This window comes from Lissotriton helveticus, chromosome 1_1 (assembly GCF_964261635.1).
Source record: "Lissotriton helveticus chromosome 1_1, aLisHel1.1, whole genome shotgun sequence".
In the NCBI taxonomy this organism is placed as follows: domain Eukaryota; kingdom Metazoa; phylum Chordata; class Amphibia; order Caudata; family Salamandridae; genus Lissotriton; species Lissotriton helveticus.
Window position 1 is genome coordinate 86,003,782 of NC_136057.1, and position 72,089 is coordinate 86,075,870.

Consider the following 72,089-nt stretch of genomic DNA (forward strand, 5'->3'; position numbering starts at 1 on the left):
CTGTTGTTTTTGCATTTGTCACCCCGAGTGGGATGGGTATGCTCAGACGTGAGTCCCATGCTCTCCACACAACTGGAGTCTAGCTATCCAGGCTGATGACGGCTGATAGCCAGAAACCGGTCCTAAGATGCTTGATTCCGGTCCAGGAAAGACATGGTTTGGCAGTTCGGGCTGGACTGTTCCCATGAGGCACAGGGTCAAGGCTGATTTGCATATGGCCATGTTTGAACTGGGGTGGTGTGGAGTACACAAAAACGATGGATTTAGGCCCAGATCTCTGTACTGGGGTGAATGTATGACATTGTTCTGCATTCTGTCCATCAACTGTTGTTTTTGCATTTGTCACCCAGAGTGGGATGGGTATGCTCAGGCGTGAGCCCCATGCTCTCCACACCACTGGAGTCAAGCTATCCTGGCTGAAGACGGCTGATAGCCAGAAACCGGTCCCAGGATGCTTGATTCCGTTCCAGGAAAGACATGGCTTGGCAGTTTGGGCTGGACTGTTCCCATGAGTCACAGGGTCAAGACTGATTTGCATATGGCCATGTTTGATCTGGGGTGGTGTGGAGTGCAAAAAAACGATGGATTTAGGCCCAGATCTCTGTACTGGGGTGAATGTATGACATTGTTCTGCATTCTGTCCATCAACTGTTGTTTTTGCATTTGTCACCCCGAGTGGGATGGGTATGCTCAGACGTGAGTCCCATGCTCTCCACACAACTGGAGTCTAGCTATCCAGGCTGATGACGGCTGATAGCCAGAAACCGGTCCTAAGATGCTTGATTCCGGTCCAGGAAAGACATGGTTTGGCAGTTCGGGCTGGACTGTTCCCATGAGGCACAGGGTCAAGGCTGATTTGCATATGGCCATGTTTGAACTGGGGTGGTGTGGAGTACACAAAAACGATGGATTTAGGCCCAGATCTCTGTACTGGGGTGAATGTATGACATTGTTCTGCATTCTGTCCATCAACTGTTGTTTTTGCATTTGTCACCCAGAGTGGGATGGGTATGCTCAGACGTGAGCCCCATGCTCTCCACACCACTGGAGTCAAGCTATCCTGGCTGAAGACGGCTGATAGCCAGAAACCGGTCCTAGGATGCTTGATTCCGGTCCAGGAAAGACATGGCTTGGCAGTTCGGGCTGGACTGTTCCCATGAGGCACAGGGTCAAGGCTGATTTGCATATGGCCATGTTTGAACTGGGGTGGTGTGGAGTACAAAAAAACGATGGATTTAGGCCCAGATCTCTGTACTGGGGTGAACGTATGACATTTTTCTGCATTCTGTCCATCAACTGTTGTTTTTGCAGTTTCTGTCATAGCATGAACTTGCTAACCCTATCTGGGTTCTATTTCAGACTTTTGTAGACAGGCAGTAGGCTTTAGTGTTTTTTGGTCTCCTGCAGGCATTCTCTGTTAGCTCACAGAGGTGCCACAATTATGTTGAGTCACTTGCACCAGTAATCCTTATGATCCCCCTTCCGGTCAGTTAGCTTTTGGTCTCGATTCCTACAATGGTCAGTTTATGATCAGGATCAAGTCATGTACGACAATAGCCTTCACGCAGTCTATGTTTGGCCTCCTGTGCAATTAGTCTCTCGATTCTCACTGTGTCTCTTGGGTGGGAGGGCTGGCACTGGCATAGAAACTAGCTTGCGGCGAGTGATTGCTCTGGTAATCCTTAGTCAAATCCTTTTTTTGTTTAAAGTTTAAAGCGTGAGCAGGGCCTTTAGGTATCAAGTGACTGTGCCATGTCCTCCAATTAGCATAGGCTCACTGACGTTTGCTAAGTGAGTGTAACCTCAGTACCGAACTGAGTAAAATCAGGCAGACCTATAGCATCATTAAATGGATTTGTGCATAAGGCCCTATCTTGAGTTTGGTTAACAGGATACTCACAGACATGGCTGATGTCCCTACTACTGTATTACAAGTCCATTATAGTCTATGGCACTTGTTATACAGTGAAAACCAAATTTGACCGGCTAGCTACACTCTAAATAAGGCCTTTAATTTTTTATGAACAATCCAGACATTTAGTGCTCCAAATACATTTAGATATAAAAGGTCAATTTTGTTTTCATAAAAGGAGGATGGAAATTCCAAATGTAACATAAATAATAAGCTTAGTGGTTGTGATACAGTAACAATTTACCTTTTGAACTGTACTCCACCAGTGTTGAAACAGGGAAGCTCTCCTATCAAACTTTTGTATATTTGGCAATATCACTGGGATTCATTGTGTATTTAATTGTATTGTGAAGATAATGGTTAAATATTTCTGTTAAGACGGATGCTGCATTAAATCGATACCCTTTATCATGTTTGTAGTAAAAGACATATTCAGGTAATAATATTTTGTTTTTTATTGTGTGAAGACACAAACTGAAACTCGGCATACAAAACAATGAGTGCCAAGACGTTTGGAATTATAGTGATACGATCAATAACGAGCAATAAAAAATCATCAGTGTCTCATTCAATAACACCCATCATCGTGACTTAAATAACATAAGGTTTATGGTTATAACAATGTAAAAGTACAGCGGCTAGTAAAGATGTAAAATGGGCCAATAGTCAATACGACTTAGTACTGCTTAAGAAATTTCGCGTCAGCGGATCATCCATCCGTCTTGCTGTAGGTGTAGTACAGCGCATAAAAAATAGTTGGAAAAGCTGTCACAAGCTGGAACGCATTGCTTTAAAAAAATGCATAGTTAAAATGTTCTGCTCAAGTGACAAAATACTCATAGGTGATGAGGAGGAACTGGTCTAGACTTATACATGATAAATGGATCTAGTGCAGCGTTGCTAAAACTGTGGCTCGGGCTGTGGAGTCTGAGCCGATTCTTGGTGGTTCGCAAAAGTTCTGTTCTGTATGTAAGACATATTTAAAATGATTAGCACAGGTTGTGCACTACTGCAAATGGGGAGTGCAATGTCCCTAAGATACGTTTTAAAAGAAACCTTTACAAGTATTCCCAAGCAAAACTCTGGGTAAACCTTCCAGTGTTTGTTGCTGCTGTTTTTGTTTACTTCACAAAGCCATTTCAACAGAGAATGTGATCACTATACATGATACCACTTGTGTGTGACCAGGGCTGCCAATTTTGGAATTGGGGAACCATGTTTGAATCCTGGCATTAGCTCAACCTCCTGTGATTCTGGGCAAAATACTTAATCTACTGTGTTTATAATAAAACTAATGTGACCTTCTGTAATGTAATCTCACGAAAATGTAAGCTGCTCAAATGCCCTTGTGCCGTGCTTGCATTATAAAAAACTATAAAATATACACATATATATTGAGTTCACACTACATCACTAAGCATCATCTTAACACAAAACTAGACGTGAAGCCTTACGCCATACTCTGCTGCCAAAGGTGTTTCTCATGTTTCCTAAAATTATTGGTATCAACCCCAAGATTTTCAGAAGCCTTACGATTTTAGTATATGGATGCCTCAGACAAGCACCCCGCTTTGAAAAGTGTTCCAGTTTCAGACTCCAGTGCAGTTCACCATCTGCCACTTCTATGGGCTTATCATTATCTTGCCCACAATCCAATACTGAAGGGTGTGGTCTAGGTCATGACATTACAAACAATCCATTAAAGCTAGGTGGGTCGCCAAAGTTTGTGGTATAAAAACGTTTGGGAAGCACTGGTGTTACTGGATGATAATCTGGTCTCTAAATATAGAATAGATCGTAGGGAAACACTGACTCAAATAACTTTTAAAAGTGTATGGGCCCAATGTACTAAGACACTGGTCACAAACAGAGGTTGCAAGTTGCAAACCAACATTTTGTGATCTGTTTCTGATTTCGTGTGTTATATTTTTTCTGTGTGGTAATTCACTAGGGCCCAAGGAAACAACTTTTCAAATCTATTACTACCTATATTGAGGTTTAGGCAGTTGATTAATGGCCCGCGACTAAAATGGCAGCCATAAACTATTGAAACATATCATTTTGAATCAGAATGGATTGCAAAACTCTTTTTGAGCATCAAAAAAACAATTCCAACTTGCAAAATGGGCTTATTATGTAATTCTTGTGTTGGCAAACTGTGTGACTTTGTGATTTCCGGATTTGGACATGTTTGGTAGACTGGGCCCCTATTTGCTAAGATTTTTGTCAATATTGGTCAATTCATCAAAAAGGTCCGAAATTACGTGCATGTTTAGGGTCTTTATCCTGTTTAGTTACGACAATAAATTAGTGCTTCAACAAATGAACTCAAAATAGTATCAGTCCATTAGCATTTAACAAACAATTGTCATAAACATGCAAGTCAGTGAAGAAAAAACATTATAAAGCTAATTTGGAATACCGTCGGGCCCACGAGTTGGCCACTAGCCAAGAACACCGAGATGAAAATCTCAGTTGTCAGCATGTTAGTTCTTACAAAAAACAAGGCAATAAAAAATATGTTCATGAAACAAAACATCTCTAAGCGCACAGTAACCATTTTATGTTCACACAACACTATCTTGGACAAGATGCGACAGCTTACAGCAAATCAGCTCAGTTGTTTGATTTCTTCAAGCGTTCCTGTTCTCCGAATATTTATTATGGGAATGCCCCCTTTTTTTTCTCAGCTAACTTACTGAGCTTCAATAAAAACCTTATGTCCACTCTATGAAGCTGCAAAAGAAAACAAAATTCTGCAAACTTTATTACACTGAGCTATGACTTTCACTTCTCCTCGGAGTAGCTACTAAATTGCTCCAAGATGTATCTTCCACTATATCCTTCTGCTCTCTAACAGGCGTTTGTCTTGGGGTTCAGTTTTCTTGTACGTTGCTTTTACTGTGTTGTTTCTTCTTTTTCCCCTTGGACTGAAGGGTAGTTGTTCATCCTTTGCGTTTTGTGACATGCCTCTGCAAGTGTAGAGCTAGAGTCTGGTCTCTGTTATTGGTACTGCAAAACTTTCTTCATCTTTGGATATTTTACCTTTGCTGGGTATGTTTATAGGCTTTCAAGGTAAGTTTCGGTGTTTGAAAATTAACTAATGAGGTTACCTAATCTTCCTTGCACCCAATTACAAAGCTGGACAACATAACAGGAAAAGTGAGACTATTTATTGTTTGTATTTTGTAATGCACTGGTAATGAGTGCTTCACAATTTGTTCTACTATTTGGTAGTATTCATTTCGTTCTTCTGACATTCAGACTGATAAGGTTTTTCTTTAATGGGTGATTTTGTATTCTCTGAAATGGGGTACATGACTGGAACATTAATCAGAGACAGAGCACTCATAAAGTTTGAGTCCAGAGTGGGGCTTGTCGTGGGTGAGTAGAATTTACCACTAAAGCTTTCTAGGCACTCACAGCACTGAAGAGGTTTTTGGCCAGTGTAGGCTCTTTTGCAGTGCGAAAGAGTAACTTTTTCACAGAAGCATTTCCAGTGTTCAGGGACTGATAAGGTACTTCCCTTGCGTGGGTTCTTTCGTGTTCAGGCAGGTTCTTTCTATGACTGAAGCTTTTGTGGCAAGCAGAGCAGTAGAAAGGTTTATGCCCAGTATGGCTTCTCTCATGAACAGTGAGAATGGACTTACCCCAGAACCTTTTCGGGCATTCGGAGCAGTGATAATGTTTTCACCCAGTGTGTTTTCTCTCTTGTGAGTTTGCATTGCTTACTGAAACGTTTCTGGCATTCAGAGCACTTATAAGGCTTTTCCCTAATGTGAGCTCTCTCATGTTGAGCAAGGCTACCTTTAACACTAAATCTCATCTGGCCTTCAGAGCAATGGTATGGTATTTTCCACAGTGTGGGTTCTCTCATGTTCAGTGAGACTGACTTTAAGCCTGAAGCCTTTCTGGCATTCAGAGCACTGATAACGTTTCTGCCCAGTGTGTTGTCTCTCATGTAGAATGAGACTGCCCTTCTGACTAAAGCTTTTCTGGCATTCAGAGCACTTATAAGGTTTTTCCCCAGTGTGTTTTCTTTCATGGTAAGTGAGACTGACTCTATGACTGAAGCTTTTCTGGCATTCAGAGCACTTATAAGGTTTTTCCCCAGTGTGAGTTCTCTCATGTTGAACAAGGTTACCTTTATCACTGAAACTCAGGTGGCATTCAGAGCATTGGTATGGTTTTTCCCCAGTGTGAATTTTCTCATGTCGAGCAAGGCTACCCCTATGCCTGAATCTTTTCTGACATTCAGAGCACTGATAAGGTTTCTGTCCAGTGTGTTTTCTCTCATGTTGAGTTAGATGACCTTTCTGACGGAAGGTTTTCTGGCATTCAGAGCACTTATAAGGTTTTTCCTCAGTGTGAGTTCTCTCATGTCGAGTAAGGCTCTCTTTAACACTAAAGCTCCTCTGGCATTCAGAGCACTGGTATGGTTTTTCCCCAGTGTGAGTTCTCTCATGTCGAGTGAGATTGTCTTTAAGTCTGAAGCTTTTCTGGCATTCAGGACACTGATAAGGTTTCTGCACACTGTGTTGTCTCTCATGTCGAGTGAGAGTGCCTTTCTGACTGAAGCTTTTCTGGCATTCAGAGCACTTAAAAGGTTTTTCTCCAGTGTGGATTCTCTCATGGTTAATGAGACTGTGTTTCCAACTGAAGCTTTTGTGGCATTCAGAGCACCAATAGGGTTTCCTCCCAGTGTGGGTTCTCTCATGGTGTGTGAGATATATTTTCTTAATGAATCTCTTTGGGCATTCAGAGCACAGATAAGGTTTTTCCCCAGTGTGAGTTCTCTCATGGATTATTAGACTGGCTTTCTGACTGAAGCTTTTCTGGCATTCAGAGCACTTATAAGGTTTTTCCTCAGTGTGAGTTCTCTCGTGTTCAGTGAGACTGCATTTATACCTGAAATATTTCTTGCATTCAGAACACTGGTAAGGTTTTTGCCCCTCATGTGTTCTACAATGCTGAGTGAGAGAATTCATGACGAAAACTTTTCTGGTAATTTGAGCATTGAAAAGGTTTCGCCCTATTTGTGTTGTTGCATGTTAAGAAATATTTTTACAAATAAAGCTTTTTTGACATTCAGATTACTTAAAGAGTTTTAGGCAGTCTTTATTCTCGTTAGTGAGATCAGATTTCTGTCGAAAGAGTTTCTGACATTTAGAGCAGCTGTAAGGTTTCTCCTCAGTGTACATTATCTTAGTGAGATGGAATTGATAACTAATGCTTTACTCATATGTTGGGCACATAAAATATTTCTTTCTGGAGTTATTGTCTCCAGGTGTGTTTTTTCAGGTGTACACAGCAGATTAAGACTTGCTCTCATTCCAAAGTCCCGACGTGTTTAAATCATTTTCAGCACTAACCTCTCAAAGGGGCTTCACTTGTTATTCTTAACACTAGCATTGAGCCTATTAAAAATTCTGTCTGGACTTGTAGTGCTGTGACCTCTTTAAGCAATTTAAGCTTTTCCACTGAACCTTCCCAAATGTCTCTCATTGAGTTATGGTTACCATGCTATGTCTATATGAAGTCTGTCCGGCAGGTTCACTTTGTGACTGAAGCTTTATTAACATTTATTGAGCAGGTTATAAAAGACTGACAAAGTTATTGTCTTGATGTATTGTAGGCTACACATGTGCAATGGCAGGAATATTATATTACACATTTATCAGTAGCAGAATATTCTCTTTAATGCCCAGTGTGTGGTCTCCAGAGCAGTGGCTAACACCCAAGCATTGGTGGTGTCACATTTCAACGTTCAGCATAACTGAAAAAAACCTTGGCAAACTCCAGTGTTTTTGTTAAAAACTGGAAAGGAGCTTTTGCAATGACTTTCTTTATTGCCAGGTGTGTTCTATACCACTTCAGCAGATGAGTCTTGCGACTAAAGTGTATTCACAACCGTTGAGGTGATAGGTCTTTCTGACAACAATTCTCATGTTCTGTGAACAGGTATGGGTTGGATTATTTACTAATTTAAAATTCCAAAGTTGTATAACACTAATAACCCATTTTTTAAAATGTTTGTGATAATTGTATTTAGTTACTCAGCAATGTATAGTGAATATAACGAATAAGCGATATCAATTTCACATTCAGTAGGGTTCTCTACTTCTGTTTCCTCCTCGGCTTCTTGGTACTGTTTACTTATTGGGGCTCTGAGACATGGTCATCTCTTCAACATAAACCACTTCAGTGTGGTGATTTGTGCTGCGTGTTATTAAATTACAATTTTCCTTTTTTATCCATGCTTCAGTGACCTGCAGAATGAAAATAGGAGTTTGTTACGGATTGTAAACGAGCAAAAATACACAATATTTATGAGCTTATTCAATGCAAAATGGTAGCTTTTTGAGACGTGAGAAGAGAAGTACGACTCTGATTTGAATGTCTGGTTTGGCTGTAAGGACTTTGCATCAAAGTAAAGATAAGGAGCTTAAGGACACTCAAACACAAGTTTTACAAAAGATTACTCCTAAAGTTGAGGGTTTTGTATGCAGAAACTAAAACTATACATACCTTGTAAAGAAATAACACAAGCTTCCAGAGACATTTAGTGCGCTCAAAATATACAAACTGTTCAGTCTTTACATAGGGGTGTAGGCGAGTTCTAATTCATGGAATGTGTATGTTTGAATGGACTAATAAGTTGCTGATTCACTCGAACACTGCTGATCGCATACATGAATGCTCATTAAAATAATTCAAGTTTACCTGGTGTGGACAGCCTCCCTTCATATACCACCCAGAACGCATGGAAAATCTCAACTGGCTAATTTTTTAGACAACTGAGCTGCCTCGTCCTTGAAGTAAAAACGTCACCATCAAACCAATGAGCTGGGTTCCACCCTTGGGTAGACATTGAATCTGCCCTGATGTCCAAGGTACGTGATCTGGCAACCACAGTTTGGAAGAATGATATTCCTACACTACTTCTACTGGGCTTATTTGCCATTTTTGGCACATTTCACCACAATCTCTTACCTCCCTGACAGCGTGAGCATTACCTGGCTTTTTTCATTCATGTCAGCATCATATCATCATCAAAGCAGAAGGCATACCACAAAGATCAATAATTGTTCCTTTTTGCTCAAGGCCTACCTCAGCCCACGACCAGACTTCAAACATTACAACCAGGGGCCGTATTAGGGTAAATGCGCTTTTTCATTGTTTAGGCAGGCGCTGCTTTTAAAAGGTGCGCCGGGCGCAAACAGTGAAAATGTGCCCCATTGCCATGAATGCGCTGCCCCCAGTGCAGCTGCGAACTGGTGCAGCCTGGGGGCAGCGCATTCCTGTGAAAAACAGAGCAGCTGCTTTACAGCCGCTCCGTGTTTTCACAGTGCAGGCGGCAACCAGGCTGCACGTTTGTCGGGGATTTGAGATCCCCTTGACGGCGGGTGCAGTGAGTGACTGCATCCGCCTGCAAGGGGATGCCTGGGGTCCATGGGACTCCCTATCCCCCTCCAGAGGGTTTCCATCGGGCGGGGGCGCACTGACAGTGTGCCACCTTTTAGAAGGCGCACTCTCAGTGAGCCTCATGAGGTTATCTTTGCCTCTGCTCCCGCGCTTGTAATATGGCATGGATGCAGAGGCAAAGGCATTCCCTCATTTGCATGCAAATGAGGGAATGCCCCCTGAATACAGCACAGTCACTTTATGTGCACCACTGCTATTGGTATTACAGAAGGGGGCACACTAGCGTCTGCGGCACCCTTCTGTAATACCAAAGTGCTCAGAGGGCACGCAAAGCGGGTGCATCGCCTGTTGCACCCCTAGGGCACCTTATGTAATACGACCCCTGATGTGCTGTAGCCAGGCAGATGACACACCAATCCCTCTGAAACTGGAGAGTCTGAGCAGTCTGAATAGCTCAAGTGTAGATGACTATGTTCAAGACACTGACCAATGGATGTGACTAGTGAAGTTAAACTCAACTCATCCATAACAGAGATCCTCACATGCAGACACTGGGAGAACTACCATCCTCTACTGTGCTCCGAACTCAGGAAGTTAGAGCAACTTCTAAAAGATCAACCGAAGTAAGGAACATTGGAGGGATCATGGATTTCCCAGGCTCTGAGAGTAAGCTAAATGATGAGAAGCACTTTTTATCCTATTCGAACCATAAGACCAATCTACCCTCAGCTAGGATTCCCACAGAAGGTCCAGGTGACCACGTATCATTCTATCACGACCTGATTTTGTGAACAGACTCAACTACGGAGCTACACTCTCCCTACCAATAATATTACAAAGTAATTAAAACACAGTAGATACACAAAACCTACCGGCACATCTTTGTGACCACGTTTCACCAGATGGAAAATCTCTTCACTGGCATCACATCCTTAGGGATTGACCATCGATGATTCTCTGCTTAAAGGACATGGCTTGCAGCGATTATCTATTGCACTAGCACTTTATCACTCTCAATCTAGGTTCCTGCACTGGCACTTTGTTACAACTGAACGTTAGCTCAGTTTATTGCGATGCACTTACCCATAAGTGTATTTCTAACTGACTCGAGATTTTACAATTGTCAAATTCTTGAAACAGGAAGTGCTTCTCAATATGTGACAGTGTCAGTCAGTCAAATAACTTTATTCGATTCAAGTAAATCATAAAAGTTCACAGAAGAAAAAGTATACATTCAAGGGTAAAAGTTTGTACACCAAAAATGTTAAATATACAGGACAAAGACAACTTGCGGCCTGATCACATAACCCCTGTAAATTACTTTTACATTGCATAACATTTCCTTATTATAAAAATAGTTTTGATCAAACTAAGCACAGAGCTACAGATGGAAACAGTTGATAATGACCATAAATAATTAAAACCCTCCTTATAGGAGGGTTTCGATTTTAAATACAATTCGTCCTTTTTTTTAAATCGGCACCACCATTGCTTTTTTCCAAGATGGTGGAATTTGGCCCTCTATGACTGCTCTAAACACATTTAGTATCAAGGGGGCCCAAAACACTGGTTTTCTTTTAAAGAAATCCAAAGGTGCACCATCTGGTCCTGGAGCTTTGGAATCAATACCCTTTCGCAGTGCCTCCTCCACTTCACCTAAAGACAGGGATGCACTTAGCTGCTGGGCAGATTCAAGATTAAAACATATGTCTGTCTGATTATCTTGGGTTATAATACCCTTTGGGTTACAAATCTTAGAGAAATGAGACTCCCAGACTGTCACCTTTATATTAGTTTCTACATTCCTAGTCTCATTTGTAAAAAGTGGTCGGTTTATCACCTCCCAGAAGTTCCTGGAATCTCTTAGGGCACTTGCTTTTTCTAAATCATCCCAAGCCTGGCGTCTCAGTTCATCCTTTCTGCATTCTATTGTCTTCCTATATGATTGTCTGGCTTCTTTTATCAAAGACCTATCACGTGGAACTACGCTTAGTGCTTTCTTTAGAGCCTTATTTGCCGCGGAGCACTCAGTGTTAAACCATTTGAGTTCGGGGGAGTTTTGTTTTTTCACTGACCTAAACAGGTTGTTGGCAACGTCTTTGCAGATGGTTTCAAAACTCTGTATAATGGAGTCTGGGGGGCTAAGTAAGTTAGGCAGGTCATGACTTGAGTTAGGTTTGTCCTAATGATGTTCTCCTCAAAATTGGCATGGTCAATCGTACTCCACTTTAACCAATTTAATTAAATCATCTATCTGCCGACTCCCAAAAGTACTTTGGTTTTGCCGTCTATTAACTGGTTTGACATATGCCTGACCAGTCGACTCAAAGTTAAAAGAGTCTATGGACCCTGACTCTGAAATGTGGGCTCACTATCATACAAGTGAGCTCTCCTTTGGTCTAACTCATTCTGCAACACCACATTTGGTGGGGGAATCCAGGTCCGCGCATCCCCCCAGCGGCCCCATCCATGTTCCTAATTGGACCATGCATTCGATCACTTGGTAATGGGGGTACGCTATTGGTTTTCTCTTCTAAACAGTGTAATCTGTTCTCTATGTCAGTCAGGTTTTGTAAGATGGGATTTGGATGTGCTGATATTAAAGCCTCCAATTTGACCCAAAAGGCCCCGCCATCCCCTATTGGCACAGTCAATGTCGATACCTCCTCTACTTGAACTGTGCACAAGTTAACTTCTGGACTTGGGTCATTGTCTACACGGTCATGCTCTTCACTCAGCGATTTAGAAGAGAAATGATTCTGTTTTGATGAGTTAGTTGCTGCCTGTCTCTTTTTTTTTTTTTTTTGCTGCGTTACCACACTTTCTCCACCCTTATTCTTAAGCCTCTGGCCTCTCGTTACGACATTTGGCCTAGCCTCATTAGTTTTCTGTACCGTGCCATTTTTTGGCACTGAGCCTAGTGAATGTGGCACAATGGTTTGAGGTTGAGGTTGAAGTTGACGGTCTCCAAAGCTTCCCTGTGAACCTAAGGTGCAGAGATTAGTGCAGGCTGATTGAGTATGGGGATCCAAAGACAGTCTGCGCTCTGTTAACTCTATTTCGTGGATCAGCGCAGATTCCGCCCTTAGTAAGAACGCATCCAGCATACCTACTACGCCTTGTCCCACTTTTAGTTTTAGCATGATTTAATTCCCTCCTTTCTGTATGCCATAACCAATAAGTAAAGTCAGTAGCGTCAATAATGCCAATAATGCCAATAACAACACGTCACAAGTTCAAACAGTACCTTTTGAGTTTAAGAGATTATCAAGGAAGACCTCCGATGTGGGAGATAAAATACTGGCCCTGCTCGGCCTCCTATGCGACAGTGACTTTAGACAATATTGCCGGACAGCACTTTTAAATGTACTTTGTGCTGCTATTACCCATTGCACCAGCACTGTCACTGTCAATGCGGATTTTTCCAAGTGCACTTTGTTATAACAAAACACCTGTTTTCCATTTTGCGATGTTCTTATCGATGAGTGCATTTCTATTTGACTTGAGATATCAAACCCCTTGTATGTTTTTAATAGTTGTAACGGTTTTAACTAACCATACATAAACTGACATAAAAATGTCACTGGAGCAGTTGTCTGCCCCAGCATCATCGTCAAAGGCAAAAGGTAAACTAGGCGCGTGCCCTAGGTGTGGGTATTAATTAGGCTCTCGTGCCCGTCTCCTGTTGATGAAAGGCTGTTGTTTCTCTATATATTGCACCTTGCACTTTGCTCTCATTAGGCTCTGGAGCTGTTGTCTGCACTAGCAGTTTCAACAGTTGTAATATGCTTGAAAGTCAATTTGACTTGTATTTTAAGATATCTAACTTGATTACTGTTTGGAATGGTACATTGCTTAATGTAATAATGCTTTGAAAGCCATCCGACTGCGAATTTTAACAAGGTACATGTTATTGTTAATTGTAATTGTTTTAGGTAACCAAACAATACAATTCTTATTATTAATGCATAGAGCCATCTGTGGTAAGGAATCATCCACCTCACAAGCTCAAAAGATGTGCACGGAACACAACACTCCGGTCTACACACGGTCTCGAAGGCTTGATTTCGAAGTATATTATATAAGCTGTACTATAATTTCATTTTCGCCTTATAGTAACTTCATTTATATTGCAGCAATCCTTGAAATCACAAAACAGAATTGTACTGAGCCCTTTCATCTGCACCGCATTGCATCAAAGTGAGTGCTGTGCCGTTCTACATTAATCCCTAATACTAGAATTGACTAGCTATTTATTATCGATCTTCAGTAGGTCTCATTGCTATTACATTTTCGCTAAATACAAACATGCTTTAAGTTTCAACTAACCAGGACAATCCTGTGTATCTTTATTCTTTAGCTTTGAAAATATAGAAGTGACAACCAGTAACTATCAGACATCACTGTGCTATCTTGTTTTTCTGGCGTCACCTGATTCCTCTCTCTATTGCCCATTAGGCATACAGGTATAAATAGAAAATTGTTTTTCGGATTTGTAATTAAGGACCCATTCTCTATCACATTTGTCCATTTACATATGTTTAATATTTTTTAGTATACCATTATTGAAACACCATGAGGACTTACATATTTCATCCGCTTACAATGTACTGACGGCGTCTTTTTGCCCTTGGCATCTGAGGTGAATATTAGTTAGATACCTAGAACCGCTGTCAATCAAAAAAGTTATTAAATGTGAGCAACTATCAATATGCGTCTTCTACCTTCATCGTTTAGATTATACATCAAGTATCGCATTGTCTTCATTTACCGTTCAACACGACGGGTCCCCAAACCCCGTCGATAGTAGGTATACTATGTCTGACACCATGAGTTAAGCATGCTACTTTGACACAAATAGGGGTCACCATTGTATATTTACACACATATCAACACAATATATACCTATAGTCTGAAAAAAGTGTCAGAAGCACCATGAGGTGTGTCACTCCAAATACCCACAAGTGAAAAATTGAAAGGAAAAAGGGGGAGGGCAAGACATCCCTTAAGGATAAGATCCCTCACTCACCCGGAGGTGACATGCTTCATCATTGGGGTCCTCCTTACCAATGTTGAAACCTAGTCTACATTGGGAGCTGCTACTTCTGATGGATTTAAGGAAGGAGCTCAGAGATGTTTTCAATGATAAGGACTAGGATGGTAATCCCAATGGGAGCTGAAGGGTGTAGTGAGGTGTGCAGCGCTGTGAAAAAATATATATACACTAAGTGGTGAAGTTAAAACTGCCTAGGTGCAATCACAGAGTAATGCTTTAATATTGTGTTGTGCCTGATAGGATTAAAAGAAGGGTAACAGCACAGTGGTATGGATTTAAAACCACTGTCACTCGGTGGTCGACATGTTTCAGCCTCTAGATCACTGCCCGTGTATCAATGGCTTTCTTCAGGACCAGATTGCATTAGTGATGATGCTGCTGCACTGTTTAGTGTAAAACAGAAATAGAATAATAAAGAAAATTTATACAGAACCGGTATTCCTGCTTGTCTTTTCAGTCAGGTCATACCCAGGTATCTGCAAACAAAGAACACATGATAGGAGGAAGAAGAGACACACTTGGAAACTACTGTGCTGCATGATCACTTTAGCACCACTTGTCAATAAATCACAAGTGTCATACTGTTTAAGAGCAATTTTAAGTATCAAGGACTTACCCTCACAAGTAGGATATTCCTGCCTCACCTCTACCTGGCGAACTGCTCTGGAGGGAGGCCCCGCTCTGTGGGGGAAAATGATGTGTGTAAGTGTCCAGGGACAATACACTTATCTGTATCAGTACATTCATACATTCAATTTGACATGAGTGTCTTCATACAAAACACTCATGATGAGACACACCCACTGAATGGAGAAACCCGAGACACCCACCCACAGTGGTGACCGGGGCGCCGCCTCAATGGTTCCTTAATGCTATAAAACGTTATTGAAAAATATTTATGAGAAACATTACTGGCTAGACAGTTTATTCAGTCGAAAACAGGTTTAAGCACATGAATTTACTAGTTCTAATAGTATGCTACTGTGCTAAATAGTGCTTCCATTCTCTGTAGTTAAGAGCAAAAAGCAAAAGGTTGTAGGGGCCTTACCTGTCCGTCGGTACCTCGTCACCTTCGAGAGCAAGTCCCGGGAGGTACCGACTGGTAGGCCGAATCTCTTTTAAATAGTGTGTTTGTAAATTGTTAGCAGCCCGGAGAACCCGGGGTCCTCACGATCCTTAGTGGGCCAGGGATTGCCTGTATTTGTTTGTACGACCAAAGTGACACACGCTATTTACTCGCGCATGCGTGGAGCGAGCCATACTAATGAACACTGCTCCTATGCGCATGCGCCGTAGGCTACCACGTCAGTGCTCGATTCGAAAGTCACAGTGCATGCGCACAGGAACGCTGTGTCGTCCTAGCTGTTATTTATACCTGCGTTATTTATACCGAGATGTATTCTACGTCTCCCTAGTGTGTCAGATGAAAGGAAATAGGGTGTTCACTATTATTTAGAAAGTGAGAGATAACATCATCACCTACTGTCACAGGATTACGTATTTCTAACTACTCAGCAAGAGGTAGTAGCCAGTGAGTTATTAAAAAACATAGCTGTTTAGTCACAGGATATGTAGAGTCAATGGAAAGAAAAATCTTTCATATGACCTGGGGACACCAAATCACCAAATTTATTAATTGGAACTAAGTTCTACCAAAAGGGCCCCCCTAAGCATAAACCATGGGTATCTTGTTAAATGGACAACCAGGGAATATCATCGTTGAGTCCCTGGGTATCTGTCCCAAGTTTGTACACCCATTGTTGTTCCTTTCTGAACAGAAATTTCGTGGGATCACTTAGCTGGGGTGGAATCCATGGTTTCTCTAGTACCACCCAACGTAAATCTATGTCTAAGTGTCCTTTGTCTAGAAAGTGATTGGTGAGTTTGGTGGAACGTTTGCCACATCTGATGGTGCTCTTGTGTTCTTGAATGCGTGTCTTAATTTTTCTCGTCGTCATGCCTACATAGCGAAGGGGGCATGGGCACCATATCAAGTAAATGAGACGATCGCTATTACAGTTGGTGTGTTTGTTGATTTTCCATGGCCGAGATGTGCCTATGTCTATCTCGAGAGTTCTTTCAGTTTGTGGACACACCGTACAAGTGCCACACGGGAAATGGCCTGTCACTTGCGGCATATTCCACAATGTAGTCTGGATACCGGAGTTCTGCTGGCCATAAGGTCGTGTGTGAACTAACTTATCCTTTAGGTTAGCACTCCGTTTGTAGGCAAATAGGGGTCTTTCTAAAGTATTGTTTGCTAGATTCAGGACTCCCCAATGTTTGTTGATACTCTTCTTCACTGAGTTAGAGAAGCTTGAGAAGGTATTGACAAATGTAATCCTTTGATTGGTAACTTTAGTGGGGCTTTTTTCCAATAGGGCTTCTCTATTATTGTTAGCCGCTCTTTTTTTTGAAGTACGAATAAGATGTGTAGGATATTTCTTCTCCTTGAGATCTCGTGTCAAGTTTTTAGCGTGTTCTTCATATCTCACCAGTTCCGTACAGTTCCTTCTGATGCGTAAAAACTGGCCGAAGGGCAGGTTTTCACGAAGAGCTTGTGGATGGTAACTGTAGAACGGTAACAGAGAGTTGCATGAGGTAGGTTTCTTGTATAGTTCTGTGGTGAGTCCTCAGTTTTTTGGTGTGATCAATACATCTAGAAATGGTAGGTTCTCTCTTGAGCATTCCATGGTGAACCTAAGGAATTCATCCTGTTGATTGAGCCAGAGGTGGAACAGTTTTAGTGAGTCTTCATCGCCTCTCCAGATAGCAAAAATGTCATCTATGTATCTTTTCCAGATACATAGATTGCCGAGAAATGGGTTGCTGTGGGCAAGTATGATCTCTTGTTCAACTTTATGGACATATAAATTGGCCAGGCTCGGGGCACAAACGCTGCCCATGCACGTTCCAGAGATTTGGAGGTACACCCTTCAGCTCCCATTGGGATTACCATCCTAGTCCTTATCATTGAAAACATCTCTGAGCTCCTTCCTTAAATCCATCAGAAGTAGCAGCTCCCAATGTAGACTAGGTTTCAACATTGGTAAGGAGGACCCCAATGATGAAGCATGTCACCTCCGGGTGAGTGAGGGATCTTATCCTTAAGGGATGTCTTGCCCTCCCCCTTTTTCCTTTCAATTTTTCACTTGTGGGTATTTGGAGTGACACACCTCATGGTGCTTCTGACACTTTTTTCAGACTATAGGTATATATTGTGTTGATATTCGTATTAGGGAACATACCTAGTGGTCTATAAACATCCCTTCTCGACCCTCAATCTACGGTAGTGTGACAGTATTTAGTACGGCCTATGGCCGTGGGTCATAATGTGTGGAATAACGTGAGTCTAGTCAACTCTTCCTATTTACACACTGAGTAGACACATCTGGTTTGTTGCGGCTAGAGACTACACCCTACGGGGATAGGTGGGGTTACGATTATTGGTTCTAAAATGGCAGACAGACTAGGATTAACTTTTGACGAAGACTTGACTCGTGAAATCTTAAGCACACCGAGTATATTAGATGGATCTTCCAACACAACAACTAAACCCAGTGATGATTGGGCTAAATTGATTACACTAAAAAAGGCACACTCTAGAACAGAAGTCCACGGTCTAATCATGACTGAATACTTCAGAGCCAACTGTGCCCCTACAGGCTTGATAGTAACAAATGCCCCACGCCTCTTCCTCAACGATAAAACTTTCCTTCGAGACTGGTCTCTTATTGCTTGGAGATGCACTAGAGACTGGTTGATATTAATTATCACTACTGCCAAGAAAGCAGCAGATCTTGTACTTGTGGAAATACAAATTTTGGAGGCTAGTATTAAGGCTAGTATTGTAAATCTAGTGTACAGGAAACAATCAGACAAAAAACAAGCTGATGAAACATTCAAGAAACAACTAGAGGATACTAACAAGAACAATACTGATTTTAAGGACTCAATCATCAACTCCAAAATAGCTAAATTCAAGAAAGATCTAGAAAAATTTGCCATGGATAAAGTTTATCCATACACAAGTGACAACTACGTCCAACCACAATTCAATCAGAGAGGAGGTAGATATGGATCCAACTACTCAACATCGTCATCTAGTGAAGACGACCATTACTCTGATGACAACTCCAACTCTGGTGGTCAGACCAACAGACCTCCCAATCGACGAGGAAGAGGAAGAGGCCCGAGAAGAGGCAACCAATTTGGACAAGGATATAATCCATGGTGGCCCCCAACATCTTTTGTTCCGCCAGGACCCCCACATCAAGGTCCATTTTTTCCGTATCCTCCCTACAATCAGATGATGCCACCTCAGCCTTTTTTAGGGTTTGGTTACAACAACCAAAGAGGCAGAAGAAGAGGACCAAAAACCAGAGTGAACTGGCACTCGCCCTTAATAACAACATCAACGACATCGACATCAGGGACAGCGACGACGAGCGGCACCAACAGGTGATAGTGAATCTTAGCTCCTATGTACCCACTGAAGAAGAGATTTGAGTACTGAAAAAAGGACTCGGTTTTGTGCCAAGTAATAAAGGAGATGCTTTTCAAACCCGGCAAGAATTAGCAGCCTTCTTCAGAAAGATTCGATTAAATGCCTTTTTCAAAAATAAAGAGACAGGACCTCCTAATCAGGCTAACACAGGACTACGTCCGAAGTCAACTTTCAATCCTCCGGCACACCTGATTCCAGCGCGCATCCTCGCATTTGAAGAAGCAGTGCTGCATGACTTTGACGGAATCACAAAGAGTAATCTGAGACAATTTCAAAATATGACTAGGTCTGAAAACATCGCTTTACAAAGTCTGGCGAACAACTCTGAGTTAGTGATTAAACCTGCTGACAAAGGGGGAGCAGTGGTACTCCTGGATAAAGACACGTATAGAAATGAGTGCCTACGACAATTGGGTGACACCAATTCATACAGCAAAATATCCTTGGATCCAACCAAACGCCTAACTAATGAGATCTCCAAGAAAGTAGATGAGGCAAAAGAGAAAAAGTGGATCACCGATCATGAGGCTTCCTATCTAATAGTCAATACTCCCATAACACCCTATTTTTATGTATTGCCTAAGATACATAAGGTCACCAGACCACCACCAGGGAGACCCATTGTCTCCGGGTTAGGTTCTGTTTTAGAACCATTATCAACATTTGTGGATTCTTTTCTCCGACCATTGGTATCACAAATGCCGACCTTTGTTCAGGATACCAAACACCTACTTACTGAGTTACAAGATCTACCTTTTGATCCAACCACCGAGTGGCTCGTATCATTTGACGTGGAGGCATTATATACATGCATTCCACAAGAAGAGACTCTGACCACCATTAGAGCTATGCTTGAGGCCCTGGTATGGGACAGCATAACACCGATTGACTTTGTTATGTTCTGTGCAAGGAAGGTCCTAAAGGAGAACTTCTTCAAGTTCGAGGATCAAATGTACCTCCAAATCTCTGGAACGTGCATGGGCAGCGTTTGTGCCCCGAGCCTGGCCAAATTATATGTCCATAAAGTTGAACAAGAGATCATACTTGCCCACAGCAACCCATTTCTCGGCAATCTATGTATCTGGAAAAGATACATAGATGACATTTTTGCTATCTGGAGAGGCGATGAAGTCTCACTAAAACTGTTCCACCTCTGGCTCAATCAACAGGACGAATTCCTTAGGTTCACCATGGAATGCTCAAGAGAGAACCTACCATTTCTAGATGTATTGATCACACCAAAAAACGGAGGACTCACCACAGAACTATACAAGAAACCTACTGTTGTAACTAGCCCCTTTAGCATGGCCCATCACCCTTGTGCCCATTCCCCCCTCCCTTACAGCCTCACTTGGTACACCCCATGTGTCAACTGGCGCTCGCTCTAGAATGTTGACAGAGCAGCGCCACTCACAGAAGACAGCTGACGACATCCTTGTATACTTAAGAATAAAGAACCAGTTAACCTTTGTATGTAGTGCCGTCTATTACTACATTCTTTGGCGACGAGGACGAGGAGAGCTGTGCCAGGGACAGCGGATGTCGTCCCCCTGGTGAAGTCATTGCTGTCAAAATAAGCTTTGAAGTTTTAAGGAGGCGCGTCTGAGGTGACGGGGAAATATTGAGAAAAGCGGAGTCAGAGTCAAGTGTAGGCGAAGAAGATTGATGCGGCGCGAGCGTGAAAGGCGCTGACTCCAAACCACTTCAAGTAAGAGGTCGTGACCCTACAGCCTCTATTCCCCTGTGATTCAGCCCACGGTGTGAGAAGGGTGGTGGGAACCATCATCGGGTGTCGGGTCGGGCACCGGGGATTCTTTTCACCCAATCCAGCGTAGCTCCTGACACCAGCGCGTTTGAGTCGTGTGTCATTACCGGCACAGTTAGCGCGCAGGCAAAGCGGGAAGAAATTGACGACGCCTGAGAGGAATCGTGCAGTTTCAGTTGGCGGTGTGAGAGAGAGGGATAAAGCAATCCCAGCTACGCGCTGCGCTTCACTGGGTCAGAGTAATTGTGGCGTGAAGCGGAAAGGGATAGCTGAACGCTTTGCCTGGTCTACGAGGTGAGGCAGCGTGTTTGCTTCCACATCGTTTTACATCGTGCTGCACTAATTAACTTAACTCTCGCCTGTAAAAGTGAGATCATCGAACAGAATTGGTGGAGAAGCTTACCTGTTTTCACCTCGAGACAACATGAGTTTTCTGACGTGACTGGGTGAGATCGTGTGTGGGGAAGTCACCTCAACAGGAAGGTCCCGCCAGTGGGAGGAGGCCAGTGCCCCATTGGTCTGAGGAGAGGCATTTGGTGGAAGTAGAAAGGGGACTACCACTAATTTCATCAAATATTGTTCTCTTTTTGAATACTTGCGTTTATTTCAAAGAAGAGTGGAATTGGTGTTCTTTGGTGTCACACAGTGAATGGTTACAGTGTCTTAATATTTATAATTAAGGTTTCCCCTGCACATATTTGGTCCGCCTCGCAGGCAAAGTTTTTTCAGGTAATTTAACCCTCGCATGGCAATGGCGGGGGCGGGCATGAGTCAACCTCCCCCCTTTTTAAATGAATTAGGAGAACCTGACATTCCATGGAGGAGGTGGGAAGGCATTTTCAAATCGTATCTGATTGCCATAGGTGGTAGCAATTATACCAATATACGCAAGCAACACATACTACTCCACAACTTGGGCACTCATGGGAGAAAGATCTATGAAGACATAACAGGGAGGTTAGTGGAAGACGAGCAAGAGGAGGTGGAGGAAGGTGTCAATGTGTATGAAAGCACACTCAGGGAACTGGGAGCTCATTTTAAGGAGAAGATAAATGTAGTAATGGAAAGGCACAAGTTTTTTAAGAGAGTGCAGAAGAGGGAAGAAAAGGTGAGCAATTACATAGCGGTACTGAGAGGGTTGTCTGCTACATGCGAATTTGGGCAAATCACCGACTCTTTAATCAGAGATCAACTGGTGCGGTGCACTAATGACACTAAGACTCAGGAGGAGTTACTCACCAAGAATCCAAACCTAGAAGAAGCTATTAACATAGCCAAGGGTCTGGAACATACCGCGAGATGCATTAGGGAGATGAAATCACCAGAGGGTGTAAGTAAAGAGAGGACGGAAAATAAGCCTAGTACTGAGGGAGAAACTGTTTGCAAAGTGGGAGACAAAAACAAAGAGGGGGTGCGTAGTAAGTCAGGCCCCATTGTGTGTTTCAAATGCGGGAGTCCAAACCATTTGGCAAGTAACTGGAAGTGTCCTGCTAGGAATGTACAGTGTAGGAAGTGCAACAGGTGGGGACACTTCTCTAAAGTGTGTAAAACGCCAGGCAAAAAGGTGAATGTCATTGAAGAAACTACTCAAGGGGAGGAAGGGGAAAGATCATATGTTTTTCAAGTGAGTGGGGATGAGGAAGATGACGTGATCTCGTACCCTAAATGTGATGTTCATCTAGATGGAGTTAAATTTAGTATGTATGCTGATTCCTGCTCCCCCTACACCCTGGTGGATAAAAATGTATTTGAGGAAAAGTTTGCTAATCACCCTGTAAAATTGTTGCGACCTGACATCAATCCCAAGGGGTACAATGAAGGGAGAATACCACTGGAGGGCATGGTGACGATGAGGATTTCCTTTAAGGATAGACACACGGTGGGAAAGGTGTATGTTTCCTCCAGGGGCTCAACACTGCTGGGATGGAAGCATCAGAAACAGTTAGGTATCAAATTAGACCCAAATAACACAGAACAAGTGATGTTAATTGACCCTTCGGGCATAGCGGGGAACCTCACGGAAGAGTTTAAAGAGGTGTTCAGTGACAATCTAGGGGTGTTTAAGAATTATATGCACAAGATCATCCTCAAGGAGGGGGCAGAACCAGTGGTGCATAAGACTAGATCCATACCCTTGCGCATGAGAGAGCCCCTTGAGCAGGAACTTCAGAGACTGATTAGTCAGGGAGTCATCGAAGAAATAGAAAGTTCGGCTTGGTTGGCCCCAATTGTGATCACGGCAAAAGATGGAGGGAATACCATTAGGCTCTGTGTGGACCTGAGAGGCCTCAACGCCAACATCCTGGTGGACAGATATCCCCTCCCCAGAATAGGCGAAATGTTGAGCACGATTAAAGGAGCAAAGTATTTCAGTGTGCTGGACTTATCATCAGCCTATTATCAGATTAGACTTCACCCAGATTCTCAACTGCTCACTGCTTTCACAACCCCGTTTGGAAACTTCAAGTTCCTGCGCATGCCATTTGGCTTGGCGTCTGCGGCTGCGGCCTTCCAAAGAGTTATGCAACATGTATTAAAGGACTGCATGAACACCCTGTGCTTCCAAGATGACATACTAATCTACGGGGGCAATGAGGCAGAGCACAACGAAATGGCTAAAGAGGTATTGAGAAAATTGAGAGAAGTGGGATTCACCACAAAACCTTCAAAATGTAAATTAGGAGTGTGCGCTGTAGACTACCTAGGGCACACTCTCTCGGAAGAAGGGATCAAGCCGAAGAGTGACCTGATCAGGGCGGTGAGAGACGCTCCTACTCCAAAGTCAAAAGAGGACATTCTGTCATTTCTGGGTCTTGCTGAATACATGGCCAAGTTCATTAAAGACTTTGCCATGGTGTCACAGCCTCTAAGAGACTTGATTAAAAAAGACAGTGTTTTCAATTGGGGCAAAGAACAAGAGAGGGCAATGAGAGACATCAAGAAGGCCATCATTGAAGCCCCATTCATTGGAAAGTTTGACCCCAATGGAGAGACCATCATCTCGACGGATGCCAGCAACCGTGGGATAGGGGCCACCCTAGCACAAAGAGAAGGGAGCAAAGTCAATGTGGTGGCTTTTGCATCCAGGACTCTAACAGCATCAGAAAAAAACTACTCTACTATAGAGAAAGAAGCACTAGCGGTCTACTGGGCAGTCTGCCACTACAAATTTTTCATCTGGGGAACTCCATTCGAAGTGCAGACTGACCACAAGCCATTGGTCTCGTTGTTCACAAAAAAAAGATATGGAGAGCATGACGCCACGTATAGCCAAGTGGGCAGTCGGACTGCAAGCATACAATTTCAGAGTGTCTTACATTCCTGGACAGCAGAATAGAGTAGCTGATTTCCTGTCGAGAGCGCCGGCGGAGGAAGAGGTGGTGGAGAAGATGAGAAGTGACCCAATTCTAGAGTTGCGGCTAGCAGCCGTAGAAAAGGATACCTGGGAGATTCAAATGGGTCAGGATGAGACACTGAAGAAAGTAAGGAGGTTTATACTCACGGGATGGCCGAAGAAGTGTAAAGACATGGAGACTGAGATCCAACCATATTGGAACGTGAGAGAGGATCTATCAGTGGAGGGAGATTTAATATTGAAATCCGGTAAACTAGTTCCTCCAGAAGCATTGAGAAACCAAATTGTGGAACTAGCTCACGAAGGTCACTTGGGAAGAAGCCTGAGCAAGGCTAGACTTCGCACGGACTACTGGTTCCCAATGATGGACAGTGAGATGGAGGACAAGGTGCGTGATTGCTACGCATGCAGCTTGAGCGACAAGTCCAAGACCGTGAGAAGAGCACCCTTGTCACCTGTGGAGGTACCTGAAGCTCCGTGGAACAAGCTTGGTTTGGACATAACCGGGCCGATACATGGCAGAGGGCCTCAAGACTGGTACCTTATAGTCATGGTGGATTACTATTCGAGTTGGGTGACCTACAAGGTAGTCCACAACGTGAACACCCGAACGATCATCGAGTTCATGAGAGAGGTGTTCACAAGAGAAGGAGTGCCTGAGACTCTGGTGACGGATAATGGCGTACAGCTTATATCTGAAGAGATGAAGGAATTCCTCAAGGATTGTTCCATTGCACATGTCCGCACGCCACTGTACTGCCCCAAAGCTAACGGCAAGGTGGAGAGAGTAAACCGCATGGTGAAAGAGTGCATACAGCTGGCAAAACAAGCGGGAAGAAACATCGAGGAAGCTCTAAGGGACATGCTGTGGGCATATCATACCACGCCTAAGTCTACCACAGGATGCACACCTTTCGAGCTACTCAGAGGAAGAAAAGCGGGCACTAAACTCACACCCAGTTGGATGGGAAGGAGTCAAATAGTGGAAGTCAACCCCCAGGAGATCAAGAGGAAAATTGAAGCCAATCAACGCAAATACAAAGAGTGGTATGACAGGAAGTGGGGAGCTAAGGAGAGAGGATTCCAGCAAGGACAAAGAGTTTGGGTAAAGAAACCGGAGAGACTGAGAATAGGAGGAGACAAATTCTATGCCCCCAGTACGATCAAGACTCTTAACAAGAATTCCGTAGTCATGGAAGATGGAAGAATGTGGAGCCAGGACAGGGTAGTGCCAGCAGGTAGGGAAGTTTCCAGGCCACACACCGCGAGATTAGAGGGTGGAGACGTTAGAGGGGAGACAAGAGTGGACAGGAGAAGTGGTAGGCAAAGGCACGCCCCCCAATGGCAAAAACAGTTTCTAATGAAATAGCTCCTATCAGAAATTCTTTCTTGTTCTGCATATGTTCTCATCTTCTGTTAACTGTTTCTGTAAGGAGGATGATGTGTTGTAACTAGCCCCTTTAGCATGGCCCATCACCCTTGTGCCCATTCCCCCCTCCCTTACAGCCTCACTTGGTACACCCCATGTGTCAACTGGCGCTCGCTCTAGAATGTTGACAGAGCAGCGCCACTCACAGAAGACAGCTGACGACATCCTTGTATACTTAAGAATAAAGAACCAGTTAACCTTTGTATGTAGTGCCGTCTATTACTACACCTACCTCATGCAACTCTCTGTTACCGTTCTACAGTTACCATCCACGAGCTCTTCGTGAAAACCTGCCCTTCGGCCAGTTTTTACGCATCAGAAGGAACTGTACGGAACTGGTGAGATATGAAGAACACGCTAAAAACTTGACACAAGATCTCAAAGAGAAGAAATATCCTACACATCTTATTCGTACTTCAAAAAAAAGAGCGGCTAACAATAATAGAGAAGCCCTATTGGAAAAAAGCCCCACTAAAGTTACCAATCAAAGGATTACATTTGTCAATACCTTCTCAAGCTTCTCTAACTCAGTGAAGAAGAGTATCAACAAACATTGGGGAGTCCTGAATCTAGCAAACAATACTTTAGAAAGACCCCTATTTGCCTACAAACGGAGTGCTAACCTAAAGGATAAGTTAGTTCACACACGACCTCATGGCCAGCAGAACTCCGGTATCCAGACTACATTGTGGAATATGCCGCAAGTGACAGGCCATTTCCCGTGTGGCACTTGTACGGTGTGTCCACAAACTGAAAGAACTCTCGCGATAGACATAGGCACATCTCGGCCATGGAAAATCAACAAACACACCAACTGTAATAGCGATCGTCTCATTTACTTGATATGGTCCCATGCCCCCTTCGCTATGTAGGCATGACGACGAGAAAAATTAAGACACGCATTCAAGAACACAAGAGCACCATCAGATGTGGCAAACGTTCCACCAAACTCACCAATCACTTTCTAGACAAAGGACACTTAGACACAGATTTACGTTGGGTGGTACTAGAGAAACCATGGATTCCACCCCAGCTAAGTGATCCCACGAAATTTCTGTTCAGAAAGGAACAACAATGGGTGTACAAACTTGGGACAGATACCCAGGGACTCAACGATGATATTCCCTGGTTGTCCATTTAACAAGATACCCATGGTTTATGCTTAGGGGGGCCCTTTTGGTAGAACTTAGTTCCAATTAATAAATTTGGTGATTTGGTGTCCCCAGGTCATATGAAAGATTTTTCTTTCCATTGACTCTACATATCCTGTGACTAAACAGCTATGTTTTTTAATGACTCACTGGCTACTACCTCTTGCTGAGTAGTTAGAAATACGTAATCCTGTGACAGTAGGTGATGATGTTATCTCTCACTTTCTAAATAATAGTGAACACCCTATTTCCTTTCATCTGACACACTAGGGAGACGTAGAATACATCTCGGTATAAATAACGCAGGTATAAATAACAGCTAGGACGACACAGCGTTCCTGTGCGCATGCACTGTGACTTTCGAATCGAGGACTGACGTGGTAGCCTACGGCGCATGCGCGTAGGAGCAGTGTTCATTAGTATGGCTCGCTCCACGCATGCGCGAGTAAATAGCGTGTGTCACTTTGGTCGTACAAACAAATACAGGCAATCCCTGGCCCACTAAGGATCGTGAGGACCCCGGGTTCTCCGGGCTGCTAACAATTTACAAACACACTATTTAAAAGAGATTCGGCCTACCAGTCGGTACCTCCCGGGACTTGCTCTCGAAGGTGACGAGGTACCGACGGACAGGTAAGGCCCCTACAACCTTTTGCTTTTTGCTCCTAACTACAGAGAATGGAAGCACTATTTAGCACAGTAGCATACTATTAGAACTAGTAAATTCATGTGCTTAAACCTGTTTTCGACTGAATAAACTGTCTAGCCAGTAATGTTTCTCTTAAATATTTTTCAATAACGTTTTATAGCATTAAGGAACCATTGAGGCGGCGCCCCGGTCACCACTGTGGGTGGGCGTCTCGGGTTTCTTCATTCAGTGGGTGTGTCTCATCATGAGTGTTTTGTATGAAGACACTCATGTCAAATTGAATGTATGAATGTACTGATACAGATAAGTGTATTGTCCCTGGACACTTATACACATCATTTTCCCCCGCAGAGCGGGGCCTCCCTCCAGAGCAGTTCGCCAGGTAGAGGTGAGGCAGGAATATCCTACTTGTGAGGGTAAGTCCTTGATAATTAAAATTGCTCTTAAACAGTATGACACTTGTGATTTATTGACAAGTGGTGCTAAAGTGATCATGCAGCACAGTAGTTTCCAAGTGTGTCTCTTCTTCCTCCTATCATGTGTTCTTTGTTTGCAGATACCTGGGTATGACCTGACTGAAAAGACAAGCAGGAATACCGGTTCTGTATAAATTTTCTTTATTATTCTATTTCTGTTTTACACTAAACAGTGCAGCAGCATCATCACTAATGCAATCTGGTCCTGAAGAAAGCCATTGATACACGGGCAGTGATCTAGAGGCTGAAACATGTCGACCACCGAGTGACAGTGGTTTTAAATCCATACCACTGTGCTGTTACCCTTCTTTTAATCCTGTCAGGCACAACACACTATTAAAGCATTACTCTGTGATTGCACCTAGGCAGTTTTAACTTCACCACTTAGTGTATATATATTTTTTCACAGCGCTGCACACCTCACTACACCCTTCAGCTCCCATTGGGATTACCATCCTAGTCTTTATCATTGAAAACATCTCTGAGCTCCTTCCTTAAATCCATCAGAAGTAGCAGCTCCCAATGTAGACTAGGTTTCAACATTGGTAAGGAGGACCCCAATGATGAAGCATGTCACCTCCGGGTGAGTGAGGGATCTTATCCTTAAGGGATGTCTTGCCCTCCCCCTTTTTCCTTTCAATTTTTCACTTGTGGGTATTTGGAGTGACACACCTCATGGTGCTTCTGACACTTTTTTCAGACTATAGGTATATATTGTGTTGATATTCGTATTAGGGAACATACCTAGTGGTCTATAAACATCCCTTCTCGACCCTCAATCTACGGTAGTGTGACAGTATTTACACACATATTCTGGGTGCCTTTTCCTTTCTTCATTGTTTTCCCCCTTTTTTATCATTCACATTGGGTTTCCTTCACTATCTTTATATATTGCATTTACACATCTAATTTTATTCCATTAACCTTACTATTCACTACTGAAGTAATTATCTTGAGTCATCTCTTTCCATTTTCTCTTTTACTCTCATGCTTCTCCCTTATTTTATTCAATGCAACTGTCTTCCTTGTATACTTATCGCTCATTGTATTCGTGAAAGAACCTTCCTCATTCATAAAGACAATGTTTACTTCACAGATTCATCAATTGTTTGTACTGTGGCCCTCTTCCTGGCGAAGGCACCCCTGTTGTGCCGACATAGACGTAGAATTCCACCAGTCACTTGAGTTTGTGCCACTCAGTCTCAGTCTCCAGTTGATATTGTTTTTTATATATTGTGTCAATCTATCAGTGTTGAGCAATATGTCATCATACCAAAAATGTTTTTAATTTGTCTTCAGTATGTCTGTGAGTATGTATGATGGACATGAAAGTGAATGAATGATTATTATTTTTTTCTAATTGTTTAACACTTAATAAATGCTCATTTTGTATTTTTGATAAATAATTTGTTGTCTTTGGTGCTTTCTGACCTTTGTCTATTGATTAGCATTTAATTATTGTTTATTGAATGGTTGCCTTAAATCTGTACATGGATTGATTTTTCCCTACCTTAAGGAACCTTATCTTAATAGTAGGGGGCCTCTTCTTTTGCGCTTGTCAGCAATCCTTAGCATCTGAAGGCTTGGGAGTCAGCGATCCTTAGCATCTGAAGGCTTGTGAGTCAGCGATCCTTCACATAGTAGAACATATGTGAAAAAAGAAAACCCAAATCATTTCAGTGATCCTTTTTGTGCCATTTTCACTTCTCCATTAGATGCTACTTACCTTGCTTGGAATCCTGTAAGTATATATCAGCTGACACTTCCAATATCAGGCATACCAATCTGCAGAAGAACAATACCAGATATTTTAGCCAGCACTCACACATGGATGACAGTGAATTAACTTATGGACCTAAAAACATCAAGAAGTAATCAATACAGTTTTCTGCCATTAAAAGAGCTATGAGTGAATTAAAGTTACATCATCATGTCTGCAGCAATACATCACACAATGCAAGACAGACAGGTGGAAAGGTCATAAGATTGCGGAAACATGTGTGTACCTAATTTATCTGAAAGAACTCATTCATAGAGGTGCTCCAAGGAGATGTGGCCACCATACACTCCAATAGGGAGCCAACACTTCCGACACTAAAATAGAAGATCCCCTGAACACCAAAATTAAGAGTTATTCCCTGTACAATAGTCCCGTTTAATCAGCAGTGCTTTATTTCCTATCTCTACATGCATCCAGCTGTATTGATAACCTTTGCACCCAACATATGTTTAGTCAATAGGATATATCCACCATCGACTTGATCAGGCTACAAATAAACAGAAAACCATACATAAACTACATAGTCTCATGCTTATGTAGTAATCAACCACGGTATCCCTGCTGCCCGATCTTTTGTGTTACACCGCATTCCAAAAGGCTATTTCTTGAGATTAAAATTATAGTTAAGAACCGTGAAACCACAAACAAGACACTGCATCCAAAGGAAAGGAAGGAGAGTAGTGCGTCCTCGATACCAAAGAGAAGAAACCTAATGACACCTCAAAAGAACACCCGTGTTAGGAGGACAGTTGTCCAGAAACAGATTGCAAAAAAGAAGACCAGGTGAATATTTAATACAAATAGGAAATCCACATAACCACTCATATTACCCAAAACAGTGATAAAACTTGCTGCATTAAGGACTAATGCTAGCTGCCTCCCTCTTAAAGAGCGCAAGGGAAATGTTAGTGGATTAGGGAGACCCAGCAAAGGATAGGCAGGGAAGCACAGGATATCGGTCTCGAAGGCTTCATTTATGTCCTGGAGTATCAGGTCCCAGTATCTTACCAATTAGAGGCAATGCCATAGTAGATGTACTAATGAGCCTGTCTGCCCGCAGCCACGCCAGCAGTAAGCCGGGGTCGGTCTTTGTTCCAGTGGTTCTGTCGGGCCGCAGTTAAGTACCAGTATGAGGCAACTTTATAAGCTGCTTCCGTACCCGGGATGTTGTGTGCAGTGTGATGTGTTCTAAAAAATATGTCCTGCCACTCCTTGTCTGTGAGGGATCTGCCTATTTCCTCCTCCCACCTTAACTGTCCCTTAGAGTTCGTTGGTGTGCTGTCTACTGAGAGGAAAGAATACAGTTTCGATATAAGGCGCTTGCCGTCACTTTTAATAATAAGCCACTTTTCATACTGGGTTAATGGACGAGAAGCTCCTGGTCTCATCTCTGGGTAGGTTACCCAGTGACGAATATACCTTTAAATCCTGCATTCTTTCCCCCCCCCAGTGAAAAATATACCTTTAAATCCTGCATTCTTTTTCCCCGCAGGGAATCACAACGTTCCCCGTGATTCCGCAAACCATTACTCCGTAAGTCGGAACAACGACTTGCGGAGGGGGCGCTGGAAGTTGGAATAGTATAATTTACTATCCCAACTCCAGTCTGTACGGACACTAGGGAAGGTGTTGGATTTTAAATCCAACACCATCCGTCCCCTCCCCCCCCCCAGTGACACGCTTGATTATAGGCGTACTAGTCAGTGGCGGGGATTTCGTAGTCTTTCTGAAGCTGCTCAAAGGGAATGGCCCTGTCTTGATTAAATAGGGAACCCACCCTTTTACACCCTTTCTCACGCCACCGATGGAATGTTTTTGATTTGCACCCAGGGGGGAAGTCAGGGTTGTCCACCAATGGAGTTAGCGGGGAGGGGAATGAAGTAAAGCCATGGCGCATTGTAGTTGGGTCCCTTACTTTTAGGGTAGTTGCCATCACCGGGGAGGGGTAAAGTCCCCAGGCGCTATGCCTACGCGAGAGCCAAATCTCTCGCCAAGTTTTCGCTCCTGCAATTATTTGGTCCCTGCACGATCAATGTTTCTCTGAAAGGGGATGGTTCCACTCAAGAATGAAGCGTAGTTGCAATGCATGAAAATACCTGGACACCACTCAGGCCCCGCCTCCTAACTTGGGTTTTGTGATCTGCGCAAAGCTGAGTCGCGGTTGCTTCCCACCCCAGATGAAGTGGTTGATGGCCCACTGTAGGTTCCGCAATGTAACCGCAGGTGGGGAAAGGGGGATAGTTTGAAAGATGTACAATATGCGCTGCATTATCGTCATTTTAACTGCTGCAACATGTCCCGCCCAAGAGAGACCCGATCATGTCCATGTGGAGAGGGTTTTAGTAGTCTGTTCTAGAAGTGGCCCGTAGTTATTGTCTTATTAGGGATTCATGCTAAGGAAATACCCTGGTATGGTATGTGATTGCTGGTCCAAGTGAATGGGAAATACCTGGACAGGGCCTCTACCGTGTCAGGGGTAGTAGACAGTTTCAGTATTTGTAACTTGGGAAGGTTTACCTTGAAGCCCGTCACCTCACTGAACCACGAGAATTCGTGCACTACGGACACAAGGGAGGTCTCGGGATTTGTCAAGGACAGGACCACGTCATCAGCGTAGAGACTTATAGTATGTATGTCAGCCCCCAGGCGGACCCCGGAGATCAACGGATTGTCCCTAACCCTCTGGGCCATTGGCTCCATAACCAGGGCAAAGAGCAGAGGGGAAAGAGGACACCCCTATCTGTGTATGGGGAAAAGCCCGAGGAGAATCCGTTGACCTTGATGGATGCCCTAGGTGAGTTATAGATGCATCTCGCCATCCGAGAAATCTTTTGCCGAAACCGAAGCGGTGGAGCGTTTCAAATAGGAAAGGCCAGCAGGGCATTGATGGATGCCCTAGGTGAGTTATAGATGCATCTCGCCATTCGAGAAATCTTTTGCCGAAACCGAAGCGGTGGAGCGTCTCAAATAGGAAAGGCCAGCGAACCCTGTCAAAGGCCTTTTCTGCGACGACAGATAGCAGGAAGGCCTCCTTTCGGGAGCAGTCGATAAGGTCGGTGAGATGTATAAGGCGTTTAGTATTGTCCCCACATTGTCTCGTCAGTATAAATCGGGCTTGGTCTGGGTCAATGAGACCAGCCATGTATGGATGAATACGGGCAGCCAGAATGCCTGTGAATATATTTGGCGTCGACGTTCAGCAATGAGATTGGACGATAGGAGGCACATTCAAGGGGATATTCAGATGGTTTTGTGATTACTGAGATGGAGGCCTCCGAGAGGGAATCAGGGAGTGCTCCGGTATCAATAAATGAGTTAAAAAGCTGTGTCAGAACAGGAGCTAGTGTCTGACAGAATTTGTTATAGAACAGGGGGGTAAAGCCATCCAGGCTAGGGGACTTAGCGGTTTTGAGACTGGCTATTGCTGTCACTACCTTGTCAACCTGGAAAGGGCGGTCAATGTGAGACGCAGTATCAGTAGGGAGCGCACTCAGCTGCGCGCCATGGAGATGACTAGCTACGTCTCCATGTGTAGAGTATTCCTCTGCACTAAGTTTGGTGTAGAAGGCTTCTGCAATTTTGTGTATACTAGAGTCCCAGACGGGTCTTTGATTGCCGGTATCGTTCCGGTAACCTCTCTTTGGCATAGCTTACGGGGTAGCATGCCGCCAGAAGGATTTCCGTTAAGGAAGAATTTGTGCTGCACTAAGGCATATTCCACTCTATCTAGGTCCAATCGGTGGAGAATGAAGCGTTTCTTCTCCAATTCCCTACAGAAGCTGGGGGCACCGGTGAGTTTGTGCATGTATTCTAGTTCTGCTACTGATGCCTCTATTTGCTTCCTCTGTTCCTTCCGTAGCTTGTTTTCGCTGGCTGATACGGCTATTAGTTCCCCTCGTATAACTAGTGTTAACGCTTCCAACAAGGACGCCGGGCGAACCTAGTCTCAGTCATTGGTGGTGAGAAAATCTTTGATTGCCTTGCTAATAGATCCATTCTTTGTATTAGCTTGAAGTGACATTGGTGTACTACAGAGCTTGTGTGTTTTACCCTGCGCTCCGTGAAAAAAACGGATCGTTTTAGGAAAATTTTAGCGAATTTTTTAAATTGTATATTTCCATTCTGTAATGCACTCAGCATACTTATAATTTACTTGCACGCATTTTCGCTCATTTTCCACGGCGTTTGCTGCCGTTAGAGCTCCAAACCGGGGTCAGGCTTTTCTGTACTCGGCGGCCATCTTGAGTGGGGGCTAGAGTGGTGGGAGCGCTCTAGTGGACCAGATATAAGGAAACAGTGGTGTACCGCGCTAGCGGTCGCGTTTGCGGGGGCGCCTTCCCTGCGCCGGAGTCACGCCAGAGTCAGCCCGTCTGCACCCGTCCGCGCCTTAGACGTGCACCGGGCGTGTCGTGAGATATGACGACATCTCCATCAGGTACCAAGGAACACTTAGAATGTCCTTCTATAATCAATGCATTAACAGACACAACTGGCTCTTCACGCTTAAAATATGCAACTGATTTTCTATTATCCCTACGACCCGCAAGTCATCCTTTATGCAGGACAATAGAGCCGGATCTAGAGAAAGCTATATGCCAATGTTGCCAATTCTCCACTGACCATGCAGTAATTAAAGCTTTGCAGGTCAAAACACCTACAAATAATGCAGAAACGAGTTCAAAATCGTTTTTATTCTTCAGTATTAACTGCCGTTCAGTACCTAGGCATAAAACGGAAATTTTTAACTTGCTCTTGGATGAGGCTCCCGATGCCGTGTTTTTAACGGAAACGTGGCTTCAAGACAGCTCTGGCCCTGACTTAGCTATGGCACTCCCTGAAACATATGCTATTGTCAGACTAGATCGTGAAAAGCAATCAGGAGGAGGAATAGCAATTATCTTCAGAAATTGTTATAACTGTGAATTTAACAAACTCCCATGTGAGGGTTGCGAAGGCGCAATTTTTAAACTCTCACTTACACCTAATTTTACCTTTTCTGGAGCACTTATTTATAGGCCGCCAGGAGCCGCCTCTAAATGGTTACCTAACCTTATTGAACTCATTGGACCACTAGTTATGAAAATGGCTAGCTTTACCATTCTAGGGGATATGAATTTACATTTGGAGAAAGAAGATTGCTCAATAGCCAATGATTTTAAAATGGACTTAGCATCACTTAATTTGACCTTAAAGAATTCCGGCCCCACACATAGAGCCGGTCATTTGTTGGATCCCATCTTTTCCAACTTAAATGACATGTTCACACACACTGCCCTTCCAGTGCCCTGGTCAGGCCATTTTCTGATCAAATTTTCCCTTCTTGTAAAATTTTCTAACAAGGACAAAATATCAGTACCTACGCAACTAGTCAGGAAATGGAAAATGCTTGACATAGAAAACCTCAATTCCTTTCTCGAAGGCCATCTTCCCTGCACAAAATCAACAGTACAAGAGTTTTCCACATCGTTCCAAACTTGGCTGATAAAAGCTATTGATTCCGTTCTGCCTAAAACTAAATTAAAACAAAATTCCCACCGCCCCCCTGCCCCTTGGTTCACTGAGACCTTGAAACAAGAAAAAAGCACCTGCAAAACTGCAGAACGGCAATGGAGAAAAACCTACTGTCCAGATGCCAAACTAACCTACAAAAATAAACTTTTAAATTACCAGAGGCTATGTGCTAAAGCCAAAGCTGAACATGCCTGCACAAAAATTACTGAAGCCCTATGCCAGTCCAAAACACTTTTTAAAACAGTGAGAGAACTAGCTGGTTCCCTCACCTTACAATCTCCCCCAGACCTTAATAAATCACAATGCGACTCTCTTGCAGCCTTCTTTGTAGAAAAAGTGGATAAGATATATCAGGGTATAGAACAAACCACAATTGACATGGCCAAGACTCATGTGATTTTGCCTTCCACTGATATCAATTTTGAAACAGATACTTCAGCCTCCATCATCCCTGGTGAAACAGCTCTGTCCTCCTGCACACCCCCATATGACGTAACACCTCCAGCTATTCTAAACAACTGGCCGAAGCTTGACCTAGACCTGGTTCGCAAATTATTAAATTCTATAAAATCAGGCTCACCTAATGATCCATTACCATGTTCAGTCCTGAAAAAACTCAATAACGAGGCCCTGGAAATAATCACTAATCTTCTTAATAAATCCTTACAGGAAGAAACCGTACCGAAGGAGTGGAAACATGCGATGATTCATCCATTGCTGAAAAAAGCAGGAGCAGATCCCAATTTGCCATCCAACTTTAGACCTATTTCCCTGTTACCAACCTTTGTGAAAATACTAGAAAAACATGTTCATAGGGTCCTTACTGATTTTATTACTATTCATGATTTATTACCCCTTCACCAATCAGGATTCCGCACAGGCTTCTCCACAGAGACGACCTTGTTAGGCGTCACCGAGAACATCCGTCTAATGTTGGACCGTGGAGAAACGGTAGCCTTGCTGTTACTCGACCTCAGTGCAGCATTTGATACTGTGTCACATGCTGTACTTGAACAAACACTCCTTTCCATTGGTATCAGGGGCGCAGCTTGTAATTGGATTAAATCCTTACTGGAACAGCGCACTTTTCAAGTTTTCTCCAAATCCGCCTGCTCAGACATTATGAACCTTAAACATGGAGTACCTCAGGGCTCCATACTGAGCCCATTGCTTTTTAATATTTACATGAGCCCGCTGGCCAAAATGATAGAAGAGAGTGGATTACTTATGTTCTCCTATGCTGACGATTCTCAGCTTATCTTCTCTCTATCATCCACCGAATCTAATAACATCTCGCCATTAAAACTCGGTTTAACCAATATCGCGGAGTGGATGAGAAAATTTTTTCTCAAACTCAATGGGGAAAAGACCGAGCTACTTGTTCTGGGTAAGAACAAAGAGCTCTGGGGACCCCAACACTGGCCAGATGTGATAGGTACCCCCCCGATCCCAGTCAAATCAGCCCGCAACCTCGGGGTCATCATAGATGAATCGCTTAATCTCAATCAACAAGCTGCGAAGACGTCAGCTACATGCTTTGCGATTTTAAAGTGGTTGAAAAAAATCTGTTGGATGCTGCCCAAAAATACCCAGAAAACTGTCATCAACGCTTTTATAACCTCCAGACTTGATTATGCCAACGTGCTATACTTGGGGGCCAATAAGGCCACTACCCGACGATTACAGACAGTGCAAAATGCCGCCGCGAGATTACTGTGGAAAATTCCCATCTCCACACCTACCACCAAGTACATCCGCGAATTGCACTGGCTGAAAATCGAAAATCGGGTGAAATTTAAATCTTTATGCTTTATGCATAGGATCTCAACCAACAATGCACCCAAGTATCTACAAAATCTAATACATCCCTACCGCCCATCTCGAACCCTTCGTTCAGCCACAGCCAACCACTTTGTGATTCCTAAAATCAGGCTGGCGCGAATGGGTGGAAAATCCTTCTCATATCTCGGACCCTCACTCTGGAACACTCTTCCGGTGACACTTAGGCAGGAAACCAACTATATGAAATTCAGGAAGGCCTTAAAAACCTGGTTGTTTAACATCTAGAACCTGAACCTATCAAAGCACTGGATCACTAGCGCCGGGAAACCCTTTGTTGGGTAGCTGTCTGCGCTATATAAATGAAATAAATAAAAAATAAAAAAATAGCTATAGTTATCTGGTCGGAGTGAAGCATGGCGTCACGAAGAAGCCATCGTGGCGGGCATGGTTGAGAGGCACCTAGGTTCAGCGATAGCATGATCAGGGCATGATCAGAGAGGGAACTTGATTCAATTGTTGCTTCAGCTACGCATCCCAATAGTGCATCTGTGATGAGAAAATTATCAAATGGGGCATAGGATCTATGGGCTGCAGAGAAGTATGTGTAGTCTTTGGCGGAGGGGTGTGCCTGACTCCATATATCATTAAAAACGCTATTCATACGCCATTGATGTCCAGTCTGTGTGAGGGTCCCAGCTTGTGTAGCGTGATGCCCAGAGCGATCTAAATCTGTATTCATTACCAGGTTCAGGTCCCCCCCTATAACCACCTCTCGGTCTAGCGTGGCTAACACTGTGTAAGGTAGGTAATCAAGAAGCGTTCCTGGTGTTCGTTTGGTGCATAAACAGATGCCACTGTGAACCGTTTATGACCCCACTGGAGCCTAATCCGTAATGCTCTGTCCTTGTGTTCAGCTATCACATCAGTGAGCTTTCCCTGGAAGCTCTGGGCAAGCAGTATTGCAACCCCGTTTTTTTTAGTTGTGTCAGAGGTCCAGTATGGTCTGGGAAACCTGGGTGAGCGCATGCGGTGGGTGTCCCTGACAAGTAAGTGGGTTGCTTTTAATAAGCATATGTCCCCCCGGGAGTGTTCTAGATAAGATAAAATCGCTTTGCACTTTACTGGACTATTGAGGCCTCGAACATTGAGGTTCGCCAGACGTATATTATGCATTGCACAAGTTTAGGAAGCCCCTATGCAGCATGCTCACTGCGCCCTTGTCACGCCTGCGAGGTAGCGATGGTGCGCCATACCCTGAAATTCGTAGAACTCTTGGAGACCTTCTGGAGACTTGGCTGGTGCGGAGGAGAAGAAGTGAAAGAAGATAGAAAGAACCCATAACCAACAAAAGGATATACTGAAGAAATCAACAGTAGCCAAAAGTCTGTCAAGACCCACGAGTCGGTATGAGGTGACGACAGCCAAGGGGGGACTGTTCCAGAGGACCTCCCTCCAAGAGATCCTGTGTGGGACCTCTGAGCGATCAGCGGACGGTACAGTACTGGGAGCATCCTACCAACAGCCCCTCCACCGCCTCCTTCAGTGCCTCGCAAGTACCTCTGTACCCCCAGGAGCAGGGTCGTCTTCAGCTCATGATGCAGTTGAAAGAGTGGATTCCGCCGATAGGACCTGAAGCACCGCCTGTCTCTATTTACTAATGGTGGTCAAGTCGGGGCCGGGCCCGCAGTGGTTGCTCGTTACCTTCTGCCATGCAGTTCGTATACGCTTAGGAGGGGCGGGCTGTTCCTCAGAATCATCCTGCATGGTGATGTGCAGGAGGGCACATGCTTCCCTGAGTGATCTGATCTGATAGAGAGATCCTTCATACTTGAAGATGATGCGGAAGGGATGGCCCCATGCATAGGGTATATTAGCCTTCCGTAGGTGTTCTGTTACGGGCGGAACGTCCTACGTTTCTGCAAGTTGATCCTGAGGAGCTCCTGGTAAAAGGTTAGGGAATGGCCTTTGAAGTGGACAGGTGGGAGTCTCTGGCTTTTCTAAGAATGTCCTCTTTGATCTGAAAATCGCGAACGCAAACCAGTATATCGGCCGGGGGACCTTTCCCCAGGCGTTCAGATCCTACTCTGTGACCCTGGTCTAGCTGTAGTGCAGAGGTTTCGGGAAGTCCGGAGTCATGTCATAGGAGGTCTGTGACAAACTCGCGTAGGTTGGAGCCCTCTGCTTTGGATTGCACACCTCTAATTCTTATATTGTTCCTCCTGGATCTGTTCCCCAGGTCCTCGTTGTGAGCCTGAAAGTCCACCTGCTGCTCTTTTAGCCGTAGCCCCCCTTTTTAAAGCCACGAGAACTGCTCCTCCCGGCCTGACTCACTGTCTTCAAGCTTGGCGACTTTCTCGCCCATCTCGCATGTCACCTCTCAGACTTCCGATGCTAATTCGGGTTTTCATCATCTGCAGGTCTGCACGTAGTGAGGATAAGAATTTCTCAAGGAATACCTTAGTGACCGGACCCTCTCCGTCATCTGCGTCTAGCCACGCCTCAGGCCCTTGGCTTGTAGCCTCATCTTCCATCCCGGAACTGCCTGCCTTTCCGAACATGTCTTTAAGCGAGCGCTCTTTTTTGTTCCTGTTCCCTGCCATGGCGTCGAGGCTGGGGGCAACAGCTATCTTCATGCCAATTACTCGATGTGGCCCTGTAAAATGAGAGATGGGCCAAAACCTGGGCAGGCTGCTCATCACACGCCACAGGAGCAGGCACGCCCTTGATCCCTACTGTTCAGCAGGACACCTGCACGCTCCAGAGATCTCCCACTCTGTGCTCCAGGGCCGTGGAGCAGTCCGCAAGCTCTGTTCGCCTCACCAGTCAAGGTTGTCCACACAGCCCCTGGGGGAGAGGGGATTAATCAGCTCCCCTGTCTCCGCGGTCCACGGAGCTCTACCCCATGGAGGATCATCACTCGTTCGGTGGACATCCGTATACTATAGGCCGCAGGTCCCAGTCCAGAGACTGCTGGTTCTCTTAGCCTTTCGTTCTAACGGGGCCAGGGTTCTATGCTGCTTCCGCAAGGATCCGCTTGTACCCCCTTCTCTCAGGAGCTTGTATTTATTCCCAGGGGCACCTACTGAGGACCGGCGGGCTCGAATTATATGCTTATTTAGGCGGCGGCACGGAGCGATCTAAAACCACGTCCTAGCCCTCCGCCATCTTGGCCACGCCCCCAATTCACTTTTATAGAGGTAAAACAGTGTTTGCAGTGTTGGGCAGTGTTACTTGTCTGAGGGTACAGTTTACATTGTCTGGGTAGTGTTACCCATGAGTGTAGTGTTTACAGTGTCTGTTCAGTGTTATACCTGTTGTCTGCTTTTAGTGTTTACAGTGTCAGGCAGTGTTACTTGTCTAAGAGTAGAGTTTACATTGTCTGTGTAGTGTTACCCATGAGTGTAGTGTGTATAGTGTCTGGGCAGTGCTGTCTCTTGTCTCGGAGTAGTGTTTACAGTGTCTGAGCAGTGCTATCTGTTGTCTGGCGGGAGTGTTCACAGTGTCTGAGTAGTGCTATCTGTTGTCTGAGGGTAGTGTTTCCAATGTCTGAGCAGTGCTACCTGTTGTCTGCTTTTAGTGTTTACAGTGTCAGGCAGTGTTACTTGTCTGAGGGTAGGTTTACAATGTCTGGGCAGTGCTATCCCTTGTTTGTTTTTAGTGTTTACAGTGTTGAGCAGTTTTACTGTTGTCTTAGTGCGCTGTTTACAGTGTCTGGGCAGGGTTTCTATTGTCTTAGGGTAGTGTGTATAGTGTATGAAGTGTTGCATGTTGTCGGGGGGAGTGATTACAGTGTCCAATCTATTGTGTTTTAAGTGTTTACAGTGTTACCTGTTGTCTTATGGTAGTGTTTATGTTGCCTGGGCAGTGGCATCTCTTGTCTGAGGGTAGAGTTCACAGTGTCAGGGCACTGTTACCTGTTGTCTGTGGGTAGAGTATGTAGTGTCTGGGCAGTGCTTCATGTTGTCTGAGGGTAGTGTTTACAGTGTCTGGATGGTGCTATCTGACGTCTGAGGGTAGTGTTTACAGTGTTACCTGTTGTCTGATGGTAGTGTTTATGTTGCCTGGGCAGTGGTATCTCTTGTCTGAGGGTAGAGTTCACAGTGTTTGGGTAGTGTTACCTCTGTGGGCAGTGCTTCATGTTGTCTGAGGGTAGTGTTTACAGTGTCTGGGCAGTGCTGCCTGCTGTATGAGGGTACTGTTTACAGTGTCTGGGTGGTGCTATCTGAGGTCTGAGGGGAGTGTGCACAGTATCTGGGCAATGTTGCCTGTTGTCTGATGGTAGTGTTGACCCGATTTTCAGTTGTAAGATCCCACAGGTCTCGGAATACTTTAAAGGAGGGGGCGGTGCTATTCTCCAGCCAGAACGCAATCTCTTCTGATTTTAGGAGTGGGTGAAGGTACTCACTCGTCTGTCATCGGGGTGGAGGAATGGTTCATGAAGTTGCCAGCGGCAGTCGCAGGAGAGGATTCTGAGGCTGACATTGGAGCACAATGTGATTCTGATCTTCACAATCTCCCAGATTTTGTTATTTTTTGCGTGAAGTGGGTCATGGAAAGAGTTTCTCCGAGTATTGCTGCTACTACAACCCCTTGGAGCTGTTGGTGTGTTTCCGGGAGTTTGTCTGACGCATGAGATGCTGCAGCTCACGGCACAGGCATGAGTCTAAAAGGCAAGTCTCTGGGATGAGGTGGGTGTGCAGTTTGGGGTTTGCGATAAGGCTGTGTATATCTGGCGCATGCCTCACAGCAGATCTTACAATAAAAATATTTCAAGAATTGCACTTTAAAAAAATGCTTTCTGTCAGCAGATTACATTTAGTGCTGGACGTTTGTAGGATCTCACTCAGTTTAGGGTCCCTGGTCACGGTTTGTCATTCGTGCTTTTCCAGCTGGGTCTGGTGGTTTATTGGACAAATGCGCCCAATGTATGGACCTGTATTTGACCTTATGGTCACAGATTCAAATCCTGGCAGGTCCACTCAGTCTTTCATCCTTCTGAAGTCGATAAAATCTGTACCAGTGACTTGGGTAACAATATACATCTGTGATTCAGCACAATGAGGCCCTTCTGGGTGACCGTATGTTAGAAATGGGGGTCTCTGGTTGGCAATGGTTTGCACCTTTGTCCAAATAGGCACCTTTCAGGATAAGGGGGTACACTACTGAAATAACCCCAACTCACTACCTTGGTAGCTTGGCACGAGCGGTCAGGCTTACATCAGAGGCTGTGTGTAAAGCATTTACACATAACCAACAGTAACAAAGTGAAAACACCACAAAAGGACACCACACCACTTTAGAAAAATATCCAATACTTTACATATTCAAAACAAAAACAAAACAATACAAATCCAACTTACAGTTCTTCAAAATATGCACTTTTTAAGAAATATCCTAAAAAGGAAGTTCCTTGAAGTCTGTAGCTCCGTCTGGTGCTACAGCGGTGCTGAGAACAACAGAATCCAACAGTACCGTCCGACTGCATCGGTCATGGTGTCGGCAGACTCATAAACAGTACCTTTTAGTTGCAGCCGATCACGTTGGTGCAGGCCGGTCATTGCAAACGTTGTGGTTGCGATGTGAACCGTAGCGGTGCAGCGTGCGGTGCCCTCAAGACTCGTACAGGCAGCAGCTCGGTGGCGGTGGTCGTCGGTAAGACCAGAGTTGCAGTGCAAGATGCAGCTGTGCCCTCTGCGGTGCCTTCAGGACACGGATTCAGCGACGATGTCGGCTGCTTTCCCCCTCCGTGGCAAATGAAACTGCGGTTCCAGAGGTGGTACCCAGAGGTAAGTGAAGTCTTTGCTGTCCGGGACACTTTGTGAACAGGAGGCAAGTTCGGTTTCAAGCTCTTGGAGACACTCAGCACAAGTCTAAGAAAGTCCAGTCCAGTCCTTTTACTGCCTAAGGCAGAAGCAGCAACTGCAGGCCAACCCAACAAAGCAACAACAGAGCAAAGGGGCAGTACTCGACCTGCAGTTCTTCCAGCTCTTCTTCTTTGCAGGTTCCTTGATTCCAGCGAATTCTAAAGTTCTGGGGTGTGGGCCCCAATATTTATAATCAGTTCCTCTTTGTTCCCTTGGGCAGAGAGTGTCTGTTCCCAGCCCAAACCGGTTCGGTTCTCCCTGGGCCGGCTTCCTGGCAAGAGGTGGAGACAGCATTGTCCAAGGCAGACCAGGCCCATTCAGGTGCAGGGAAATCTTCTCCCATTACACTAAATGCAACCCAGGTCTATTCAGCCCAGCCCTGACTCATCCATTGAAGGTAGGGCGCACCTCAACCCTCCAGTGGATGTCTGAAGAGAATGCACATCCCCAGCCCCTGTCACTCCAAAGCCAGCTAGTCAAACCACAAACTCAGCAGAGGTACACAAGCCGCCTAAGCAAGAAAATACCTACTTTCTAATAGTGGTATTTTCAAACACAGAGCATAAAACTCATCTTTACTAAAAGATGCCTTTTTATATTCTGTGTACAGGCATACTAAACTCCCTTTCTCTATTTTGTTCCAATGGGAAGATATACTTGTAAAATCTTACATAGTATTCCCCATTCTATCCTATAGGACAGCTGGTCTTTTTCAAAAGTGAAAAACGAATGACGCTGTAGCTCATCATCAGGACATTTCACACACACTAGGACATGTACTACTTTTCAGATACACTGCATCCTGCCCATAGGGGTACCCTGGGCCTACCTTAGGGGTGCCTTACATGCAATAAAAGGGAAGGTTAGGGCTTGCCAAGTGGGTGCCCTTGCCAAGTCGGTCTGGCAGTCACAACTGAGCGCATACACTGCAGTGGCAGGTCTGCAACACCTTTAAAAGGCTGCTGGTGTGGGTGGCACAATCAGTGCTGCAGGCCCACCCTCATCATTTGATTTACAGGCCCTGGGCACACACAGTGTACTGTACTACGGACTTACTAGTAAATCAAATATGACAATCATGGAAACACCAATCCATAACACAATTTACAATAGGAGCACTTGCACTTTAACACTGGACAGCAGTGAGAAAGTGCCCAGACACACTAAACCAGCAAAAACAGAGAAAAAACCAGGATGTCAGAACGCAAAAAAACAGGGGAAACATACCAAATGATGTGAGGTCTAACACTGTGCACTTTACATATACACATATTATGCTTTTCACTACTTCAACAGATTGGCACATAGAATGACAGGGGGTAAGAAAAACCACCAGTGTTGGAATTCATCAAAATCTACAACAACCAATCACATTGAGGCCCAACATAGCGATAAGGGTTGACGATGTCATCAACAGCACCGGGGTACCCTATTTGATAGTCTTCACAGAAAATTGTGTACATTTAAGCAGCAGGGCTGGTCGGGGGTCAGTAGTTGGGCAGCAGGGCTGGTGGGGGTCAGTAGTGGGGTCAGCAGGGCTGGTCGGGGGTCAGTGATGGGGCAGTAGGGCTGGTGGGGGGTCAGTTATGGGGGCAGCAGGGCTGGTCGGGGTCAGTAATGGAGGCAGCAGGGCTGGTCGAGGTCAGTAATGGGGGCAGCAGGGCTGGTTGAGGTCAGTAATGGGGGCAGCAGGGCTGATGGGGGTCAGTAGTGGGGGCAGCAGGGCTGGTCGGGGGTCATTAGTGGGGCAGCAGGGCTGGTGGGGGTCAGTAGTGGGGTCAGTAGGGCTGGTGGGGGGTCAGTAATAGGGGCAGCAGGGCTGGTCGAGGTCAGTACTGGGGGCAGCAGGGCTGGTCGGGGGTCAGTAGTGGGGCAGCAGGGCTGGTGTGGGTCAGTAGTGGGGTCAGTAGGGCTGGTGAGTGGTCAGTAATGGGGGCAGCAGGGCTGGTCGAGGTCAGTAATGGGGGCAGCAGGGCTGGTCAGATCAGTGGAGGGGTCAGCAGGGCTGGTGGGGGGTCAGTAATGGGGGCAGCAGGGCTGGTCGGGGGTCAGTAATGGGGCACCAGGGCTAGTCAGGTGTCAGTAATGGGGGCAGCAGAGCTGGTCGGGATCAGTAATGGGGCAGCATGGCTAGTGGGGGTTAGTGGATGGGGCACGCAGGGCTGGTCGGGGTCAGTGGTTGGGGCAGCAGGGCTGGTCGAGGTCAGTAGGGTGTCAATAGTGGGGTCAGTAGTGGGGGGTCAGCAGTGCCTGCACTGGCTTCCTGTCAACAAGAGGATCACCTTCAAACTCCTTATCCACGCACACAAAGCCATACACAACACCGGACCAGCATACCTCAACGACCGACTCAGCTTCTACACCCCCACCCGCAGCCTCCGCTCTGCCAGCTTTGCCCTCTCCACATTTCCCCCCATCCGGAAAACAACGCAGGCGGCAAATCCTTTTCCTACCTCGCCGCCAAGACCTGGAACACTCTCCCTACCAATCTACGACAGACCCAAGACCTGCTGGCCTTCAGAAGACTCCTCAAGACCTGGCTCTTCGATCCCCCACACCCCTAGCGCCTTGAGACATTCACTGGTATGTAGCACGCTCTACAAATGTACTGAGTGATTGATTGATTGGGGGGTCAGTAGTGGGGTTAGCAGTGGGGGGTCAGCGGTGGGGGGTCAGCAGTGGGGGGTCAACGGTGGGGGGTCAGGTGGGGGGACAGTAGTAGGGGTCAGTGGTGTGGGTCAGTGGTGGGGGTCAGTAGTGGAGGTCAGTAGTGGGGTCAGTAGTGGGGGGTCTTAGTGATGTCAGCAGGGCTGGGGGGTCAGTAGTGAGGTCAGCAGGGTGGGGGGTCAGTAGTAGGGTCAGCAGGGCTGGTGGGGGGTCAGTAGTGGGTCAGTAGTGGGGTCAGTAGTGGGTGGGTCAGTAGTGAGAGGCAGTAGTGGGTGGGTCAGTGGTGAGGGTCAGTAGTGGGAGTCAGGGGTCAGTAGTGGGGTCAGTAGTGGGGGGTCAGTAGTGAGGGTCAGTAGTGGGGTCAGTAGTGGGGGTCAGCAGAGCTGGTTGGGGGTCAGTAGTTTGGTCAGCAGGGCTGGTGGGGGGTCAGTGAGGGGTCAGTAGTGGGGGTCGGGGTTAGTAGTGGGGTCAGCAGGGCTGGTTGAGGTCAGTAATGGGGGCAGCAGGGCTGATGGGGGTCAGTAGTGGGGGCAGCAGGGCTGGTCGGGGGTCATTAGTGGGGCAGCAGGGCTGGTGGGGGTCAGTAGTGGGGTCAGTAGGGCTGGTGGGGGGTCAGTAATAGGGGCAGCAGGGCTGGTCGAGGTCAGTACTGGGGGCAGCAGGGCTGGTCGGGGGTTAGTAGTGGGGTCAGCAGGGCTGGTGGGGGGTCAGTGAGAGGTCAGTGGTGGGGGTCAGGGGTCAGTAGTGAGATCAGTAGTAGGGGTCAGTAGTGAGGGTCAGTAGTGGGGGTCAGTAGTGGGGGTCAGTAGTGGGGTCAGTAGTAGGGTCAGTAGTGATGTCTTCAGGGCTGGTGGGGGTCAGTAGTGACGTCAGCAGGGCTGGGGATTGGTAGTGATGTCAGCAGGGCTGGTGGGGGTCAGTGGTGACGTCAGCGGGGCTGGGGGGGTCAGTGGTTACGTCAGCAGGGCTGGGGTTCGGTAGTGACGTCAGCAGGGCTGGTGGGGGTCAGTAGTGATGTCAGCAGGGCTGGTGGGGGTCAGTAGTGACGCCGGCAGGGTGAGTAGTGACGTCAGCAGGGCTGTGGGGTCAGTGATGATGTTACCAGGGCTGGTGGGAGGTCAGTAGTGACGTCAGCAGGGCTGTGGGGTCAGTGGTGACGTCAGCAGGGCTGGTGGGGGGTCAGTAGTGACGTCAGCAGGGCTGGTGGGGGTCAGTAGTGGGGGCAGCAGGGCTGGTGGGGGTCAGTAGTGACGTCAGCAGGGCTGGTGGGGGTCAGTAGTGACGTCAGCAGGGCTGGTCGGGGTCAGTAGTGACCCTGGTCTAGCTGTAGTGCAGAGGTTTCGGGAAGTCCGGAGTCCGGAGTCATGTCATAGGAGGTCTGTGACAAACTCGCGTAGGTTGGAGCCCTCTGCTTTGGATTGCACACCTCTAATTCTTATATTGTTCCTCCTGGATCTGTTCCCCAGGTCCTCGTTGTGAGCCTGAAAGTCCACCTGCTGCTCTTTTAGCCGTAGCCCCCCTTTTTAAAGCCACGAGAACTGCTCCTCCCGGCCTGACTCACTGTCTTCAAGCTTGGCGACTTTCTCGCCCATCTCGCATGTCACCTCTCAGACTTCCGATGCTAATTCGGGTTTTCATCATCTGCAGGTCTGCACGTAGTGAGGATAAGAATTTCTCAAGGAATACCTTAGTGACCGGACCCTCTCCGTCATCTGCGTCTAGCCACGCCTCAGGCCCTTGGCTTGTAGCCTCATCTTCCATCCCGGAACTGCCTGCCTTTCCGAACATGTCTTTAAGCGAGCGCTCTTTTTTGTTCCTGTTCCCTGCCATGGCGTCGAGGCTGGGGGCAACAGCTATCTTCATGCCAATTACTCGATGTGGCCCTGTAAAATGAGAGATGGGCCAAAACCTGGGCAGGCTGCTCATCACACGCCACAGGAGCAGGCACGCCCTTGATCCCTACTGTTCAGCAGGACACCTGCACGCTCCAGAGATCTCCCACTCTGTGCTCCAGGGCCGTGGAGCAGTCCGCAAGCTCTGTTCGCCTCACCAGTCAAGGTTGTCCACACAGCCCCTGGGGGAGAGGGGATTAATCAGCTCCCCTGACTCCGCGGTCCACGGAGCTCTACCCCATGGAGGATCATCACTCGTTCGGTGGACATCCGTATACTATAGGCCGCAGGTCCCAGGCCAGAGACTGCTGGTTCTCTTAGCCTTTCGTTCTAACGGGGCCAGGGTTCTATGCTGCTTCCGCAAGGATCCGCTTGTACCCCCTTCTCTCAGGAGCTTGTATTTATTCCCAGGGGCACCTACTGAGGACCGGCGGGCTCGAATTATATGCTTATTTAGGCGGCGGCACGGAGCGATCTAAAACCACGTCCTAGCCCTCCGCCATCTTGGCCACGCCCCCAATTCACTTTTATAGAGGTAAAACAGTGTTTGCAGTGTTGGGCAGTGTTACTTGTCTGAGGGTACAGTTTACATTGTCTGGGTAGTGTTACCCATGAGTGTAGTGTTTACAGTGTCTGTTCAGTGTTATACCTGTTGTCTGCTTTTAGTGTTTACAGTGTCAGGCAGTGTTACTTGTCTAAGAGTAGAGTTTACATTGTCTGTGTAGTGTTACCCATGAGTGTAGTGTGTATAGTGTCTGGGCAGTGCTGTCTCTTGTCTCGGAGTAGTGTTTACAGTGTCTGAGCAGTGCTATCTGTTGTCTGGCGGGAGTGTTCACAGTGTCTGAGTAGTGCTATCTGTTGTCTGAGGGTAGTGTTTCCAATGTCTGAGCAGTGCTACCTGTTGTCTGCTTTTAGTGTTTACAGTGTCAGGCAGTGTTACTTGTCTGAGGGTAGGTTTACAATGTCTGGGCAGTGCTATCCCTTGTTTGTTTTTAGTGTTTACAGTGTTGAGCAGTTTTACTGTTGTCTTAGTGCGCTGTTTACAGTGTCTGGGCAGGGTTTCTATTGTCTTAGGGTAGTGTGTATAGTGTATGAAGTGTTGCATGTTGTCGGGGGGAGTGATTACAGTGTCCAATCTATTGTGTTTTAAGTGTTTACAGTGTTACCTGTTGTCTTATGGTAGTGTTTATGTTGCCTGGGCAGTGGCATCTCTTGTCTGAGGGTAGAGTTCACAGTGTCAGGGCACTGTTACCTGTTGTCTGTGGGTAGAGTATGTAGTGTCTGGGCAGTGCTTCATGTTGTCTGAGGGTAGTGTTTACAGTGTCTGGATGGTGCTATCTGACGTCTGAGGGTAGTGTTTACAGTGTTACCTGTTGTCTGATGGTAGTGTTTATGTTGCCTGGGCAGTGGTATCTCTTGTCTGAGGGTAGAGTTCACAGTGTTTGGGTAGTGTTACCTCTGTGGGCAGTGCTTCATGTTGTCTGAGGGTAGTGTTTACAGTGTCTGGGCAGTGCTGCCTGCTGTATGAGGGTACTGTTTACAGTGTCTGGGTGGTGCTATCTGAGGTCTGAGGGGAGTGTGCACAGTATCTGGGCAATGTTGCCTGTTGTCTGATGGTAGTGTTGACCCGATTTTCAGTTGTAAGATCCCACAGGTCTCGGAATACTTTAAAGGAGGGGGCGGTGCTATTCTCCAGCCAGAACGCAATCTCTTCTGATTTTAGGAGTGGGTGAAGGTACTCACTCGTCTGTCATCGGGGTGGAGGAATGGTTCATGAAGTTGCCAGCGGCAGTCGCAGGAGAGGATTCTGAGGCTGACATTGGAGCACAATGTGATTCTGATCTTCACAATCTCCCAGATTTTGTTTTTTTTTGCGTGAAGTGGGTCATGGAAAGAGTTTCTCCGAGTATTGCTGCTACTACAACCCCTTGGAGCTGTTGGTGTGTTTCCGGGAGTTTGTCTGACGCATGAGATGCTGCAGCTCACGGCACAGGCATGAGTCTAAAAGGCAAGTCTCTGGGATGAGGTGGGTGTGCAGTTTGGGGTTTGCGATAAGGCTGTGTATATCTGGCGCATGCCTCACAGCAGATCTTACAATAAAAATATTTCAAGAATTGCACTTTAAAAAAATGCTTTCTGTCAGCAGATTACATTTAGTGCTGGACGTTTGTAGGATCTCACTCAGTTTAGGGTCCCTGGTCACGGTTTGTCATTCGTGCTTTTCCAGCTGGGTCTGGTGGTTTATTGGACAAATGCGCCCAATGTATGGACCTGTATTTGACCTTATGGTCACAGATTCAAATCCTGGCAGGTCCACTCAGTCTTTCATCCTTCTGAAGTCGATAAAATCTGTACCAGTGACTTGGGTAACAATATACATCTGTGATTCAGCACAATGAGGCCCTTCTGGGTGACCGTATGTTAGAAATGGGGGTCTCTGGTTGGCAATGGTTTGCACCTTTGTCCAAATAGGCACCTTTCAGGATAAGGGGGTACACTACTGAAATAACCCCAACTCACTACCTTGGTAGCTTGGCACGAGCGGTCAGGCTTACATCAGAGGCTGTGTGTAAAGCATTTACACATAACCAACAGTAACAAAGTGAAAACACCACAAAAGGACACCACACCACTTTAGAAAAATATCCAATACTTTACATATTCAAAACAAAAACAAAACAATACAAATCCAACTTACAGTTCTTCAAAATATGCACTTTTTAAGAAATATCCTAAAAAGGAAGTTCCTTGAAGTCTGTAGCTCCGTCTGGTGCTACAGCGGTGCTGAGAACAACAGAATCCAACAGTACCGTCCGACTGCATCGGTCATGGTGTCGGCAGACTCATAAACAGTACCTTTTAGTTGCAGCCGATCACGTTGGTGCAGGCCGGTCATTGCAAACGTTGTGGTTGCGATGTGAACCGTAGCGGTGCAGCGTGCGGTGCCCTCAAGACTCGTACAGGCAGCAGCTCGGTGGCGGTGGTCGTCGGTAAGACCAGAGTTGCAGTGCAAGATGCAGCTGTGCCCTCTGCGGTGCCTTCAGGACACGGATTCAGCGACGATGTCGGCTGCTTTCCCCCTCCGTGGCAAATGAAACTGCGGTTCCAGAGGTGGTACCCAGAGGTAAGTGAAGTCTTTGCTGTCCGGGACACTTTGTGAACAGGAGGCAAGTTCGGTTTCAAGCTCTTGGAGACACTCAGCACAAGTCTAAGAAAGTCCAGTCCAGTCCTTTTACTGCCTAAGGCAGAAGCAGCAACTGCAGACCAACCCAACAAAGCAACAACAGAGCAAAGGGGCAGTACTCGACCTGCAGTTCTTCCAGCTCTTCTTCTTTGCAGGTTCCTTGATTCCAGCGAATTCTAAAGTTCTGGGGTGTGGGCCCCAATATTTATAATCAGTTCCTCTTTGTTCCCTTGGGCAGAGAGTGTCTGTTCCCAGCCCAAACCGGTTCGGTTCTCCCTGGGCCGGCTTCCTGGCAAGAGGTGGAGACAGCATTGTCCAAGGCAGACCAGGCCCATTCAGGTGCAGGGAAATCTTCTCCCATTACACTAAATGCAACCCAGGTCTATTCAGCCCAGCCCTGACTCATCCATTGAAGGTAGGGCGCACCTCAACCCTCCAGTGGATGTCTGAAGAGAATGCACATCCCCAGCCCCTGTCACTCCAAAGCCAGCTAGTCAAACCACAAACTCAGCAGAGGTACACAAGCCGCCTAAGCAAGAAAATACCTACTTTCTAATAGTGGTATTTTCAAACACAGAGCATAAAACTCATCTTTACTAAAAGATGCCTTTTTATATTCTGTGTACAGGCATACTAAACTCCCTTTCTCTATTTTGTTCCAATGGGAAGATATACTTGTAAAATCTTACATAGTATTCCCCATTCTATCCTATAGGACAGCTGGTCTTTTTCAAAAGTGAAAAACGAATGACGCTGTAGCTCATCATCAGGACATTTCACACACACTAGGACATGTACTACTTTTCAGATACACTGCATCCTGCCCATAGGGGTACCCTGGGCCTACCTTAGGGGTGCCTTACATGCAATAAAAGGGAAGGTTAGGGCTTGCCAAGTGGGTGCCCTTGCCAAGTCGGTCTGGCAGTCACAACTGAGCGCATACACTGCAGTGGCAGGTCTGCAACACCTTTAAAAGGCTGCTGGTGTGGGTGGCACAATCAGTGCTGCAGGCCCACCCTCATCATTTGATTTACAGGCCCTGGGCACACACAGTGTACTGTACTACGGACTTACTAGTAAATCAAATATGACAATCATGGAAACACCAATCCATAACACAATTTACAATAGGAGCACTTGCACTTTAACACTGGACAGCAGTGAGAAAGTGCCCAGACACACTAAACCAGCAAAAACAGAGAAAAAACCAGGATGTCAGAACGCAAAAAAACAGGGGAAACATACCAAATGATGTGAGGTCTAACACTGTGCACTTTACATATACACATATTATGCTTTTCACTACTTCAACAGATTGGCACATAGAATGACAGGGGGTAAGAAAAACCACCAGTGTTGGAATTCATCAAAATCTACAACAACCAATCACATTGAGGCCCAACATAGCGATAAGGGTTGACGATGTCATCAACAGCACCGGGGTACCCTCTTTGATAGTCTTCACAGAAAATTGTGTACATTTAAGCAGCAGGGCTGGTCGGGGGTCAGTAGTTGGGCAGCAGGGCTGGTGGGGGTCAGTAGTGGGGTCAGCAGGGCTGGTCGGGGGTCAGTGATGGGGCAGTAGGGCTGGTGGGGGGTCAGTTATGGGGGCAGCAGGGCTGGTCGGGGTCAGTAATGGGGGCAGCAGGGCTGGTCGAGGTCAGTAATGGGGGCAGCAGGGCTGGTTGAGGTCAGTAATGGGGGCAGCAGGGCTGATGGGGGTCAGTAGTGGGGGCAGCAGGGCTGGTCGGGGGTCATTAGTGGGGCAGCAGGGCTGGTGGGGGTCAGTAGTGGGGTCAGTAGGGCTGGTGGGGGGTCAGTAATAGGGGCAGCAGGGCTGGTCGAGGTCAGTACTGGGGGCAGCAGGGCTGGTCGGGGGTCAGTAGTGGGGCAGCAGGGCTGGTGTGGGTCAGTAGTGGGGTCAGTAGGGCTGGTGAGTGGTCAGTAATGGGGGCAGCAGGGCTGGTCGAGGTCAGTAATGGGGGCAGCAGGGCTGGTCAGATCAGTGGAGGGGTCAGCAGGGCTGGTGGGGGGTCAGTAATGGGGGCAGCAGGGCTGGTCGGGGGTCAGTAATGGGGCACCAGGGCTAGTCAGGTGTCAGTAATGGGGGCAGCAGAGCTGGTCGGGATCAGTAATGGGGCAGCATGGCTAGTGGGGGTTAGTGGATGGGGCACGCAGGGCTGGTCGGGGTCAGTGGTTGGGGCAGCAGGGCTGGTCGAGGTCAGTAGGGTGTCAATAGTGGGGTCAGTAGTGGGGGGTCAGCAGTGCCTGCACTGGCTTCCTGTCAACAAGAGGATCACCTTCAAACTCCTTATCCACGCACACAAAGCCATACACAACACCGGACCAGCATACCTCAACGACCGACTCAGCTTCTACACCCCCACCCGCAGCCTCCGCTCTGCCAGCTTTGCCCTCTCCACATTTCCCCCCATCCGGAAAACAACGCAGGCGGCAAATCCTTTTCCTACCTCGCCGCCAAGACCTGGAACACTCTCCCTACCAATCTACGACAGACCCAAGACCTGCTGGCCTTCAGAAGACTCCTCAAGACCTGGCTCTTCGATCCCCCACACCCCTAGCGCCTTGAGACCTTCACTGGTATGTAGCACGCTCTACAAATGTACTGAGTGATTGATTGATTGGGGGGTCAGTAGTGGGGTTAGCAGTGGGGGGTCAGCGGTGGGGGGTCAGCAGTGGGGGGTCAACGGTGGGGGGTCAGGTGGGGGGACAGTAGTAGGGGTCAGTGGTGGGGGTCAGTGGTGGGGGTCAGTAGTGGAGGTCAGTAGTGGGGTCAGTAGTGGGGGGTCTTAGTGATGTCAGCAGGGCTGGGGGGTCAGTAGTGAGGTCAGCAGGGTGGGGAGTCAGTAGTAGGGTCAGCAGGGCTGGTGGGGGGTCAGTAGTGGGTCAGTAGTGGGGTCAGTAGTGGGTGGGTCAGTAGTGAGAGGCAGTAGTGGGTGGGTCAGTGGTGAGGGTCAGTAGTGGGAGTCAGGGGTCAGTAGTGGGGTCAGTAGTGGGGGGTCAGTAGTGAGGGTCAGTAGTGGGGTCAGTAGTGGGGGTCAGCAGAGCTGGTTGGGGGTCAGTAGTTTGGTCAGCAGGGCTGGTGGGGGGTCAGTGAGGGGTCAGTAGTGGGGGTCGGGGTTAGTAGTGGGGTCAGCAGGGCTGGTGGGGGGTCAGTGAGAGGTCAGTGGTGGGGGTCAGGGGTCAGTAGTGAGATCAGTAGTAGGGGTCAGTAGTGAGGGTCAGTAGTGGGGGTCAGTAGTGGGGGTCAGTAGTGGGGTCAGTAGTAGGGTCAGTAGTGATGTCTTCAGGGCTGGTGGGGGTCAGTAGTGACGTCAGCAGGGCTGGGGATTGGTAGTGATGTCAGCAGGGCTGGTGGGGGTCAGTGGTGACGTCAGCGGGGCTGGGGGGGTCAGTGGTTACGTCAGCAGGGCTGGGGTTCGGTAGTGACGTCAGCAGGGCTGGTGGGGGTCAGTAGTGATGTCAGCAGGGCTGGTGGGGGTCAGTAGTGACGCCGGCAGGGTGAGTAGTGACGTCAGCAGGGCTGTGGGGTCAGTGATGATGTTACCAGGGCTGGTGGGAGGTCAGTAGTGACGTCAGCAGGGCTGTGGGGTCAGTGGTGACGTCAGCAGGGCTGGTGGGGGGTCAGTAGTGACGTCAGCAGGGCTGGTGGGGGTCAGTAGTGGGGGCAGCAGGGCTGGTGGGGGTCAGTAGTGACGTCAGCAGGGCTGGTGGGGGTCAGTAGTGACGTCAGCAGGGCTGGTCGGGGTCAGTAGTGACATCAGCAGGGCTGTGGGGTCAGTGGTGATATTGCCAGGGCTGGTGGGGGTCAGTAGTGACGTCAGCAGGGCTGTGGGGTCAGTGGTGACGTCAGCAGGGCTGGAGGGGGTCAGTAGTGACGTCAGCAGGGCAGGTGGGGTCAGTAGTGACGTCAGCAGGGTGAGGGGTCAGTAGAGACGTTGGCAGTGTTGGGGGGTCAGTAATGGGGTCAGCAGGGCTGGTGGGGATCAGCAGTGACGTCAGCAGGGCTGGTGGGGGTCAGTGGTGATGTTACCAGGGCTGGTGGGAGGTCAGTAGTGACGTCAGCAGGGCTGGTGGGGGGCAGTAGTGACGTCAGCAGGGCTGGTGGGGCTCAGTGGTGACGTCAGCGGGGCTGGGGGGGTCAGTGGTTACGTCAGCAGGGCTGGGGTTCGGTAGTGACGTCAGCAGGGCTGGTGGGGATCAGTAGTGACGTCAGCAGGGCTGGTGGGGGTCAGTAGTGACGTCAGCAGGGCTGGTGGGGGTCAGTAGTGACGCCGGCAGGGTTGGTCGGGGTGAGTAGTGACGTCAGCAGGGCTGTGGGGTCAGTGATGATATTACCAGGGCGGGTGGGAGGTCAGTAGTGACGTCAGCAGGGCTGGTGGGGGGTCAGTAGTGACGTCAGCAGGGCTGGTGGGGGTCAGTAGTGGGGGCAGCAGGGCTGGTGGGGGTCAGTAGTGACGTCAGCAGGGCTGGTCGGGGTCAGTAGTGACGTCAGCAGGGCTGGTACGGGTCAGTAGTGACGTCAGCAGGGCTGGTGGGGGTCAGTAGTGACGTCAGCAGGGCTGTGGGGTCAGTGGTGATATTGCCAGGGCTGGTGGGGGTCAGTAGTGACGTCAGCAGGGCTGTGGGGTCAGTGGTGACGTCAGCAGGGCTGGTGGGGGTCAGTATTGACGTCAGCAGGGCAGGTGGGGTCAGTAGTGACGTCAGCAGGGTGTGGGGTCAGTAGAGACGTCGGCAGTGTTGGGGGGTCAGTAATGAGGTCAGCAGGGCTGGTGGGAGGTCAGTAGTGACGTCAGCAGGGCTGGTGGGGGTCAGTAGTGACGTCAGCAGGGCTGGTGGGGGTCAGTAGTGACGTCAGCGGGGTGGGGTCAGTAGTGACGTCAGCAGGGCTGGTGGGGGTCAGTAGTGACGTCAGCAGGGCTGGTGGGGGTCAGTAGTGACGTCAGCAGGGCTGGCGGGGGTCAGTAGTGACGTCAGCGGGGTGGGGTCAGTAGTGACGTCCGCAGGGCTGGTGGGGGTCAGTAGTGACGTCAGTAGGGCTGTGGGGTCAGTAGAGACGTCAGCAGGGTGAGGCGGGGGTCAGTGGTGATGTTCCCAGGGCTGGGGGGGGTCAGAAGTGACGTCAGCAGGGCTGGTGGGAGGTCAGTAGTGACGTCAGCAGGGCTGGGGGGTCAGTAGTGACGTCAGTGATGGCCCTGTTCTCCCTCAGACTCACCTCCTCGGTCTCTCCTCTCCAGGGGGGGGGGCCGGTGGATCCCTCTTTTCGGGGACCTCTTGCGGTCCGGTTCTGAGAGGAGAGGAGGCCGCGGGGTCTCCGGGCGACGATAACCTCCAGAAGGGCACGAGCGGGGTCAGGTACTCGTGCACTGCGCACGCGCACAACGCGGTACACTAATCACTCATGGCACCTGTCTGCATCTGGAATGGAAATCAGGGTGGCTTTACTGCGCATGTCTACATACAGCATAGAAATCCCTCACAGCTATACTGCGCATGTGGAAAATACGGTATTGTAATCGCTCACGGCTAAGTGCATGTGCGCAGATCTCAAGTTCTACGGTACTACTGCGCATGCGAATTTGGCTGGTGTTCGTGGCTGTACTACGCATGCGTAGATGTCTGAAGACGTAGTTGTTCTACCCATGCGTAGATTTCTGAACTCCCCTGGCTGTACTGCGCATGTCCGCAGCAGGTATACTAACCACTCAACGTCCGTGCTCGCCCAAGGGATTGTACTATTTATTTATTTTTTATTTACCTCCGCGCGGACATCGATTGAAACGTGCTGTGAGGTGGAAGGTGCAGTTGTTTTGATATTGTCACAACAACTGCAGGGAATGACAGAGGCTGAAAGTGCATCAGATGCATCACAAACACAACCTACAGCAGGGGTCAAAGGTCGAGGCGGTGCCAGAGTGAGCTGCACTTCACTCCAGAGGGATCAGGGCGCTTTAGATGAGCTCTGGTGACACCACACAAGGTCACAGACATGAGATGACTGTGCCCAGGATCACAGGGTGCTGAGCCACAGCTGGGCCCAGAGGCAGAGTCACAGAGCAGCTGTCAGGGAGGGGAGAGAACCTGGAAAAAACACTGTAAATCATGGTCCACTAGGACATATCGCCTAAAATTTCATTCAACTTCACATTCAAGATAATTCCAGGGCCCGATTCACAGAACTAACTTAAGATAAAATCCTAAACTCACTACCATTTTGGTATTCACAGAAGTTAGGAGTCCTAAAGTTAGGAGTCCTAACTTTACTACTCCTTAACTGAGAAAAATCCTAACTTTAAGACTTTCAGTATTCACAGAAGGCATTTAGGAGTCCTAAAGTTAGGACTCCTAACTTCTGTGAATACTGAAATAAGTAAGGGCCTTCTGTGCGCACCGAAATGGTAGTGAGTTTACGATTTTGTCTTAAGTTAGTTCTGTGAATCGGGCCCCTAGTACTTTAATTAGTTTTTTCCGGGCTTTTATATTGTGCAAACTCGACCCGAAGGTATCAGGCTCTGTCCACGAGCTCCAGTTACGTTACAGACTGTCACATTTATTTTGTTAGGCACTGGGAGATAAAGTGATTTTCTCAGAATCACAGGATGTTGAGCGTGGTTGCCGAGACTCGAACCCAGTTACTCACATTCAAGGTGACTGCTCTAGCTGTTACGCCACATCCTCTCCTCTTTAATACTTTATCAATGTTTATAATAAAATCTAAGAACAGTGTATAAGAGAAGACAAACTGGGAGCACTGATCTTGACTGCTAAGAAGTTAAGAAAGAGGCAGCAAGATAGTTATTGTGACCCTGGGGCCCGTTGGCTGCAGGGCTAGCACACAGGACTGGGCCCTGCGCTCCACAGCGGTTGTTTAAACAGGACACACACACTGGTTCAGGCTCTAGCACGGGATTGCCTCTGTGCAGTCCCACCAATTTATTTATAGAGGCAGTCACATGACCGCGGGCACAAACAAATGGGCACCTTCCTGCGAGGTGTCAACAAGAACACCCCTGCATGGCGGACCCCATTACATTCCTCCTTTATTACAACAAAAATAAATTATAAAGCACAAACGGCTAATTGCCTGAACGGTAAGGTTCATCGCAACATTTGTACTAACTGGGACCCCGCAAGACAGGGCTGCCCTACTCAAAGCCTAAGTAGACGGGTATACTGGATATAAAAGGCACAGAAAGAGAGCAAAGAAGATACCAACAGTTTGCTTCTCTGCTCCCACAGCCTTGCCAAGTTCCACGCATCAGGCGTTCGACTAACGCATTTCATGGGGTGGTCCCCATCACCGCACTGAAATGCGAAGTCACGCATTATAGCTCCTCCTCACATACAATTCAGTGCGCGTTGTTCCCGTTAGGTTTCAGTGGCGTGCTCATGATCTGCTTGCTGGTCGTCTCTGTTACAATGTATTGACTAACACAAGACTGGACACACCCCAGGCCAACACCACACGGCATTACTGCGGCGTCACTGCCCAATGGATGGGCTTCTAAAACACTTACAATGTAATTATGAAAACTAGACATTTTAATAGGTATGGGGTGAGTCATGGGCTCAGTCCTGCAGCAGGTGTTCTGTCCTTTTGAGCTTCCTGTCTATTTCCACTGCAACAGACAGGCCCCCTGCTAGGCTACTCTGCAAGAACTCGTCATGGACTACTGGGCCTGCGGTGCAACCAGCGCCACCCTTGCAGGATTCATGGTCATTTACCACACACTGGTGGTGACAGTACTCACTATTTTTAGGCAGACGTAGGTATGCAGTGTGGGCAGTCTGCTATGAGCTACAAGGCAACTAAACTGCAGCTGAGACTTACTGGAATCAGGTAACACTGTTTCCTGCTGCTGAGGGTGCTGGGAGCAGAGCTTCCCCGCATTGCGTCACGGGTGGTATAAGACACACTTGATGTCTCTGGCACCCTGGAAAAAATGTCGGTGCTAGCCCTCGAGGCTGAGAAGACAGCCAGAGAGATTGATCCTGAAGTCTTTGTCGGCTGGTCCTATTGAGCAGTTTGTCTCCTAGTCAAGGCTAATTGTGCTATTGCCACAGAAGGCCGCACATCGGTTCTCATGAGAATTGGCCTAAAACTTGTTGACTGGGCAACGTCAGAAACTGGCCCCATGGCAAAGGGAAAACTCTTTAGGTACCGGTTTGTGAAAGACATTGGAAAATTCGCGAATACTTTTACAGCGCTCAACAAAGTGCAGACCTACTTCAAGAAAGTATTCCAACTTCACCTTTTCAGGTGTGCTTATCAAGGCTCAGGATGCTTGTCCGGCCGCTCATACTCAAAAGGTCCTCAGAGAGGCTTCGGATTCTGTAGGTGCTGAAGGTGGCATGACGACTCTAGAGGTGGCTTATTCCCCACCAGAGCAAGAGGCTTCATGGATGAGTTCAATAGATTCTTATACAGAGGAAGCCAAGCCAATGCCAACACACTGTTTACAGGTAACAATTATTCCTCCCTCTCTTGTATTCTTGAGGGGAAAAATTGGCCATTTTGTACACAGCTAGGCCAAAATTTCCCACAACACTTGCTTGCTCAATACTGTTCACGGGTTCATAATAAAACTCACTCAAGTTACCTCCCAGACCAGAGTACCTACCCAGCTCCATTTTTCTCACCAAGAGGCAAGTTTTAAAGAGTCTGAATTTCAAGATTTGCTACAGAAGCAGGCTATCTACCCCTCTCTTCCTCACCGTTGGAGATTTTGCAGCACTGTCTTCCTGGTATAGAAGAAGGATGGGGGCACAGGTTAGTCCTCAATCTACAACACCTCAACCAATGGGTGGTCTATTGCCACTTGAAGGTGGAAGGTATAAACCTTTTAAGAAATATGCTTCAGGAAGGGATTTGGGTGGTCATCCTGGACCTCAAGAACACCTGCCTTACGGTCTCAACTCTGCCACCCACGGCACTTCCTGCAACTTCAATGTAATTCCTAATGGCTCGAAAACCTAGCTCTGCCCTTCGATTGGTCCTGAGCTCCTTAGGCCATCACCAAGTCGGTGATCGAAATGCTGAGGGAGAAGGGTGTGAGATTGATCTCGACAATATGATCATTATGGCTCAGACTCAAAAGGTTCTGCTCCAGAATCTTGCCGGGACAATCAAGTTGTTTCAAGAACTGGACGTTATCCTTAGTCAGAAGTCAGTTCTGACCACTTTGCAACAAATAGAGTTTCTGGGATTACAGGTGGATTATGTTAAGACTCAGCTATCGCTTCCCTTCCAAAACCTGAAGACAATCATGTGTTGAGCAAACAGACTGTCTCGTTGAGATCTGTTGCCAGGCTGGTGGGATTTTTGGCCTCCTCAATTCAAGCGATATTCCTGGGTCCTCTGCAATACAGAGCCTTCTAACATCTTCGTCATGGACTGGCTTATAACTCACGTCATTTTAGGAAGTGAGAGCAGAAGAAACCCAGAGGTTGCAACACATGGAGGCTTGAAGCCATTCTCTGGCCTTCTTGGATTTGAAGATCGAATCCGATGCAAGCAGATGGGGTTGGGGAACCAGATCTGGAGTGTCTGGCAGGTTCCTTTACTATACAGATGCTCTACACCGAAAAACCAAATATTGCATTCTTCTGAGAATGGACAACATATCAGCTGTAAGCTATATAAAAAAGCTGAGCAGAACCAGATCTTTGATCCTGTCAGAAACCGCCTAAGACTTTTGCCACTTCCACCGACACCACAGGATTGCAGTAGTAATGGAATATTTTCCGGGTCGGATTAACGCAGTAGCAGACTGGAACTCCAAGTTTCTTTGGGATCCCTGCAATTGATGCTAAATCCCCAGGTCTGACCATGGGTCCTTGTAGGGTGGACCTGTTCGCTTCCAGCTGCACGGTCAGTTTTTATTGAACTGTCAGTTTTTATGGCTTAGGGATTGGGATTGTATAAGCGTAGTAAGGAGGTTTAAGGCTCAGGTATGGATAGTGTATATGTGTTGTGAAAGGTCATTAGGGGCAGGTATTTAATTCAAAGGAAATGACATTATATGTGTGTATATAAAAGCAGCACCGATTCTCACAAAGCCGGGACCGAAAACCAGCACTGGTGTGTGTAAGGGTTGAGGAACCCGTATTTTGCCAAGTAACCCACTCCCATCCAGCAGTAATAAAGTCCAGAACCAGTCCAATGCAATTCATGTGGAATTTGTTCTTCCAAAGTGCCGAAATTAAACCAAAGCGCTTCGGCGTCTGCTACGCTCACAGGTGGTTACATTTTGTTACCGACTATATTTAAATAGATTTAACGGTGAGATAGAAAATGGGTATATTATACACATTCACTTCTGAGGACCATAACAGAGTGGGCCATCTTAGCATATGTTACTATATAAGGTAATTATGTATACACATACCTGTGCATTAGTATTTCAGATATCAATGGGGAATTTGTTTTCCAGAAACTTTACATGCCACTAACAGATTCTATTCTCAGTCTTTACATATGTAGATATATATTAAGGGGATTTTTAGGGCTTAAGGTGGGTGTGGGTTTTTGAGTTGATAGGGAATTTTTAGGGTTTAGGGTACGTATGGGATTTTGGTGACTAGCAAATTTTTAGGGTTGAGAGTGGGTATGGGATTTGGGTGGTAAGGGATTTCTTTAGGATGTAGGGTAGGTGTGGGTTTTTTGGTGAAAATTGAATTTTTAGGGTTTAGGGTGGGTATGGGTTTTTAAGTGGTAAGGGATTTTTTTAGGGTGAGTCTTTGTTTTTGGGTGGCAATGGAATTTTTAGAGTTTATGGGTGACAAGTGAATTTTTAGCGTTTAAGGTGGGTATGGGTTTTTGGGTGGTAAGAAAATCTTTAGGGTTTAGGGTGGGTATAGGTGGGTTTTTGTTTGGCAAGGAATAGGGTTTAGGGTGGATATGGGTTTAGGGTGGATATGGGTTTTGGGGTGGTAAGAACGTTTTAGGGTTTAGGGTGGGTGTGAGTGTGGGTTTTTGAGTGGCAAGGTATTTTTGTAGGATTTAGGGTGGTTATGGATTTTTGGGTGGCAAGGAATTTTTTGGGTTTGGGGTGGGTATGGTTTTTTGGGTAGTAAGGTATGTTTTAGGGTTTACAGTGGGTATGCACAATGTTCTCATCAATAATTTTACTGCACTTGTTACAGTAATATTATCAATGATGTCATAGAAGATGCCATGAGTGATGTAATATCTGGGGTAATTAGCAGTGCATGGCGAGGGCGCAATTCATAGTTACCTTAGGGCACGAGTTATAGTTACATGAAATAATTAACTATAACAGCTGCATTTCCATGGTTTTGTGCATTTTAAATCTGAATCTAACTATAACATCCTGGTACCCTTTGGTTTTTTCAGTGAATTTCTAAGATTTGTTTTGTAATTCTATTTCCTAACTATAACATCTCTGAAACCTTTGTTTTTTCTGTGAATTTCTAGTTTTTTTATAACATTAAGTAAAATGCACGTCGCAGGGCACAGTGGGGGTGGTGGGAGTTGGAAGCTGGGCGTGGCCTGACATTGTGCTGCCCCTACCCAAGCTTGCTGCCCCTCGCCTTCTAACCCATTGTCCATGTCCATTCCCCTGCTCCCTCATTACAGCTGTGTGTGGCTGTTGTTCTGCCTCTGACCTTCCCGCCTGCCATGAACAGTTAACTTGCTGCCCCATCCACGTCCTTACTACCCTCTGTTGTCCAAGTCCAATCACCAGCCCCCTCCATCCTGCCCTGCATGGTTCCATGTGCTGCCACTGCCCTCCTTTAAGCTTGCTGTCCCTGCCCACTCCTCCTGCCCTCCATTGCCCTCTTCTATGCCTCACCATTGCCATCCTGCTTAGCTTTTGTTCTTAACTTTCTGCCCCTACCCTCCTTCCCCCACCCTCTGATATCTGTGTCCATGCTCCTGCTCCCTCCATTTTGCTCACCATGTTCCATGGACCTGCTACTGCACCTCCTATCTACTCTGAGTGTTCTTTGGAGCTGCCACTGCCCCTCCCACCTGCCTAGAATGGTCAGATGACTGCCTCCTGTCCCTGCCACCTCCACCCTGCTGGTCAGAGTTCCATGCCCCCACCCCCTCCCTCCTGTTCTCCATGGTTCATTTTGTTGCCACTCCCTTCTTCCCTCCATGTTCTGTTTTGATGCAACTGCTCCTCCTGTCTACCCTGCATGGTCTAGCGTGAAGCCACTTTCCCTGCCTTCCTTTTTCTGTGTCAAGCCCATACCCCTCCCTTCTGTTCTGCATGGCCCTCTGTGCATTCCATTGCCCCCCTCCATCTTGCCCTCCATGGCCTTCTGTACTGCCACAGCTCTTCCCATCTGCCCTGTGGGGTCGGCTTGCTGCCCTGTCCCCTCCAACCCTCTCAGCTTCCCTCAGTGGTCTGTGTATATGCCATTATAGTCTCACTTTTTCCCTTCAAGGTGTGTTTTGCTTTCAGTGCCCATCCCGCCTGCCCTCCATTGCTGATCCAGCCCCGCCCCCTGTCCTCCGTTTTCCATGTGCAGGCCCTATCTTCTCCCTCCTGCCTGGTCTGGTCCGTTGTCATGCCCCTGCCCTCTCACTCCTACCCTTCATGGTCTGTTATGCTGCAACTGTCTCTCCTGTCTGTCCGGTATGGTCAGCTTGCTGCCCTTGCCTCTTCCCCACTGCTTTCTGCTGTCCATGTGCATGGCCCTGTCCCCTCCATATTGCTTTCCATGGTCTGTTGTTCTACACTGCAGTCTTGTTTGCCCTGTGTGGTGTATTGCGCTACTGCAACACCCGACACCTGCCCTGTAAAGTCAGTTTGGTGCCCCTACCCACCCCCTCCTGCCTTCTGTTACCTAAGTCCATGTCCCTGCCCCATCCCTCTTGCCCCCAGTCATCCGGTGTACCATGCTTGCCAGAATTGTGAACTTGGTAAGAGGGAGATTTTTAAAAAATAAACCTGAGGAACTGATTTTCTCTTTTGACTTACATTGAAAAAGAGATTTCAGACAGGAGACAGATCAAATACTTTCCTTATGGGCTTAAATAAATCGCGAGTCTCCTGCTTGAATCTGGTCTACTGGTTGTGGGAAATCTCGGACCCATATCTTTAACACTTTCGATGTTTTTTGTTGTGCAGCATGAGATGTAAAGGTCAATACTCCTTTCCACTGGTTCCATAGTCTAGGGTAACCAAACCTCGAAACAAGAATTCAGACCGACAATTAATTCTGGTTAGTTTGTTTAATTCAACATTTGAAACAGTTTAACATACAGCAATCTCAACATAAAAGTATAGAAATACAGTATAAATAGGATAAATCCAAATCTGAAACCAATTCACCCTATACAACATAAAGAAAACAACTGGCACAACAATAGCCACACAGGTTATAAGAAGGCAAATATGTACGTTGGATTGCTTTAAAGCTCCATTCAGAATACAGACAGATCCCTAACTATCCCTACGCTACCCTAAAGTAGAATCCTAGTGTAAGGCAAGGTTCATAAATGATGAAAAAAGGTGTCGACTGTCAGAGCCTTCCAAAGAATTAGCTCCAACTGGGTCATTTAGCAGAAAACCACACCAGCCAAAGGTGAGGTGTATACCCCTGGATGTCCTAAAGTATCAGCTGTCCCACCTCCCTAGTCACACCGATACTGCATTATTACTTTCAGATTTTACAATATTAGGGTTAGAGATCCAAAATAAGGGTCCCACACACATTGGTGGACATACTTTGGACCTAATTTTCACCAATTGCTCTTAAATTAAATATTGGTCAACGTCTCAAGTGAGCTAGTCTGACCATCATGTGGTTGAATTCTTCTTTTGTGGTCTTGCTATACCACATCAAAAGTTTCTCCCCGCTATTTTGCGGAGAGCATGGCACAAAGTAACAGCAGATGAACTACAGAGAGTCTGGAAGGAACCCATCTTCACAGAGATAGTTAATGTTGAGTCCGGCTTAGTCAAGTAAAATAAAGCTCTTCTAGAAGCAGTAGATCTATTGGCGCCACTGAAGCTGCATAAACAGCATCCAGTATCCAAACAAGAGATATGGTATACTGAAGAACTTAGAGGGGAGAAGCAGAAGTGTAGAAAGCTCGAAAAAGCTTGGAGGAAATCACACATGAATGCTAGTAAGAAAGAGTATACTGATGCCCTGGCCTCCTATCACAAACACTTAAAGATGGCCAGGAGGAGCTGTCTTGCATCACAATTGGCTGAAGCAGGCAATCTTGCAGAGAACTCTATAAGATCCTACAGTCCTTCATAAAACCTGTGGCCTGCGAGAGTCCAGATGACTTCTCTCAAACCCTGTGTGATGAAATATCGCTATTCTTCGAGAATAAAATAGAGCTTATCTATGAGAAAATCAAGCAGTCAGGGATTATTGGGAGTAATACCACCAGTTCCTCCCTGACATCACCTATTTCACCTCCGCCATCTGCGTGTGCTATTTCACCTCCGCCATCTGCGTGTGCTAATATTTTACTTACCACATTTCCAGAGATTAATCTTCCCGATGCTACCTCCCTGGCCAGTCAAATTAAAACAGGATCTCCTTCAGATCTTTTGCCAGCAAAGATGGTGGGCTCTCTAGGGAATCTGCTCCTACCTGGAATTCAAACTGTGATCAATCTCTCTCTTAGAGAAGGACATGTGCCAGGTGAATGGAAGAGAGCGGTAGTGAACCCTATTCGAAAGAACGCAGCCCTGCCACGGTCAGACCTTTCCAACCTCCGTCCTATCTCCCTACTTCCTCATATCAGCAAGATGACCGAGAAACATGTGAATACCCATCTGTCTAAGTTTATCGAGGCAGCGGGTGGTCTGGACCATTCTCAATCTGGGTTCAGACCTAACCACAGCACCGAGTCGGCCCTCCTCTCCGTGACCAATACCATCAGTATGGCACAGGATAGAGGGGGCTCCATGATCTTGGTGTTGTTGGATTTGTCCGCTGCCTTTGACACGGTTTCACACAATATTCTTCTCGGTCGTCTGCGGAAGGTGGGGATAGGCGGCTCGGCTCTGGCCTGGCTTAAGAGCTTTCTCTCAGGCCGATCACAAACCGTCAGGTTGGGCTCCCATTAATCGATCTTTAGGGAGCTCACTAAGGGGGTCCCACAGGGCTCATGCCTAAGCCCTACACTTTTCAATGTGTATGTGGCCCCCTTGGCGGATATTGTGACAGAACATGGGTTCACTCCAGTATCATATGCTGACGATACTCAGCTTCTGTTTCCCTTCCATACCCTGACACCGGCAATTAAACATGCATTTGCCACCGGTATGAGAGCAGTATCTGATTGGATGGCCTCCAATTGCCTACAATGCAATGTGAGCAAGACGGAGGTCGTGCTTTTTGGAGAAGCCCCCCTCTTGTGGTCGCCAGAGTGGTGGCCCCTGGATCTAGGATCTGCTCCTTGCCCTAAGCAGATAGTAAAAAACCTGGGGGTACGGCTTGACCAGGCGTTATTACTAAAGGAACATGTGAGTATGGTGGCGGGAATCTGTTTCAGGACCATTGGGCTCCTGAGGCGTGTGTTCCCGTTCCTGGATGACTGCTACAGGAAAACGCTGGTTCAGACACTGGTCGTCAGTAGATTGGATTACTGCAATGGACTACTCCTATCTGCCAACGAGGAACAACTGAGCCGTCTGCAGGTGGTCCAGAATACTGCGGCCAGATTAATCCTTGACGCTCCCCCCAGGTCCTCTTCACGCCCTCTTCTGCATAAACTCCATTGGCTGCCTATCCATCAGCGAATTGAGTTTAAAGTGTGTTGTGTAATCCATAGATGTCTTCATGGATCTGGCCCTAAATATCTGGCTGAATTATTTCGGCTGTATATCCCGGCCCGTTCATTGCGCTCTAGCAACCTATTATTGCTGCAGGTCCCTCGGATTACGAAGGCAAGACAAGGGGGTCGTGCCCTGTCCTATAAGGGCCCCACTCTGTGGAACACTTTGCCCCTTATTTTAAGACAAATTACTAACATTTATGCCTTTAAGAAATCCCTGAAGACTCATCTGTTTCCGGCTGTATAAGATCTAGGGCTCTCTATGACTATGATTCTGATCTGGCATCTTGGAAGATCATAAGCGCGGAGATACCATACGGGGTCGATTCCTGCGCTATAGAAGAACACAAATAAATAAATAAATAAATAAATAAATGAATATATAAATAAATACAAATAAATAAATATGGCCCTCAGGGTTTTTTTTTTTTAAACATACATAAAATGCATTCTCATTTACAATGCAACATTTTAAGGTATTAGCATTATAAATGACAATGGCATTTATTTTCAAAACTAACACATAGATAAAAACTTTACCATTTACAATGCCGATAGCTCTAACTTTTACAAATGCGAGACCGTTGCATTGCCAAGGCTTGTTATAAATGGAGTTGCACATTTTCTTGATGCTATTAATACTGATGCACCTGTCCTAGCTGGTAGAAAAATTCCAATTTTAATGTTCGTGGACGACATGCTGATAAGCTCAAAAACGCCAGGGGGCTTGCAGCGTGCCCTCCAGCGCTTTGAAGAGTTTTGTCTTCTGAGGGATCTTAAAATTAATTTCCTAAGGCAACGTTTATGGCATTCAATTAGCATAGATCGTTTAAAGGGAGAATGATGATGGATGGGCTACCCCTGGAGCAGGTTGATGCTTTTATTTATCTTGGCATCAAACTGCAGAAGGATATGAGGTGGAAGCCACACATCGAAGGCATGACACTTAGGCATAGGCATAGGCAGCTCGCTGGAACCCTAAGAAAATAATTTAAAACTACTTTTACTAAACCCTTAAGCCCGGTACTCCAAAGTTACAATACCAAAGTGGTGAGCTCAGTTCTCTACAGGGCCGAGCTGTGGAACTTTGGAAACCTGGCCCACCTGACAATAGCAGAACACACGTTCTTCAGCGCAATTACTAGTATGCCACAAAGTATACCGATGCTCCCTCTAAGGAACGACCTAGGAAGATAAGCTCTGAAGGACCTGGCCATACTACGCCCAATACGATTCTGGCGTAGAATCTGGTGTACAAAGGAATTGGCCGTGTTCACTCAGGGCCTAAGGGATATCGTAAACACGGACCACTTCCATGAAATTAGTTGGCTGCGCAAACTGAGAAGTTTGTTAAATAAAATGGGCCTGCAACACCTGTGGGATTCACCCCCCACCGAAACATTCCCAACAAAAAATTGTCTTAAAGAAGTTCATTGGGAAACAGTGGTGCATGATGAGTTTAGGCGCCATGATACAACTTCTCTCTCGGGGCTTTTTCTTCAGACCAAGCCATGCCATGGCCTTGAGTCGTATTGGGACATTATTGAGAAACCTCTGGATAGCAAACTCTATTTCCAATTTAGATCTGGATCTCTTCCATTGAAGTGTTTTGAATCTAAATGGTCCGTTATTACGGGCAACAAATGCCAAGCTCGACACCATGTTGGCTGCAATGGAGAGACTGGAAGAATCGATCCAGCTCACCCGCACCTCGCTGGCAACCAAAATTGACAGTGTCGCGATTGACCTCACCCACTTAAGAGCTGACCATAAGAAACTGGCGGACCGCACTGCGACCCTGGAAAGCGGTATATCGGAGCTTGCACCCCGAGTCGCCCAAGCTGACAAACAAGCAAGCAAGACCTACTGAACAGGGTTGAATTTTTAGAAGACGGCGCGGAGGATGCAGAAGGAAGGGCGCGAAGAAACAACGTAAGAATCGTGGGAGTGCCTGGGCGATGGGAAGGGAGAGACCCTGCAGTACATATGGAAGACTGGCTAAAGAACCTACTCCCTGAAGGCACACTATCGCCTCACTTCGTGGTGGAACGAGCACATCGCGTACAAACACGGCCACTCCCGACGGGATCAAACCCCAGACCGATGCTGCTCCACATACTGAATTATCGCGACCGGGACTCTATCCTGAGAGAAGCAAGACAGCTCCATGACATCAGAATAGACAATGGCAAAATAATGTTTTTCCCGGATTATACGATACAAGTCCAGAGACAGAGACATTCCTTCCTCGCAGCTAAACAACGCCTACGTCAACTCGGATTGAAATACTCCCTCTTATTCCCCGCAGAGCTGAGGGTGGTAGCACAAGACAAGACACACTTCTTCACTGACCAAGAGGAGGTCGAAACTTGGCTGGACAATGGTACGGACACGGCCCCTAGGAGAGCGGCTGGAGCTTCTGCATCGCAGTGTGCCAGGGGCCCTAGGCGGAGACGCAGAAACAGGCCGGCGCCGACCGGTGAGACACGAACGTCGACGGAAGCTGGCCCGCCAGAGGAGACCGTGCAACGCGAAAAGCAAGATGCCCTGCGCATGGTGATGGAACTCAGCCACTCCCCAACCACGCATACAGCGCCGAATGCCAGCCCTCGAGACCTCCCTAGTGATGATGAGGCCATCTATGGACTGTCGGATTAACAGGTTTCTATGGACCAACCGGATGTCACACCACAAACTGCGGACCTGATTCATTAACTACGACCCGATGCATGGATTGGACTGAGCGCCGGATCTGGAACACTGAGGGACCTTGGTGCTTCTGGATGACCCCTGCACATGCCGACCAAATCCACCTGTGACATGATCCCCCTGCGGGCGCTTACTTGCACGTAGAGTGGAGTGGTGACTTTGGCCCCCCTGACGCCTGTTTTCCATTGGGCGGCTGAGCTGCAGAGGGGCTACGGGTGCACCGGCCGTGGGGTCCGGATGGCCGGCGCCCTGACTTGCCTGGGACTGTAAGTCTCGACTGACCCGGCAGATGGTGACTTCTCTGGGACACACAAAGTAAGGCACATAGAGTTTTACAAGGCCTACGCTGCCATACTGGTTCCCGAACTGCTTAGGGCTTAGCTTAACACCAGCCTGACCTCATGTGGGTAAACCGGGAGGGGTAGAGGCCCCCTACATATGTCTAGAAGTTATGTCACGGTAACGGTGCACAACGCACAGCGACCCCCCTAGACTTTAGATTTAGGCTATCTCCTTGAGAGTTTGGACGGAGGCATGTTTAGCAACCACCCTTTTGGTATTATGACTTTGAATTGTTGTTTTTTATGGCTTTTTACATTAGTTGAATTGCTCTCCCTACCCCCCTTTTTTTGCATTGGTGCTGTGGGCAATAATGGCGGTGTCCTTGGAGGTGTGTGCGTGGGTGCTTTGAAGATGCAACTCACGTGGCCAAATGGGTGGCGACGGGGTGGAGAGGGTGGAGTGCTCCCTGTAAAACTAAAATGCCGGAAATGAAGCTCTGCATGTGGAATGTGCGAGGTATGCACACACCATCCCGCAGATACCAAATCTACTCATACCTCAAATGTCACCGTGTCCAAATCGCACTCCTGCAGGAGACACACCTGAACGAGACAGAATCCCGAGCCCTACACCGCAGGTGGTGCGGACAACTCTACGCCACGAGCTACTCATCCTTTGCCCGGGGGGTGCTAGTGTGGGCAAGACCGGGTACCCCCCTGACAGTTACACATACTCACATAGACCCGGAGGGCAGATTTGTAATAGTGAATGGTAGATTGGATGGGCGCCAGGTAGTTCTGGTTTCACTGTATGCCCCTAACGTGGACCAAGCTGGCTTCCTGGCGCAACTGTCGGCTAGTCTATCGCCATGGCATGGGATTCCCTGGGTACTGGGTGGCGACTATAATTGTATACTGAACGTAATGTTAGACCGCTCATTCCCACCACTGCCCAATGCACCAACACTCACTGCTGTGAGAGCCTTTCTAGACTGGGCCACACAATGGGATCTGCACGATGCCTGGCGCACTCGTAATCTGCTTGCTAAGGAGTACTCCTACTACTCGGGAGTGCACTCCCTACATGTGCAGTTGGACAGGTACATGGTGTCTAGCGAACTGCTTCCCCACTTCACGGACACATACTACATGGGCCGCACACACTCAGACCACAACCCACACGTGTTGGACCTGACATGGGCACAGCCGCGCCCACCGGTACCTACCTGGAGATTACAGCCAGATTTGCTCCTATGCGCCCCGTTCCGGAACTCTATACATGCACAGGCAGCGCTCTATTTTGAGACACTGGCACTGCATCCACCCCACAGGTAGAATGGGATGCGTTTAAGGTAGCGATTAGGGGACACTGCCTAGGAACCCAAGCTACTGCTAGGAAGCAGCTGGAAAGGGATTTGACAAGGGTTGAGGCAAGCCTACTACAGGGGGAGCAAGAAGAGAGGGAGGGAGACGAGCGGAGAATATCGGAGGCTAGAGCGGAGCATGAGAAACTGCTAGATAGATTGCGCCACCTCAATTATGCGGCCCACTCAGCGCGCACACATCATATGAGCGACAAGCCAGGTAAACTGCTAGCCTGGTTGATCAGGCAGGAGGACTGCATGACACCAGTGATGGCAATCAAGACCGAACCGGGCGGGGTGGCATACACACAAGACAAGATACATGAGGCCTTCACTGCACACTACCACACACTCTACGGCTCTCGGCTGCGAGTCACCACTGCTGATATCGCCGATTCACTCAGCAACGTCACCCTGGGGGAACTGGATGATAACCAGCGTACCGGCATGGGGGCCCCGCTCGTGCCAGATGAGCTGCGTACAGCCATCTTCGCCCTCTCCAATGGCAAATAACCGGGTCCGGATGGGCTACCCGCAGAGTTTTACAAGGCCTACGCTGCCATACTGGTTCCCGAACTGCTTCGAGTGTACGCGGCGGCTCTCGAAGATTCCGCCCTACCCCCCACGCTAAACGAAGCTAATCTCATCTCCCTCCCGAAACCAGACAAGGATAGCACACACCTAGGCTCGTACCGACCATTAGCCTTATTAAACACAGACTATAAAATACTGGCCTCAACACTAGCCCAACGACTGGCCCCATTTGTTACCACCCTAGTGCACGGGGATCAAAATGGTTTCGTGCCTACTAGGAGTACCTCACAAAATATAAGACGGCTGTTCAGGGTACAAGAATATGCCAGGCGACAATGGCCGCAGTCTGGGTGCCTGGTGCTAGATTTGGAGAAGGCCTTTGACTCTGTGGAGTGGCCTTATTTGATAGCGGTACTGCGAAACATTAACCTTGGAGATGACTATATAGACATGGTGAGCCTGCTATACCGGAGGCCTGAGGTGCGGGTCCGCACAGGCAGTCTGCTGTCAGAATCTATCAGAATCAAACGCGGCACCAGACAAGGATGCCCGCTGTCCCCATTGCTCTTCTCGCTTGCAATGGAACCTCTAGCGGAAATATTGAGATTTAAGGGAGCGGAATGGGGAATCCCGCTGGCGGATGGCGTGCACAAGGTCTCGCTATATGCGGACGACCTGCTCTTATATGTTAAAAACTTAGCGCATATACCCCCAGTGCTGTCTGACATCTTCTGCACTTTCGAGGAAATGTCGGGACTCAGGGTCAACCGGACCAAATCTGGGGTATACTCGTTTAGGTCGGACACACGGGAAAGCGAGATCAACATAAGTGGCACGCAACTTGCCTGGTACCCGACTACATTCAGATATCTGGGTATTTACATTTATAGGTCCCCAACTAAAGTACTAGAGGGCAACCTGGTGAGGGCAATCTCCTCTGTACAGGCACAAATAGCCTTTTGGAAGATCCTCCCGCTTAATGTGCCCGGCCGAGTGACGC

General features: G+C 47.0%; 1 protein-coding gene across 3 annotated transcripts; it reads right to left on the minus strand.

Annotated features, from left to right (window-relative positions):
- Positions 1-2,352: 2,352 nt before the first annotated feature.
- LOC144753025 (uncharacterized) lies at positions 2,353-55,834 on the minus strand. 3 transcript variants are annotated; one of them, XM_078640912.1, is made up of 5 exons: positions 55,642-55,834; positions 29,452-29,510; positions 29,236-29,356; positions 13,925-14,007; positions 2,353-8,181 (listed from the first exon to the last, which is right to left on the minus strand). In XM_078640912.1, the coding sequence occupies exon 5, from the start codon at positions 6,898-6,900 to the stop codon at positions 5,746-5,748; it is 1,155 nt and encodes a 384-aa protein (XP_078497038.1). In that variant the 5' UTR covers positions 6,901-8,181; positions 13,925-14,007; positions 29,236-29,356; positions 29,452-29,510; positions 55,642-55,834; the 3' UTR covers positions 2,353-5,745. The 3 variants fall into 3 exon arrangements, with proteins under 3 accessions (XP_078497038.1, XP_078496981.1, XP_078497087.1); XM_078640855.1 differs by lacking the exon at positions 13,925-14,007; XM_078640961.1 differs by lacking the exons at positions 13,925-14,007; positions 29,236-29,356.
- Between the last annotated feature and the right edge of the window lie 16,255 nt (positions 55,835-72,089).

Excerpts from the sequence above, each read along its gene's own strand:
- LOC144753025 (XM_078640961.1), bottom strand. The coding sequence starts at position 6,900 with ATGAATTCTCTCACTCAGCATTGTAGAACACATGAGGGGCAAAAACCT.